This window comes from Semicossyphus pulcher, unplaced genomic scaffold, assembly GCF_022749685.1.
Source record: "Semicossyphus pulcher isolate SPU_LCO1_2020_fin unplaced genomic scaffold, fSemPul1.0.p SCAF_5, whole genome shotgun sequence".
Lineage (NCBI taxonomy): Eukaryota > Metazoa > Chordata > Actinopteri > Labriformes > Labridae > Semicossyphus > Semicossyphus pulcher.
Window position 1 is genome coordinate 13,849,063 of NW_027211726.1, and position 72,089 is coordinate 13,921,151.

The 72,089-nt window shown below is 42.0% G+C and overlaps 1 protein-coding gene across 1 annotated transcript; it reads left to right on the top strand.

Moving 5' to 3' along the window:
* Positions 1 to 3,308: 3,308 nt before the first annotated feature.
* Positions 3,309 to 31,354, top strand: tshz1 (teashirt zinc finger homeobox 1). The gene is made up of 3 exons (XM_069682044.1): positions 3,309 to 3,520; positions 3,632 to 4,212; positions 26,762 to 31,354. Exons 2-3 carry the CDS (start codon positions 4,173 to 4,175, stop codon positions 30,103 to 30,105), a joined length of 3,384 nt encoding a protein of 1,127 aa, XP_069538145.1. The 5' UTR covers positions 3,309 to 3,520; positions 3,632 to 4,172; the 3' UTR covers positions 30,106 to 31,354.
* Positions 31,355 to 72,089: the final 40,735 nt, after the last annotated feature.

Genomic DNA, 72,089 nt, shown 5'->3' on the forward strand with positions numbered 1-72,089 from the left:
GTGTAGTGTGTGGGGCTTATATGCCACAATATTTAGCCAGCTATTTGTTAATATATAATATCTACACGATGTGTCAAAGTTTCTGTAGTTTTACATAAAATTAAAACAACATTTGTGTCATAATTTGGTCACATGAGTTTTAACTTTCTCCCAGTCCCTCACCTGATTTGACACCGGGCAGGACTCCTTCGCAGCATGATCCAGTCGATCTTCTCCTCTTTGGATATCAACGTCAGACCTGCAGGAAAACACAGACAGAGACAAAGGAAAGTAGAGAGAATAATGTATGTAAATGTACTCGAGGACGACATGGATGTTGCGAGTCGCTCTGAGGGAGAGTCGTCACACAGAAGAGAAGGAAACAGGATGACATGTCATCACGCTGTCACACCGCCTCAGTATGTGGGAGAGGGGCTTCATGTATACAAGCTGGGGGGGCGGCGGGGAAACAACTGTTTGTGTGTTCGGCTTTTGTCGTACATGAACACGGACACGGGTGGCTGCATGACGGGGACTGTAACTACTGTAGAAAGCAATTTGGATCATCATGTGCTGATCATACGTGGCTGCTGCTCGCAAAATATGAAGTCAGTGTAAATTGAAATCATTGTATAGATAGATTAGGTCATATTTAAGGTTATAATAAAGTGCAAATTCTTAAACTTATATAGGCTGTAAAGTTTAAATAATATCTGTGACTTTCAAGAAGAAGAGACATTTTAAATTCTTTCAAAATATAAGCCACAAACTGCTGGCAGTGAGTGTGTTTTAACAGACTCTTACAATTCAACTCTGAGGTCACAATTACAGTAGAATACAATCAAATTACACGCATGAACATTAAATGTGTGTATGAATAAAGGCCGAATAAGAAAAGAGAGGTAGAAACTTGGTGCAGGTGAGACCCAGAGGAAGAAAGAAAAAGACACTAAAGGACTTAAATACAGAAAGTTGATCTTAATAAGAGAAAACTTTGTAATTTAAAGACAGAAATTTGATCGTGCGCTCATTCTGAATATGTCCCGCTCATGTTCAGATCTCTCAATGCAGGCATAGTTTGTACCCCAGCCTCTTGAACCACATGTCCCCCCCTGCTGGCCCAGGATCAGACCCTGCACCAGCTTCTCTACTGTGACTCCTCTGCTGTTTGTCTGACCCCTGCAAACCCTCAATGTTGAGAGCAAGACATGATGCTTTCATCACTAAACAAACACACAAAAAACAAGAATTGCTACATCAGTATAGTGTAGTTATGTTGTATATTTGTGACACAATGTGGGATCATTTTACTCCTAGTTTTCCGTCTCTGACCTTTACATTTTCCTGAACACAGATCTTGTATCTCCCTGACCTCTGAAGCTTGAAATAAGTTAAAGGTAAAAGGTTTGATTTCATTTAAATATAAAATTGTTTTTCATACCTTAAATATTACTTATTTAAAAGTAGAGTTTCAGTACAAAATGTATAGGCAAATTGTGTAACAAACAATAAAAGCTGTGACGCAGTTTGCATCCATGTAGTAAAGTAAGGCTTTTAATAAATTGAGGCTTTTATTTTGTTGATAATGATGCACTGCAGCAAAAACACTGAACAAAACTGAGTAAAAGTTCAAATGTACCTTGTTTTTATGTGGATTTTTTCAAGAATTTAAACCTAAATAGCATCTACAAGACAAGGAACAATAATTCGTGAGCTGCGGCTCTCCTGTCTGTCTGCCTGTCTGTCTGTCTGTCCTCGGGGATGGAAATATTAGTGACGTAAGTCGGCTCCATCAATCAGCGCGCGGGCCGCTCTGACAGACAGGGACAGACAGATGTTGGGGCGGTACTTCGTCTTTCTTTCACCAAATAACAGGCGACCTCAGACACCTTCTCTGTGCGCATTATCAGTTCTTACAGACAGGCAGAAACACCGAGCGTAAAAAAGACTGTACGTAAGGAGGAAACCACCGCCTTTCTTTAATATCTGTTTAGTTTGATAGAGTGGAGTAAATTTTGAAGGATTGGAGGAGTAAATTAAGGAACTCACCAGAATCTGTTAAACCGATACGGGCTCGACGGTTTGCAGAAAGTTTGTAATCCAGCTTCGTGTAAATGATCATGGCTGGGACCCTGTTTTAAAGTCCTTTGGCTTGCCGTAGATCGCATCCAGTCTGAACCGAGCCAGTTCTCATGCCATCCGTGTTATATTGTGATTATCATCACTCAGCAATGAAAACAAACTTTAGACTTCTCCCTTCTCTCTTCTTCACTCTCCTCTGCAGCAGTACACGGATATATCATGCTGTCTGATTTGAGCTAACATTAGCCCAGTTGTGTGCCCTTTTATAAACACTTTATGCTGGATAATAGTTAGGATGGAGTGTAGGCTATTAATGGAGCCTCTTGTGGATTCAGAGCCCCTCCCCTTCTGCAGAAGCCTTCACTAAAAAGGTGTAACGAATCGATCTGCAGCCTCCTTTGTCCCGCTAAAGAGGTCACGGCAAAGATCCACATTTTAGCAAAGTTTGTAGCAGAGCAGAGAGCTGACGTGCACTGCACACTTCAGACTGCTGGAGCGAGAAAAACTCTTGATTTTTTATTTTATTTCTTGCTGAAGTGAGACAAAATAAGCCGGAAGTGTTCTAAAATGTGTTTTTATTCAAGGAAACCTTCATAAATGTCATTTAAGTCCCTGTATTTACACGAATTGTTAGTGAGCGATGTTTCCGGGTATAATCCCAATAATCAGTCAAGCCTGATTTTGCAGCTTGAAGCAGAGATTATCCTCGTGTGCAGGATCAACAAAGTCTAATAGGTTTATTGGTTCATTTTAGCTATTTTATAAGGAGGTTTTTTTTCTCTTTTCTTTTTCTAAATCTCTGTTATTTGCAAAATTAAACGGCAGATTAGGCACGTGTTAAATCGATGACAAATATGTTTACAATCCCCTCCTAATACTTCACCTTTCCTGTCTTGAAACGTCTGTGAATTTCCGCACCGGTAAACCAAACCTCATTTTGTTTTTAGAAAGAAACCTCCCGTCGCCTATTCTGCACGTCAACTTTTTAAGACACCTCTCATTCTGCTGTTTTAGCGTAAAAGTTAACAAATCGGCGTGCGTTCAAGAGCAGCTCGCGCCTCTCTCGCGTGCGTACGGGGACAGGAAGGCGTAGAAATGAAAGCCATCCCAGCGAACAATTAGAGCCGCAGATTGACAGGTGGGCTTTGACTGTCAGGGTGACGCTCGCGGAGGGGTGGAGTAAAGGAGAGGCCGGAAAGGCAGCTGGATGTGTCTGTCTATCAGTGGGAGCTGTCTGAACGCACCGCGCATCACCATATGTGCGCACATTTCACTGCGGAGAATAAGCACGGACGCTCGTTTGCGCTCTTTAGAGTAAATAATAACAGATTTTAAATCATCAGGAGACAATAAGGCGCAGTCTGCGGCTCAGAGGGCGGGCCCGCTCGATCTGTTTTGGGATGAGTTTGTGAGGAATTCGTCAAGTGTCCGTGTTGACAATCGGACGGACAGCGTATATGTGAGTATTTCATTATCCAGGGGCTGTTTTCAGGGAGACTGCGGGGTGATTGACACACACACACAGCACCCGGGCTAACGTGTCACTCTCTCCTCTCTTTTCCTCCTAAAGACTGTAGCGAAAGGTTGGAGACCGCCGGAGCTTTGGCACCTGGACGGGCGGAGGGAGAGAGACGCTACGGCGCAGTTTGGACTCCGAAACGCGAGAAAGGGGAAGCTCCGTTTTCTTCACTTTCGCTGTGAACAGAGGTATGAAATAGTCCAGTGAGGGGTCTAAACCTATTTTGATGGAAGATGTCCGTATCCCTCCTTCGATAGACTGAGATTCGTACGGAGCTTTCAGCCTGCGATGACTTTCTGTGATCGGCAGAAGTTCACGGACGAGCCCCGTAAATCCTAATGTTCGCTCTCTAACCGGACATACCGATTCTGAAATGATCAATAGAGATTAAACCTCCACTTACATCGCTTTAAAAAAAGACTTCTTCATCCTGCGAGGGATCTACACTTTCCTCCTCTCATCCCGCTGAAGAAGAAGTGAGGAAAACGCTGCTGCCTTTGATTTCCTCCCCTCCTCGCACCGGTTTCCTCTCCAGCTCGGCCGAGATTTTTGATCTCTGCATGAAAAGTCAAGCGGAAAGTCCTGCAGCAGCATGCCGAGGAGAAAGCAGCAAGCACCGCGGCGGTCAGTAGGTAAGCCCCGGCACTTCAAACACACACACACACACACACACACATATACACACATACACACACTTTATTCAGGCACCAGTCTCGATAATCAGCCAGGAATCAGGCTGATATGCAGATAAGTTTACACAGCCGCGTTTAGGCCTGATTCAGGGCGCATTCAAGTACAAATGGATATCTTATAGGCCTTTGACTATAAACGTGAAAATTTCACTCTAATGCTGCCTTTATGCTGCACAGTTTCTTCACATCTCAAACGCCCATAATAAGTTTATTTCTAGTGACATTTCTGCATTTTAAACAGGCAACAGTGTTTTCTACGCAGCAATGCCTCCATGCCAACGCTGTCTGTGAGAAATGAATGCACTTCACTTTCCACGCTTTAAAGCTCATCCTCCACCAGCATCCAAGTTCTGCAAACAAAGCTCATCTTATCTCATTTTAACAGGCTAACGTGTTTGATGTGTCGGTGCCAGTAAAAGAAAGAGAGAGAAAAGAAAGAAAAGTGGCGTATTTTGAGCCTGTGTTCCGCTCCGGGATTGCCATCCTTGATTTGATGCTTGATTGATCGCCTGTCATGCGACCGCCTTTGATCTATTCATTGCTGATAAACATCAGTAAATCATTCACCATAGACACACGCATGCGCCGCGGCAGCTGGACTCCCTCAAAGGGAGTAACTTTTTGCCCCCGCCGAGGAGCAAAAGAAAAGACAAATTGAAAGAAAAGTTCTCAAGCGGGATAAATACTTTGCGATTAATACCCCAAGGGGGAGGGAACAAGGGAGGAGGAGGAGGAGGGGGGAGGAAGGAGGGGTGCTGGGGCGTAGCGAGATCACAGAGAAGCTAGTACGGAAACACTGCAGGGTGAAGTGGGGAGGTAGCATCTGATGGTCACTTTAAGCTCCTGACCTGACCTCGGGGTTTAATGATTAGAAAAAGGAGGTGTTGTAAATCATATATGCATCAGAGTTATACACAAATACAACCAAAACAAACATTAGGGTGATAAATGAGGAGTTAAAGGACATAAAATCACTTTTTTGTACCTAAAATCCACCCTCTGCTTCACCACAGGAATATTTTTGATACCAACTCATTTAAAAAAGAAAATTAAAAAACAAAAATTACATTTTTAGGTCTGTATCAGGTGAAATGTGGAACAATACGCACCAAACGTGCTAAAATTAAAGCGTTAATTCACATTCAACAAGAAATTACTTGTTATTCTCATAGACTTAGCAAACATAAATAATCACATATCTTCCCAGAAATTCCATGCCACAGTTTCCGTTTCCCTTTGACAGCCGTGCCCACATGTAGTCGCTAAGCTGACCAGACGTGAACTGTTCCGAGAGAGACTCACATGTTTGTCTGAATCCATTTGATGTCCCTGAGAGATGCGTGTGATTGACACGCATTTTCAAAATGACGGGGAGAGAAGAAGAAAAAAGAGAGAGAGAGAGAGGAGCCTTTGAAGTTTGTGCAGTAATGACCAAAGCCGAATAAAACAGCTGCAGAATGTTAAGCAGGCGGTTGGAAATGTGAGGTTAAGCAGACTTAATCAAGGTTGTGACAGAAAGACTTTGAACTCGGTGGGGCTGTAATTTCTAATTGACGCGAGGCTTTGCTGATGGATGGAGAGAAATGTGTTTGAAGAGCGAAAATGAATAGCGTCGGTTTTTATACCTCTGCCACAAATTATTGGTTAAATCTCCCCCCCCTTAAAAAAGATGGCGTAAAACTGTGATCCTGTTTTGCAGCCTCTTCTTGTCGTTGAGCCGAGCTCTGAAGTGGCCCCATTCCCGCTCAGCTTTTGAATATTGATTTAATTGTCTGTTTTTGTGACAGACACATACATCACACGCAGTAATGGTCAATCCCAGCTTGGCAGGCTTTGTCTCTGCATTATTTCCACTGCGTGACATATGGTCAATGCAAAAACTTTAACACCCCTTGTGATGCGTGTTCCTCTGTGAAATGTTGTACCTACCTATAAACACACATATTACCACATATATTTCCACTCTGGAGTTGCACTAAAACAAAATGTTGCCTACAGAGAACGAGAGAGAAAGAGGGGGTTTCAATGGCTCTTTGTATGCCATTTCAAATGGGCTCTGTTTCATCAGTCACAGTGATGATTTTAGACCCTGTAATGGCGCTGCACCCTATCTACTTTATGACCAGTGACAATACATCAGTGTTCCTTCATTTGGAACCGCATTACTGCATCTGTTAGTTTTGGCAGTTGACTTCAGTGCAGAGCAATTTGAGCAGCAGACTTTTGCTGCAGTCATTTGTCGTCATTTTCAGGGGTTTTTCTTAAGTCGTACTCTCACTCGAGTGCAGTTGTGTGGACGTGTTTGTCAAAGGAAATTATGTTAAAAAGGACAATGCAGTTGTATGGAGTAATTATGATGAGTGTAAAATTGTAGAAAGAAGTGTTATACAAAGCAACAAACCGTATTGGGGCAGCGACCTCGAGCTAGTTTTGTTTACGTCGCTCTGTCTGGAGTTTTATGTTGTCGTGACGACAAAACAATTTTAAATATGACTTAAGTATAAAACGCCAAACTTTCTCTGCTTCTAGATTCTCAGATGTGAAAATTTGTTTGGACGGTTAGTCGGATAAAAGCAGCTTTTTGAAGACATTACGGGTATTTGGGAACTATAAACGATATTTTCATAGACTATTTAATTCATCAAAAGCAACCACAGATTGAGATGTAGCGATACATTGTTAAAAAGCACGTAATATACTATATAATATACTTTATATCTAGAAAATAAGGGAAAATAAAGCATTTGATAGTAACTGCAGTAATCAGCACCTGCTTTGTGGCTGTTTGCGTCAGTAACATCACCATGTTTAAATATAGCAGCACAGCTATGTAGCCACTAATTAGTTTAATAATCAGATGTTCGATATTGTCCATAAGATACACAAAGAAGCCATTGTTGTGTATTCGCCTTCACACCGAGGTCACAGGTCTGATTGCAGTTGGAAAATTAACGGCGCTGCCGCGCGTCTCGTCCTGCTTTCACTCCAGCAGCCACAATATCTTAAATCAAACACTGTCACTCTAAGTAATGAATCTGTCAACTAATCATTCAACATGTCAGTGTGATTACAGTGCGACACTGTGTGGAATTTATTCACCAGGAGTTAAAAAGGTCTAGATGCAGAAAAATATCATTGTTTATTACCTTTACTGCGTAACATTTGGTTTTATAGACAGGAGGAGGAAGAGGCGGAGCGAAGTGTGGGGACCAATCCAGAGAGGGGTAGACCAAGAGGCTGGGAGTTACATGTTTATACTCACAAGTGTTTTAAGGTTGAATTAGGAGTTTTAATCAGTTATCTTTCTTAGTCTAATTTTGCAGTGACAGACTCAGTGTCGGTCATACAGGGCGAGAAAGCTGTATGCTGGCTGTCAAACATGGCCGCGTTGAAATGTGTTCCTCCATAGCTGAGGACGATAATTACTTTGCTTTCGTCTGCCCTCCTGATAAAAATGTTAGCAAGCTAGCTAGCCACTCACATACGGATGCTGCTAATTAAAAGTTTAGCACTCTAAACATAAATCAAGTTACAATGAGAGACTCTGAATGCTTTTCTTTAACATGTATGATTCTCTAATAAACTAACCACAGCGCTACATTTTAATGATCTGTCCGCAGCGCGTGTTTAATTACAGCACTCTGCAACACGTCCACATTGAGGCCACTCTGATTGAACAGGATGCACAGACAGAGCCGGTGACATCTCCTAAACACATCCCCCTTTACTGCCACTACCACTACCACTACCTCAGTGCTTAAAGGAGGCTCTTAATTATGACTTGAGGGTGGGCGGGTTGGGGGAGAAGTTGAGCTTCCCCTCCTCCCGACGGCGTCGTTAGCCGCGGTCCCTAATTATCCAGGTATGGCTGACGGATCAGTGACAGGGCCGCACCGATTAATGCTTACAAATTCTGCAAGGTGTCAAGTCTGCAAGCTGCTTTGATATAATCAAGTCGGTGTTAGCCTCCTCTCACACACACACAGCCAGAGTGAAGTCAACAGGAGAGGATGCTAACAGTGTGACCAATGTTAGCTAACACCATGCAGGGAACGAACGCCTTTTAAAGGTTGTTTTCAAGTTTTTGAATATTCAATTCGGGTAGTTTTTAAAAGTAAAAAAAGAGTTTAATTTAATGTGGAACATTTTCTTCACACTTTCCCTCTGATCTTTCTTGTAACAGCGTTTTTGGTTTGTTTGACAGAACAGGAACAAAGTTCTGAGCCACGTTTTGTTGTTGTTGTTACTTTGCATTGTGTTTTTCCTCTGCAGAAATTTAGCTCACGGCACCTGTCAACTAAGAAGCCGGCACCTCGGAAACTTGTGTTGGTTTTATCAGGATGCTTCTGATAAAGTATTTAATGACATTTGTCAGGAGTTGAAGCTGCGCTGTGAGAGAAAAATTATGTTATTTGAAGTCTGCAGACGAGAGCAGAGCGTGTCAGTGTGTTTACGTGTGTGTGTGTGGATGTGGAATATTCAGATGCTCTGATAAGGCGGTGTATGTAAAGTGTCATTAACAGGTGACATTGACTGAAGGAGTCAGTGGATATATTTGCTACCCCACACTCGGCTACACCCGCACTTTCATTTGCATGTTGTGTCAGAGCCAGCGGGCCTTCAGGAAATCAAAGACACACACTAACACGCACACTCGCACTACCGCGCTCTCTGTCCTCATCTTGGTGGAGGTTAAGTGACAAATGAAGATCGATGACTGCTCTTATGGAAGAGAGAGGGTCGGATTGAGAATATGTGGGAATTAGGTGCGCCGGCGATGTGGTGACGATGTAAAGGCGTGCGGCGCTGCAGCCGCGAGGTAAAACTACCCCCGGGCTTAATGAGCTTCAGAGGAAACCTGGATTTTCACTCAAGCACGACACAAGGAGGCTCGACAAACACGTAAAGAAAACAAGGTCACATTTACAGGAAAAAAACTCACCAGCATCCTCTGGTTCTTAAATACATCCTGCGTGGACTTATTGTCTCTGATTTTTAGTGTGCCTGTTTTCCATTCACAAAGATATTTTGGCTTTGATTCAGAACAGCTGCACAACAAAAGCCACAATGTACAGTGGGGATGTAAAATAATAACAGGAGTGAGAACAAGCGTGAAATCGTCCACATGAGTGTCCTGGAGGGGTTCAGGGCAGCGGTGGCTGGTTCCTGGGAAGGATTCACTCTGCGCTGGGAAAGTTTTCCTGCTGAGTGAGTGAAAGAGTCAGTCAGAGGGTTAAATCATCGATCAGTTTATAAGATAATCCTACTGACTGCTTTTTACATGAGCTGAAATCTTGTATCCATCACACATAGAAATGTATCGTACCCTGGAAATGTATCGTATCCTCACATTTGAGAAGCTGCGCATAAACAAACGACAAAAAACTATCAATTTAATTTTTTGATGATTGAATAATCAACTGAAAATATGCCTGACAAGGAAGCAACTGCGTGGGCCGGCTGCATTTGTTTCTTTACACAACCGTTGGACAGTTTCTGTAGTAATTCAAGCAGTTAGAGATTCAGACAAAGGAAGACAAAGGGTATACGGTTACTTATTGAGAAAGAAAGAAAAATGGCCGGTCATGATTTAAGGCACGAGGATGGGAGGTCCGGGTACACTCAGAGGTCAGCGTGCACTCAGGGGATCCTCTGTCTCGACCCCTTCTGTTCGACACTCTGTTTTCCATGTGTGTCTCGTTGCTCTTACCTTTGGCACATGGCTTTCTTTTTGGTCGCATCGCACAAGTATGTCGAAGCATAAACAGACTTTATGTTACGGCGTTGTGTTACATTTATTGTGTGTGTCCTCGCGTGATTGATGTACTGTTTACCAGACAGACGCCGATATAGGAGAGAGTGTTAGCATGTGATGGCTGCTCTGATTCAGATATTCCTTCTGCGTTTCAGAAATTACTCACCATCCTTTTGTTTTTTGTACTTGATGTATCAGAAATCGCCACTGAGGCGCGCTTGCTGCAGTAATCATGCTTTAGATGAGGCCACAAGCAGAGTGACTTAAAAAATAACCATAAGTACATCTTTTTATTGATTCTTTTTCTTCCCCATGTTGTTGATACTTGAGTCAAGAGCTCAGTCAGTTGAGGCGAGTCGGCCACCATTGTACGGTGGCCCACAGGTGAAAGAACATGCTGCAATGACCCAAAAGATTTTCATCAGGAGAAATGAGCTGTAATTTCAGAAATGATGCACATTCAAAAGTCTAAAACAAATCCAAAAATGGAAACAAAAAACGCTGCAAAAAGACAAAAAACGTTTCTCCTCTTGGAAATCCCTTTGGCCTTTGCAGCCTGCCTTTTTTGACCACCGTACTGCAGCCCTGACATTGTGCTGCTCCTGTTATCCAGCCTTGAACATCTGGGGTTGAAGCATTCTGGGTAACAGAGGGTGCTGGTGAGGGAGGGGGGAGAAGACAACAGAGGCAGAGAAAGAGTGCCTGTGAAGAAAAGGTATTAAAAGTGACAGATGAACAGGACTTGGGTAGCTGTTCTCCCGCAGCAGCTGTGACTGCTGCCATTGTTCTGACAGGTGTCAATTAAGAATTACTGCCGAGGCCCTGTAGTCATTTTGCGCTGCCCAGCTGTCTGTCTGTGTGCCTTTTTGAGAAATAACACTTTACCCTTGTCACTGCTTTAGCGCTTAGCCGCGGTCGCCCCACCAAATGAGAGCATGGCGGGCACGCTAATCGATAACCAGTGTATTAGCAATTATTTTGCCCATTGATTTACGGTGGGGTAGCGACTCCCACTGTGTTGTTATTAGCCGCTGATTATATGTGCCTGTGCTCTACTGCAGACACTCGCTCTACTGTTACCAGGTAGGAATATTTTATCCTTAGAGCTTAGAATTTATGTCTCATACATCCTGTTACTCAGGTTTAGTCTTTGAACTTGTCTCAGGAGTTTCCCAGGTAAAGTAGAACAGTTAAATTCAAACATAATTTCATTCTGTTTTCAGGATAATTAAATCACGTGTTTAACCATGGTTATAAAAACCACTTTCACCTCTAAATTGTCTAGTAATTTGTTTCAGTCGGATGAAACAGTGTTCAGCTCTCTGGCTGAGATGGTGTGTATTTGATGTTTTCTAGGAAAAAATGATTGGAAAGGTTTTGCTTCCCATAATTCCAACAAAAATTAACCTGCCAACTATTTTATAATTTTGGGGGAAAAAACTACTTCTTACCTTTTGGCCTTTAGAGAGATGGATATATAACATTTAATCTGCGGATGCACTACTCTGATCTGTATGGGGCTTATTATGACCTCACTGAGGGACCAAGGAAATGGTTGATGTCCTCGTCATTGTCATTAGAAACAAGTTGCATAACCTCCTCACACTGCCAGACCAATTTGTAAATTAAAATGAGTCTGGAACCTTTATTTTTGATTATCATACAGTGCAGACCAAACGCCTCTGAACGCTGAACTAATCAAAGCAACAAAACGTATGACGTAGAGGAAGGCTGCTAGGCTAGGAAGCTAGTTCCAAAATCCCATTCATTTCTAGTTCAACGTAATACACAGATATATGGCATGATTTTATTCAAGAGCCAACCCTCCCATGAAGATGTAACATGACTACCATGCGGTACATTTAATGCTGATGCGATAGCAGATTCAGAACATTCAACATCAGCGTTAGCCAACGTGTTTTAGACACGCCCTACAACAGATAAAAGGTTCTGATTGGTCTGACCAGAATCAGGTCAGCTGGAAATCTGGCTGAACCGGAGGGGGACAGTCGCAACTGCCAGTGCAAATGAAACATGAACTCATAGATTTGTCTTTTACCCCGGACTATTAGTTACATCCGTTTATTATCAAACATTTTATAGTTGGTAAAAAAGAAGCGTGGCACACAGCTTGAATTGCTATTCGAAGAGAAAAATTGGATCAGTGCATCCCTTGTTTTAATAATGTGATTATGTTAAAAGTAATCAATCAGAAAGATGTTTAATTCATTAAAGAAGATAATGCTTGTATGCTTACACTATCTACAATTTGTAGGAATGCGTTAAATTGCAGAAACTGTCAAGTGAAGACGAATCAGAGTCACTTCCAGACTCTGGCTGCTGCAGGACTCTTTGGCTGAATGTTGTATCTCAGCAGAAAGTCCATTTAACTTCAGAGCAGCAAATGAAAAGTTTGTTATGTCGACTTGGAATCGATTCTTCACGCCAAACTATAAAGCCACTCTTAAACAGCTTGAGGCTTTCAAATGGAATTAATGTATTTTGTTTATGTTTTTTCTTTTTTGTGGTTGCCACGGTGAAGACTGGCTCAAATGCATATACCCACGATAACTGTGCACTGTTGGTGTTTTGCATTTAATCCCCCTGTAAACATCAGGGGAACATTAGCATTCATTAAACATGTGCAAACTAAGCAGCAGCTACCGGTAGAGTGTATTATTCCCTTCGCAGCTCTAATGTAGAGGAAGAGCTACAAGCCGGCCGTATATCACGAGAAGAAGGTACTTGTTTTTATTACATGTGGACTGATAAAAGCTGGCCTCAGCATATCCAAACGGTGCAAGTGGACAAAAGTCAGAGGGCGGAAATTTCTCTCCCCGAGGGAGTGTTTATTTGTCTGATAAGGTGGGTTGAGAGGCAATGAATATCATTTTTTTGGGACACTAGTTTACTGCAGATAAGCCATCTGGGAACGGATACAGCTAACAGATGACACTTTGTCCTTGAGAGCGGACGCTGGGGAAGGTCACACTGCAGCCTGGTGTGGTGCCACTACCATCTCTCTTTCCTTCCCTTACCTCTTCATCTTTATCTCAACCCACTCCCTCTCTATCTCCTCGTTTTTGGGGGGGGATTACCGGCCCTCTCCTTCCCTCTCTCTCTCTCCCTCTAAGCCTTTTCTCATCTTCCTATCTGTCATCAATCTCTATCTTACTGACTCAATTCTCCTCTACCCTGCTCATATTTTCTTTCATCTTCCTCCCTGTCTCGCAGCCCTCATCTATCGCTCTCTCTCTCTCTCTCTCTGCACCGGATGCTCAAGAGTCAGTGAACTGGTTACAAGAACATGAAGTTGGCATGTGAAAAGGAAAGCGAAATAGGCCTTGTCCTCAGGTTTCAATAGCCTCTTTTTTCCCCCCACAATAGTCTGATTTTAGCAACATCCATTTCTGAGTTGTAAAAATCCAAAAGGTCACAGGGTAGTTAAGTCTTGTGTCATCGTCTTTGAAGTCTAAACACATGACTGTAACATATTTTCTGAAAGCCATTTCCATTCCTGTTAAGCACACAGCAGCCCATAAAGCATTCTGCATGGGAAAAGCATGAAAGCACCCATTGACCACAATTTGCTCGGGGTTACACAAAGTAATCACTTAGCAGTCGTCATCTTGATGGGCAGTTGAAAGGGGATATAATGTCTCGGGATCCCGCTCGGGATTCAACAACACCACATGCTACCCCCCGAAAAGTTCCTCCCAAATCTGCCCTGAGCCGCCGTCTTGTCTCAGACAGCGACGGTCACAGGGGGTATAAGCCCGGCTCTGTCCCTCTAAGTCGTCTGTCTCAGAGGGAGCAGCGGGACGCCTCAAGTACACCCGAATGTCTCATCTGACGGCGTGTCTCCATCGTCGATCAGTCACTGTCACAGCAAACCGGCTCCGTCTGTCAGTCGGTCGTACTCACTGTCTACCTGAGCATCTGTTTTCTGATCACCTGTCTCTGTCTCTGACCCGTCTGTTGGCCCGTTTGCTTGTCTGTCTCAGGTCCGTTTGCCTCTCAGAAGGTACATAGTGATAGAACTGCCAATGCATTAAATACTGTTTGCATGAAGGTCTACACCAATGACTGTATAAAAAGATGTACGACGCGTCTCCATCTACTCTCACTGTACAAAATTGAAGCCCAAATTAGAGTTGGAAAAGTAGAGGTAGTGGAGGCATATTTAACTCTAAAGTAGCCTAACCTCCAATAAACAACATTTTTTTTGTTTTTACACTGTTTCTGAATTTTTTTTGATGAAACACATGAGATGTAACGTCTGAATCATTCAGCTTTAGGGCCAGCAGGTGGGTTTTGTTTGTATTGCGCAGAGCCAGGCTAGCAGTTTCCAGTCATTATGCTAAGCTAAGCTAACTAGCTTCTGGCTGTAGCTTGGTATTCATTGTATAGACACGGGAGTCATATCGAACTTTCGACAAGAGAGTGTATAAGTACATTTTCCAGAACTATTCCTTCATGATTGTCATGCTAACTATCTGATGAACTCATACAGTTGTGGAGTCCCTCAGGGGTCAATACTGGGACCAATTTTATTTTCTCTTTATATGCTACCGCTTGGCCACATTATACAAAGACATAATATTTCATTTCACTGCTACGCTGATGACACACAGCTGTATCCCCCGGTAAAACCAAGCACCAGTCCAAATCTCTCAACTGGTCTTGCAGATATTAAGACATGAATGTCTGATTGTTGGTCCAGACATGACATGACTGAACGATTCAAAATAATAAAGTATTTAACATGAGTTCCACTCATAGGCTACATCACAGACTATGGTATATTATCTTTTTATTATATTATTCAGTACAATATAACTTATTCTGTTTTGATAATTTTACCACAGAGTAACTTTTTGATTTACAGTATTTTTACATTGTGTTATTCATATTTAAATATAGTAAACATTTATATTTTCTCCTTCCACCACTGGTTGTAGCCTCAGTGACTACTTATTTTCTTGCTGAATACTTACAATGTATTATTAGGAATCTGTCTGGCCTCATATGTCAAGTCTAAGAATGGCCACATTTCCAGTGTGTATGAGTCATTTCTAAGTGAGTGAGACATACTTTTTCTAACTTAACTCATCTGTTTTTCCTCTCCATCATCTTCTCAGTTCGTCACCTCACTCCTTTCCTACCTTGTCTCATAGTTGGAGCCTCATTCCTAAACTTGGGTTAACAATAACTGCTGACAGAGTTTAATGAATGGAAAGTCCAAAGTAATGACTCAATTCTGTATTTACTACTAACTAGACAACCATTTGTTAAACATATACTTTCTTTCCCAATTACACCATACTTTGATTTTTTGGGATTTATTTAAAAAAAAAAAAAAGAATTTATGAGTCTTGATACATCTCATTGTCTTTTTGATTTCCATGTTTCTTTGTGTGTGAAACACATTAACAACAGCATTAACATCTATTACAAATATCATTTCACTTTCAACATAATTTATCAAAATGTGCAGCTTTGAACTTGCCTGATGTCGAGGACATCAGGAGTTTCATATGAGTTTATCAGTGTGAGAAACCGAGCTGCAGCGTCGGAGTTAGTCATTAGAGTCCTATGTGGGAGAGCAGGACTCAGGCAGTGTCGTGCATTGCAAGCTTTGAAAGGTACAGTCTGACTGTAACATGACAATAATAGAGTCAACAGACATGCACAAATTCTCGTAGCTTTATTTCGTTAAAAGAACCAGACGATATCCATAACATTGATTTGCTTTTGTGCGCATAAGGCAAACCTCAGGATCGTATAATCAAACTTATTTTAATTAAACTCATTGTAATCTAACTAAACAAGATCAAGGAGCTGAACAGCTCGCACCAATTAACATGAAGTTTATCAAGTTCATTCAATTACCTCTTTACTCTCTCTCGTCCTTTTCACCTCGGTAAATAACATCGGCCAACCGGAGACAAGGAATACTTTGAATTCCTGTTTCCAAAACCACTTTTACTGGATTTTTTCAAGATGGATTCACTTAATATGTAAGAACTTATTAAGATCATTTTCAATGTTAATTTATAAATGCGTCTGTTTTGGAATGAGATCTTATTTTGTAGCATCAGAATTGGTAAATCCATCTTTATATTTTCAAAACAACAAGCTATATACGAAAAGAAAAATAACCACATGACTGTTTGAAGTTGGTTAAAAAGGCGGCACATATTCATGGGGCCTTAAAACAATTTTTGAACTACTGTCGGACATTTTTAGCCTCCCAGCCGTGCCAGACAGTGGAGCTACTGTGGAAGCAGTGCTGATGGCACAATCCTGAGCGGGCGAAAATGTGCTCCCCTCCTCTCGATATTTGGGATCTATTATGTATGGAGGAGCTGAGTGTCTACATGACCGGGGCCAGGGAGCTAGACAGGACTGAGTGAGGCACTATTGTGTGTGTGTGTGTGTGAGGAGGAGCATAAAGGACTGAAAAAAGAGGAGAAAAAGAGAGTGACAGCAGACAAAAAAGAACCAGGGAGGAAAGAGGTGGAGGGGGGGGTGTGAGGGAGTGGAAAAAGAGGAGGCGAAGCAACAGAGGAGTGAAAGAGAAATGACTTGAGGGGTTGAGGGATGGAGAGAGAGGTGAATAAAGCGAGAGAGAGAAAAGTATCAAGGAAATGGAGAAGAAAAAAGAGAGAGAGAGAATGCAGTTGGATAGAGGAGAGAGAGAGAGAGAGAGAGAGAGAGGGGAGGATGTCACCCATGGCTGCCACTCATCACTCACAGCTTAATGACGCTGTTTTTTTTCCCTCTCCCGCTTCTTTTCCGTGGGAGAGGGGGGGGAGGGATTCGGCCCGCGCCCAATCCATCGGGGTCATACAGAGTTCACAACCTCCAGGTGGGACTGTCCTCCACTGGGGAAATGTGTGTGTGTCCGTGTTGTGTGTGTAGTTTGGCAAGGAGATAGTTTGTCAGGTACATTTTTGAGAGATTTTTACGAAGTTTCTGGGTAAAAGTTTGCGTTCTGCATGCAAGAACAATTCTGAGTTCATGCATGTTTTCCTTTTCTTTAGACGTCTGACAGTTGTGTAAACATGCTTAAGGTTTTGTTTTGACTGCCTGTCAGCCTTTTTATTTTGCTCAAGGTGCAAATTCCTTATCCAAACTTGTGCTCGTGTGTTTACATGTGTGTATGTTTGAAGCATGTGTGTTTATGTGCGCTTGTTTGTTTTCAAGAAAACCACACCGACTGTCTGTTGTGTCCTTCTGGGATTGGCTTGATTCCTATTTCACCATTGCAGTTTGTGTGTGTGTGTGTGTGTGTGTGTGTGTGTGTGTGTGTGTGTGTGTGTGTGTCCACTTGTCCTCTCACTCATTCCCGTTTCTGGGAAGCATCAGCCGTTTAAAACTCAAACGGCAGCTTTTTTTTTTTTTTACCCCCTTCGCTTCTCCTCCTCGCACCAAATTTGGGGAACAGCTGGGGCGGCCATGACGATGATTTGTCTCCCTCTGCCCGTCTGCCTGACAGGTTGAGAGCATGCACACACACGTACACACTTAGGGAGACGCAGACACTCACTGATAGGCACACACACAATTAAACATGCGCTCAGTATCGCAGACAGACAAGCACAAACACACACACACAGACACATACCCGTTATAAGAGGCCGTGTTCTCAGGGCGCTGCCAAAACACTCTGATTTCCTTTAGCCTGGGCGGCCATACATCAGCTAGGGGGCCTCCCAGCCCGGATGGCAGGGGCTGACAGAATGACATGTGTCATTTATCAAACGAGGGGCGCCAGGCCTCAGGAAAAGAACAGACCGCCGCGTGACAAAGCCCCCCGAGAGCTCTCCTCCACTCGCAACGAGGGGAGTGTGTCATGGGATAGACACTGACAAATCTGCGGAGATGGAACACAAATGGATACACGCTGACACCGACACACAAGCGGAGGAAACACACACTGAGAGGCACTTCCAGCACAGATACGAACCCAGTGATCACGCATTATATTCAGGCTACATTTTGGCTTTTGAAGCAGGGAAAGAAAGACAAGAAAAGTCGCATGAAGCGCTCAGGAAAACAAGATAAGTTGGCCCTAGATTTACCGACACACATACCCACACATACACCCACATATATGTTTCCCTCGCAGCCAGAGGAGCCGCAGCCAAAGCCTCTCCTGTTGCCAGCAGCAGGCCTGTCTGTGTGCCCGTCCTTCTTAATGAACGGTCACTGGCTGCCGAAAGGAACTCTCTCTTAGTTGGCAACGCCGCTCCATCTCCTTCCTTTCACATCAGTGCCACCGCACACTCACAATATCCCTCTTTTCTCCGTCATTATATCTCCTCCTCTTCATTCCTTCCCTTCTCTCCGTCCTGATCCCCCCCCTTCAGCCCCCCGTTTACTCTTTCCATCGCCTGTTCATTTGTCTTCATAAGCCTAATTTATTTTTGCTGCCAGATGCAAGCTGACAGCCATCAGTCTCTCTCCCACACACACACACACGCACGCACGCACCTGACCTCCCGACAGACACGCTAACATGTAATGCGCATAGCTGCTTTCTCACTTTTTATTCATTTAGCCTGTCTCTATTACACACACACACACGCGCAGTATTACCTCACACTGCTCTGAGGTCAGCTCTGCAGTCGCATACCCTCTGTTTTACCCCTGTCCTCCACCCCCCTCCACCCCCTCAAAACCCTCCCATTAACATTACTGAAGATGGATGTGTCTTCATAGCGGAGATTGATTGCGGATATAGTTATGGTGCCATTTATGTGTGTGTGCGAGTGTGTGCGCGTTAGTGTTAGATGGAGGGCACTTTGCGAGTTGAAATGTGAGGGAGGAAGGCTTTTTCTCTGGTTTTCCAGAACCTTCCAGCCGTTGGTTGTCTGTCCACAGTCTGATATTGTGCTCTGTTGAAGGATCGCTTCCTCTCTTCCTGCCTCTCTCTCTCCGACTGTGAAGCCGTTCGCAGCCGTTACACACACAGGCATGCATACTCGCGCACACACACATGCAATTAGTCTGAGATGGCTACTGATACTAGTCCACTTTGAGAGCCCAGTACGTAATTTACTGACTTTCTCCAGGGACCCTTTTCCAGCCCCTAATCCCTCCTCCCTCCTATCATTTCTTCTTTTGTCACTTTATTGCCATGGTCATCAGGAAAAGGAGAAAAAAATGCACACACACACACTCCAAACTGCTTATGCTTTTGTTATATTTTTTTGTTACGCCCTTATGCTTGCTATTCATCACGCTTTAAATCCTAAACCAGTGTTGAAATGAAACAGAAGAACTTTGTTTAATGGAGCGCCAGACTTCAGCACTAACTCGTCACTTGAGCGGGCAGAATGAAAAAGGAAATGTGGCGATGCATAAAGGATAACGGTTTTGATGGTGCACAATTGCTGGAATTTCCCCTGTGACACATGCAGTTAAAAGCACTAAAATGTTTGGGGACGTTCGGTTGTCCCGAGCAGCCTCCTGCCCCGAGGGTTTGCGGTTCTAATTAATTTCCCCGAAGTGACTTTATGGTTTTTAAAGTTATGATTTCTTTGTCTGTCTGTGTTTATGTTGGGAAAGGGATGTAAGTCAGGTCTCTGAGGTCCTGTTCTCACAAAGTACTCTGCATTCTTTGGTTCAGGCTTGTGTTGTTCGGTTGATGTCTTTCCGAGAAGTAGATAAGGGTAGAGGGAGGCCGATGAAATGTTTTGATCCAGGAAGACAAAATGATATGTATTAAATCAGGCTGTTTAGTAGTTCTGAGGCCTCTTAAAATGGCAAATAAATCATGAGGAAAAATCTGTTCATTTCAAAGGAATTGCTACGATCAGATGCTTCACTGAATGAATCAGCACAATCTTTTGTGTCAAGTTTAAAATGAGTCAGTCAATGATACAAATATGTTTAAATATATTGGAATAAACTATATGTAGCGAACTAGTAGCTGAAAATTTTGCAAGCAAGCTAAACATTTTCTAAGTATTTTTCCCTCTTCAGTAAAGACTAAATGTAATTATGTAAACATCCAATTTTAGAACAAGTAGAAAGATGCAGTAAGATCCTGTGACTAACACACACTCTAGCTTTGATCCTGGTTGGCTAGCTTGCGAGCACTTTGCTAGCTTACAGTGGCTGTACCCTGTGAGTCTTCCAACAAACTTGTAGAGGAAAATATTTGGCTAAGATGCATAGGTGAAATAAACTGTGCTATGATATGTGCGTATAATATTGGAAAAACAAAATGCTGACAAAAGGACAGTTAACGACCAATTGTAGAGAAAGTAAAAAGAATCCTTGAGAACTATTGTGACTGACTGGGGCTAGCATGTTTAGTGAGCAGTTAGCTTACATAAGCTAACCCTGTGAGTCTTCCGACAAACTTCTAGAGCGAACTATTTTGCCAGGACGAAGGATTGAATTTCACTGTTCTATTTTCTTGTATAAGATGATCTTTAGATTATATTATGTAAAGTTTTGGATTAAAGAAATGCTAAGGAGACTCAACAGCTGACTGTAGAGATTGTGACTTGTGCTAGCATGTTTCTGGATGTCTAGCTAGTTTGCAGTTAGCTTAGATTAGCTTACCCTGTGAGTCTTCCTACAAACTTCTAGAGCTAAATATTTTTGTGAAACGAATGATTAAAGTTCACTGTTCTTTTCTCTTGTGTTAGATGATCTTTTGGATAAAATTATGTCAAGTTTTGGGCGGGGGGAATGCTAAGGAGAGTTAGCATTTAGAGGAAGTAAAAAGAATCCTTAAAAGCCTTTGTGACTGACTAGTGCTAGCATGTTGCTGGCTGGCTAGCTTGTGGACAGTTAGCCATCTTGCAGTAACTTCTAGAGCCAAACATTTAGCAAAGACGCATGGATAAATTGCACTGAGCTTTTTTCTGTTGTAAGTGAATCTTAAAGGAGCTTCCTTCCCACAGAGAGTATACGATCAGATATGTGAAACTGTGTGTGCGCGCCTACACGTGTGTGTATATTTTTTTTCTCTCCCTCTGTGTCTCTTTTCCTTCTCCATGTTTTGTTCCTCAGCAGTGTACAAAGTGGATGGCCTCTGTGAATTGAGGGGAGGTCTGACAGCATGGAGAAGGTTGATTGATGGCTTATTGTGCAACCGGACTCGGCTAGACCAAACTGGTTAGGTTGTGACCCTGTTTTAGCCTCGTGGCCTCTCATCTTCTTTTTTTATTCTTACCCTTTTCTCTCCTCACTCCCCGTATGTCAGCGACAACCTATGTTACTCTAGTACACACTCATTCAGACACACAGCGCATAAATATACGCGTTTTCAGGCTGTAAACACACTTCCTCCGTGTGTTTCTTCCCTTCTCCCCCCTCCTTCGTCTGCTTTGCTGCACTAAACTCATCATTGTTGCCATCATTCATTCTTGGCTGTTTCCTTTCTTCCTTCCTCCGGCCACTTTGTTTTCTTTCTCGCTGCTCCTTCAGGACAGGTTTTGTGTCATGACTCATTTCATCAGGTTTCATTTTACAGCCCCTTTTCATAACAGCTGACCACTCAAAAGAAACACTCCGAAAACACAACGCTATCCACAAATATAGTGCAGCTTTTGATTTTGCTAAAATTCGTTGGTCACCAACCCGATCTGGCGACTGCAGTTCGACAAATTCACAAGAGGCAAAGTTAGCGTAAACACCAGGCACACTAGTTTAAACTGTGGTTCAGCTTGTCCCCCCACGCCCCCCCCCCTACAGTGATTTTCTGCTTCTTTTCTCCACACAACCATAGTGATTTATGGTAATTATCCATCTTTGGGGTCATCCATCAAGTGGTTGTTGCTAGGCGATGGGAGCAGCTGTTGTTTAGTCGGAGGAAGCTCCGCTGTCAGGGGCAGTGCAGGTGAATTCAAAAGACGGCGTCTATGAAGAAAGGATGAAACCGTGTTATTTTGTTAGCCTGTTAGTTGTTGAATTTTAATAAAACCTCGTTCTGCCAAGTTAGGGCGCCCTTGAGTGAAACAAAATTGCACAACTTAAGTTGCATTTTACAAATTTAAAGATGTGTGAAGTCCTGAAAAGTGAAGAATTGTGAACCAAAAAAGAAGGCTTACTGTAACACTAAAACACACCATGACAAAAATCGTATGGATGCTAAAGAAAGTGACAATATTTGCTGTGAAAGAATCTGTTTAATAAATGACATCTGTCTGTTGCAGCCTACATTGAATCAGTGCTTGGCACTGCTCGAGTAAATCTCACTCACATCATCTTTAATTAGCATTAGTAATGCTTTATCTGTTCTTTGCCTGAAAACAAACCAGATGGTTTGAAATGTGTGTGTAGCACCAGAGCAATGTTCGATTGTTGGGTGTGGGGGGTGTTTGGCAGGAAAGTCGAGCAGAAAGGGCTGGAATCTGCGCTGCCGATGAGCTAATGGCTGTTGTTTCATCTCAGAACAAGCAGGCACTGACAGTTCAGGGAAAAGGTGATTTATAGACCACAGTCACTGTCATGGCGTGTCAAAACCGGCTTGCGGGAAATCGGAGCAAACAGGGGCAGAGCACGAAAGAGAAGAAGAATAGCTGCAGATTTGTTTCTCAGCTATCATTTGCTCCTTCTGATTCACACATATTGTGCTGGAAGTGGCCTAATGAAGCTGAGCCAGAGGTAAAATGCTCCGTCTATGTGACCCATTTAGAAAGCCCATTAGCATAATATGAGTTCGAGTAATTGCGTATTACGTGGAACATATGTGAAAGCCCTCAGGACGGTCGAAAACTTTACGAAAAGGTCGTTTATCTCTTATAGAGAATCCAAAGCAGTCGAAAATGTTTGCATGTTTCCACCAGCATGAAGAGCAGACTGCACTGGCTGCTTTGTTTTCCCCAAAACCGGAAGAGCGGTGGAAGCTGAGAGGGAGGATTTGTACGACACACGAGCTATTAGAGGCCCCGGAGCTATTGTGCCATATGGTGGACTATTCCATGAGGGTTAGGGGAGGGGAGGAGAGGCTGCTAGGTGAAGGCTTGAACATGTCTGGTCTGGTAAGACGCAGGTTAGATTATGGCTAATGCTCGGTACATTTGGCAACACCGTGTTAGGAGGCGCACTTCAATTAAACACTGCTACTGTCTGTTCATTGCGTTTAATCTCTGCGTTTCATACGGAACATATTTGAGTCTGATTCAAAGTTTTCTTCCTTAATTTAAGCAACAAGTACAAATAAAAACCTTAAAAGGAAAACTCAACTGTCTGCCATGTAAATAAGTGATATTTTTTGGTAAGTTTAATGAAATATATAACTCTCCAATGATTCCCCTGATGGCAGTCCAAGCTCTTTTATTTTGAAGTTGTCTTAAGGCTTTGAGCAGACTGTTGGTCTGTGCCAGTTTGCCTCAGTGTCGTCCAAAGAGAGTGTCAGGTCCTATGAAACCACAGCCACGACTCTCCCGGAGAGAGAGAAAAGAGCAGGAATGAAGAGGACGGGCAGAGCACAGAGAGACAGAGATTGCCTGACATACTAAGCATTACCATAATTGGCTTTTCTACATGATAGGACAGAGGAAATAATAACGTCATTTTATTTACAGCCTTCTCTCTGCCGAAACACACACACACTCATGCACGCTGTACAGGTCAATGACACACACTGATCAGGCCTGTCCAAAGCCATCAGAGGTGAGTGGCAGGGAATAGAGGGGCCGGTGACAAAGCGAAACGGGAGAGAGAAATAAGACTGCCACGCCGGAGCTCCCTTTTTGAAGGGCGGCTAAACGGTGTGAGGGAGCCTCGCCGGGCGCCCCGCTCCCGATGCAGCGCCCCGGCCTCGCAGGGTAAATCAGCAGGGTGAAAGCTGGCGGAATTGGACATTAGCACTGCAAATGAGAGCCAGGATTGCCCTCTTCTCTGAGACAACATGAATAAATGAAGAAGGTTTAGAGGGGGGCGAGTGTGTGAGAAAAGGGGTTGTGGTGTGTGTGTGGTGTCATGCGCAAGTTAGCTCACCTGATGGCGCGTTATCTCTCCACCGAGTGATCAAACGTGTTTTTTGGTGCAAGGCAATAGTTTTGTGTTTCCTTAGTTTAGCGACATTTCAAGGTTTAGTGTGTATGTGTTTCTGTGGACCTCACACAGCTTCCTGCCTTTTGGGGGGAGGTGTGTGTGTGTGTTGTGTGTTCGTTGTGTGTGTGATGGGGGAATGTCCCACTGTGGTGTCACCTGTCTGCAGCAGGAAATCCTGGACTCTGGGCACAACAATAGTGACAGGCTCCTCTCCAGACGCAGATGGCTTTGCTTTCCCCCCCGCCAGCCACATTGCATCCCCGCATGCACCTGACACACTGTGACACTTGACACACACACATACACGCACGTATAAGTGATCAGCCACACCTTTTGTACACACACAGATGCGACAAAAATGTCACTAAAGTTCTAACACTAAGTTTGTTAGTTGCTGTTAAACTTGTTTCCCCGTCTTTTTTTATGTGAGATATTCACACACACACACACACACACACACACACACACACCTCTTGTTCGCTGGCCTAAACACATCTTTTCTCCTCTCTTTTCAAAACTTCCCCTCTCTTCCCTATCCTCCCTGACAGCACAAAGTGGGCTTACGTTTTTGACTGACAACCACAACAGACACCTCTCCCCTGTCCTCCTCCCCTCCACCCCCGTTTTAATCCCCTCCCTATCCCTCTCTCCCTCCCTCCCCTCTTCCTCTTTTGTTCTGAGTGACGCTGGAAAGCCGCCGTGTCAGCATCTTTTCCATCTCTGATTGCCTTATTAGCCGGCGGTGGCACCCGCAGCTTTTCTGACACAGATGGTGAAGGAGGAGGCTCGAGCACAGGGGGGAGAAAAAAAATGGCTGACTTGTGTTTGTTGTTGTTGCTTTCCCCTCCCACTTCTTCTCAGGGTTGTTTGTGTGGACACTGACACCTCGGGCCGACACTGACACACTCCTGACGCTGATGCCTGTCAAGGCAACATACGGAGGATGGCAGGGAGAGAGTAGAATTTACTGTTAGTGTGCTTTTCGTGTGTGAATGTGTGTGTGTGTGTTTGTACTGCTGTCAGGTTTCTCTCACTTTGTCAGCTAAGCCGCTTTGTCTTTAACTCTTCTCCCCACGTTGACTTTGAATAGGTTCAGTTTTGCATTTATTCTAATACAGTGGGCTGCATCTTGATAGGGAGGGAAAGACAGGTTGAAAGAAAGCGGTGCAGCTGCGTTGGTAAAAGGTTAAACTCTACTAATTTTGTGGCTAACACAAGTGAATGATTTCACTGTGGCCTGTGTTTAATTAAAAGCGTACATTTAAGAGCGATACAAGCGCCGGAATAGTTTAATTAAGAAGAGGAAGGTTGTACATCGAGCATGTCTCACACACACACACTTTCACACACGTACAAGGCTGAGAGTTGCAGCTGTTGGACCTCCAGCTTTTCCCAGGCAGCAGTAACTGGCACCTCACAAACATCAGGTATTATGTCCATTCCGATTATGGGATAGAGAGCTACATGCTGTTTGAAGCTGACAGCACATCTGCCTCCTCACTGGAGACTGATTCTGGCACCTCAGACAAGCATCTTACGAGGAATGGATTGGGGGAGCTGCCTTAGCATATTTAACCCTCTATTTTTCTCCCTCCCTGCCTCTCTGTAGTGTATCTCCCTTAATCTGCTTCCAGGATCCTTTTTAAACCTTCTTATCTTTCTTTTTCTATCTTTTCATTTCTTATTCTTTTATCTTTGTCATCTGAAGATTAACAGGAATTATAACGCGGATTTTCTTCGAACTCGTAGATATTTACCGAGTGGGAAGCCATTTTCCATTGATACCATAAATCTCTGTGTTCTTTTAAAATGGCACACTTGAAGCTGTGAGTACTCAGGGAGCACAGGCAGTAACAACACAGCTTGTCATGTCCACTGGCCGTTTCCTAGCATCACGCTGTGAGGACTTCCACAGCCGATGCCAAGTTGACTCCAGCCAACCATGGCTTGGCACAGGCGGATGCAGCTGGCATTTTCCTCCACTATCTCTTATTTGTGAATCCATAGTATGTGTGGCATGTTGGACAAATACACCCATAGCCACTATGCAGCAGCAAAGTCCACAATGAAATACCCGGCATACATATTGCTCTCTTCTTGCAATTCAATGTGCTGAGAAGAAAACATTTTTTATATTCGATGAATACAGCGAAATGTTTGCACATAGGCAGTTAATTTATCTTAATGTATGTTACCATTCATTTCATATTGTGAAAGCAACATTTAAGTATGTCTTTAACAAAGCAATAAATGAGGCATGTTTCCCTTTTCCAGTTTTTTTTTCAATCGTGAAGAGACAAAAATGTCATCTTTTCTCACTACATGATTAATCGGCATCATGTACTCTGAGGATTTGTTCTGTGTGTAATTTGAAAATGTGCCTGTTTTTTAGTTTTTTAAACTAAGCAGAAACCTTTCTGTAGCTCATCTCTGCGCCCTACCCTTGCTGAGCTGCAGTGTTCAATAGCTTCATTAGGCAGTGCAGTGAAGAGGACTATCTGTCATTGTCAAGATATGGATGTTTGCCACTTTATTATTGCAAACCTGTGTCCTCTGCTGGGACTATTGACAAAAATCTCTTTAGGTTTATTGCGCGTACCACCTTCATATAGTAAGGGTGGTAGATGCATAATTGGGGTTATTGTAATTCATCAAAAAATGTATAAAGATGTTTCTAATCTTACACTTCCTTTCTTTTTTCTTTTTCAGCCTATGGACCTGATGATGAATTTAAAGTGGATAAGACTGATGAAGAGGAACATCTGCAAGATGACGGCCTGTCCCTGGATGGACAAGACGCAGACTATCTTTACAATGATGATGAGGACGCAGGAGATCGTTACAGCTGCCAGAATTCTCCCCTCAGCAATGGCACTAACCCAGATGCTGGGTATGCATCTCCACTTAGCACCACCAGCGATCAACTGGTTGACCATAAAACCACATCCTCCTTCAGTGATCAGGACAAGATCAAGGAAAAGCTAGGGGAGAGCACAGAGTCCGTCAATGGCCTCTCACTACAGGACAGTCTGGCACAAATGAAAGCCGTCTATGCAAACCTGATCTCTGATGCTTCCTGGTCCAGCATTGCTCTGGACATGCTCAAAACTAAACAAGGGAACAATTACACAGCTAGCAATGGAAATGGTAGCAATCACAAAGGGAGCAATGGGTTTCTGAACAGTCACAGCCCAGGCAACGTCCATGTGAAGAGCAGATGTAGCACTAGCAATGCCTCAGCCACTACTAATATCACCACCAGCAGTACTACCACCAGAACAGTGTCAAGCAACAGCCACAGTGGCACCAGTGTAAGCTCTGGCAACGCAGGAGGATTAGCCTATGACTGGCACCAGGCAGCATTGGCCAAAACCCTTCAGCATACCCCATACCAGCTCCTTCCTGAGCCAAGCCTTTTCAGCACCGTGCAGCTTTACAGGCAAAACAATAAGCTCTATGGCCCTGTCTTTACTGGTGCCAGCAAGTTCAGGTGCAAGGACTGCAGTGCCGCCTATGACACTCTTGTTGGCCTGACGGTGCATATGAACGAGACAGGCCACTACCGTGATGACAACAAGGATACAGAGGATGATCGAAGCAAGAAGTGGTCCAAGCCACGTAAGCGTTCTCTGATGGAAATGGAGGGCAAAGAAGATGCCCAGAAAGTTCTTAAGTGCATGTACTGTGGCCACTCTTTTGAGTCCTTGCAAGACCTTAGTGTTCACATGATCAAAACAAAACACTATCAGAAAGTGCCTCTAAAAGAACCAATGCCAGCCCTCACCTCAAAGCTGGTACCCCCAACCAAAAAAAGAGCATTTCAAGACTTGATGATATCCCCAAGCTCGCCTGAGTCTGTCTCATCTGGCATACTCCTAGGAGAGTCTCCCAAAGACCAAAAAGTGGCCAATCCTTATGTCACTCCAAACAATCGATATGGTTACCAAAATGGTGCCAGTTATACTTGGCAGTTTGAGGCACGCAAGGCACAAATTCTCAAATGCATGGAATGTGGTAGTTCACATGACACCTTGCAACAACTCACTGCCCATATGATGGTCACAGGGCACTTTCTCAAAGTAACCAACTCAGCCTCTAAAAAGGGTAAGCAATTGGTTTTTGATCCAGTCATTGAAGAGAAAATTCAGTCAATTCCTCTGCCACCAACTACCACACGACTCCCAGCACCAAATGAGAAGCCTGAATCCCCAATGCTGCCCCCTAGCCCTGAAGAGGAAAATGAAGAGAAGAAAGATGAAGAGGCAGAGGAAGAGGACATGGAAACTATGGAACCAGAGATAAAAATTAAAGAAGAGAAAGAAGATCCTCCTGAAAAAGCTGATAAACCTGGAAAGGCCAGATCTTACCAATATCTGAGAGAAGAAGACTTGGAAGAGGCTCCCAAAGGTGGCTTGGACATCCTTAAGTCTTTAGAGAATACTGTTTCAAGTGCAATCAGTAAGGCCCAAACAGGTACACCAACCTGGGGTGGATACCCAAGCATTCATGCCGCATATCAGCTCCATGGATCTTTAAAGTCTACCTTGCCTTCATGTGCACAAGTTCAACCTTTGTTCAGCAGCAACAGTTTGAAGGCACTGTCCAATGATTTAAGCACTCTGATCCATTCACCAAATAGCCCCTCTCCGCCTCCAAGTCAAAAGAGCAATGTCCTGGCCATGGAGGAGCTTGTTGCGAAAGTCACAGGAAAAACAGTCAAGAACGAAAAAGAGGAAAAACCTGTAGAGAGTAAATGCAGGTCGGCAAAGTCTCCATTGCCAAATCCTAAGGACAAACATGCTTCACCCAATCCAGATAACACGTCGAAGGCAGTGAACATTACAGCATTAGGGGATCAGACAGTGTCTAAAAACAAAAGAGAAGAGCAGACAGAGACTAAGGCAGAAACACAGATAAAGACTGAAGTTGATTCGCCAAAAAGGCCTGTAAGCAATGGCTGCAATAACCTGAGCATCATTACAGATCACTCACCTGAACAACCCCTTGTCAACCCTCTCAGTGCTTTGCAGTCTATCATGAACAACCACTTAGGAAAAGCTTCAAAAGTGGCCACCCCCTTCATAGACCCATTTGCAATGCTTTATAAGATCAACAACAACTCTGCTCAGATGAAGTCAGCAGAGCCTGTAAGTCAGTACCACAATGATGATGATCAGCCCATGGACTTGACCAAATCCAAAAACACCAATGGAAGTACACCTAAGGGTACTTGTACACCAAACAACAATAGCAGCCTAAACAACAGCAAACCAGCCATCAAAACTTTCTCGCAGTCTTCCTCTCCACCTCTGCGGGAGAATGCGCTGATGGATATTTCAGACATGGTAAAAAATCTGACAGGTCGTCTGACACCAAAGTCTACGACCCCATCTTCCGTCTCTGAAAAATCAGACATTGACGGCTGTACTTTTGAGGACAGTTTGGAGGAGCTGTCTCCCATCCAGAGACGGAAAGGCAGACAGTCGAACTGGAATCCCCAGCACCTCCTAATTCTCCAGGCCCAGTTTGTCTCTAGTCTTAGGGAGACTCCTGATGGAAAGTTTGTAGTTAGTGACTTGGGATCACAAGAACGGGTCCACATCTGTAAATTCACTGGTCTCTCCATGACTACTATCTCGCATTGGCTGGCCAATGTAAAATACCAGTTAAAACGGACAGGGGGCACAAAGTTCCTAAAGAATATTGACTCTGGCCAACCTTTGTTTTTGTGCAGTGACTGTGCTTCCCAGTTCAGGACTCCCTCCTCCTACATTCACCATTTGGAGACCCATCTTGGGTTTACCTTGAAGGACCTTTCAAAACTTTCCATAGACTTACTAGAGCAGCAAACAGTCAGCAGAATAGAGGACAAGACTTTCAGTTCCTCTGGACTAACAGAAGAAGACACTGGCTCAGTGTATCAGTGCAAACTGTGCAATCGGACATTTGTGAGCAAACATGCAATCAAATTGCACCTTTGCAAAACACACGGAAAGTCACCAGAAGACCATCTTATCTTTGTGAAAGAGTTGGAAAAGTTCGACAAACAATGAAAATAAAGCTGATAGCATGAGTTTACTGTTGCACTATAACTCTAAGCTACAATCTGTCATAATAGATAGTGCCGTGCTGTATTGAGCATTGTTATGACACATATTGTAACGAAAACATGGTAGCTTTAATACCACATAATGACATTTTTGAGTTATCCATACATGACAGGAGTTGCATTTCTAAGGCTCAAAGCGATGTTGTAAAAGTAAATTTTTTTGGTAACACAAATGTACCAAATCGGTGCAGCAGCCATGGCACTATGTAGTCACTGACTGATTGTTGCTTTTCTAATGCACTGCATCTTATCTGAGCCTTTGGGGAAATGTCCATCAGTTGTTTTAAAACTGGACCATGCTTTTATTTAGATCACTGTTTGTGAATTATTTTTTAAGATGAAAATATTTCAACACAACTTGCATATTATTTATAAGACAGTTTGTGCATGTTTTTGTGAGCATATTGCGTCTAATTAAATTTCAACCACGATGAGGAAAACTGATATCCCTGTTAAAAACAAATTGTGGAAATCGATTGATGTTTATATGAAGGTATATGGATATAAAAGTAGCCATGTGAAAGATGAAGTTCACAATGTAAGGATGATTTCAGCACTTTAATGAAGTGTAAATTGATGAAGAAATATATAATATGGGTAAAAATGACAACACATCACCCTTTTAATCTCCCTTGATCAACATGGCAATTTTGGGGGCTATCAATGATATTGTTTTGTATTGGACTTTAAATCACAGAAATGATTACAAAATGGTTAAAGTATGTGTTTCTCTAGTAAATATAATTTCCTGGTTGTTTTCAACATGTACAGTATTTGCGTTATTACGATACTGATTTTATTATTGTGACGCTACAGTTGTAAAATTAATGAAGTTTAAAAACTTATTGTATGAATAATCGGCGAGTATGTATACATGTATGTCAGCATATCTTGCTCTTTACAGTTCAACATAATTTGTACTGTGTGCATTTTTATAATGTTATTTTCTAGGCAAATATTGGGGACGTGTATAAAACTACAGAATATTGTCGGACCACATTGTCCTTTTTCAGTGAAAAGTAGGTCCTTCAATGTGGTTTACATAAAATGACAGAACTTTACTGGCATCGGCGCTGATGCATGGTACTGTATATAACATTGAAAAAAAAATAATTCTCACCCAATGATAGATTTCCAGGTTTTATCATCAACCCAATTCTTCAGAATGACATTCTTTTATCCTCAGTTGTAAAATAAACTCCTTGTCCTGGATTAGACTGGTGTCTGAGTGATTTTAGAAGAATGTGAAATGAAGACGGAGGCGATGAACACTGAGCTTAAAACACAATATTATACTCCAAACTCTTGCCAATAATTGTTTTAATAATATTTGTGCTGTTGTCTGTCTTAACACTATAATGTGTTATGAAAGTTTTACTTAATTTGGAATACATTCAACAACTTCTTAAGTGAAAAAACTAAGAAAAAACAACTTTATTAAGTCATGAGTTAATAAACTCATCTATTGTATTTTCTTTACAAACGGGACTAAGCCTTCCAGTAAGTTAATGTATTACAACCTGAGCCAGGTATGCTTTGAGTAAGGTATAGTTTTGCCTTGCAGGTACATCTGGATTATCAGAATCAGCTTTATTGGCCAGGTATGTACACATACGAGGAATTTGACTCCGGTTTAATTCGCTCTCTATGTACACTTAAACATTAATAACTAATATGAACAAGCTAGATGAGACAATAGTGCAATGATAAGGAGTGAAAAAGGATGCTGAAATAGTATAATAAAAAAATGGGTTCATTTACATGAGGTAGACAGTTTACCACATACAGTATATATAGAGATGTAAAGAGTTTGGCACGGCATAAAATTGGGGAAATACCATTGACTTCAATGTAATATGGATTTCTGGAGGACCTCTTAGCTTACACAAATCAGTCAAAGCTATGATTTGTACGGTGTCCAACAAGGGCTCACTCACGGCAACGGCCCGAATGATTTCCATTAGGAGAAAAGGGTTACAAATTCATTAGCAAATCAAACACACACACACACAAGTCTAAAACAAACGAAAATGGGCTGCAAGTGAAGAAAAGAAATGCTGCTAAAAGGTAAAACAATTGCATCAACAGCAAACGTGCTACGAACACACAAAGATCAAAGTCAGAAACAAATGCAACAGAAAAACACTGCGAACACAGTCAAATGTTCCAATGCAGCCTGGTAGTTTGGTAGCAACTTAGAATGTGTTTTGCATATTTCCTTTACTACATGGCACCGTGTTAGTGTAACAACTTAAATGAATGGTGAGGTTTTTAAACTCAGGCCCCATGATGAACCTAAATCAGTAAATGTGTATGAGCAATTTCAAATAGAGACATAATCCCTTTTAGGGGAAAAAGGTGAATAAAACATTGTCATGAAAAAAAACAGGATTTGACTTTATGGTTTAACGCCGAGCTAAGCTTTATAGTTCAGCAGTGAGACACCTGATAAAAGAGGCCGTGGCATGTCTCCACTGACGGTATTTAAGTCGACATGCTCCCACCCCACGCAGCTCTTGAACACTAGCCTGAGGCATTTTCCCCAAGAAACAATAGAGTTCCAGTTCCTCACAGCACGCTCTGTGAAACACAAGAAGCAGCAGTGAGAGATGCAGAGAAGAGTCGCGTACAATGGAAGTCACATGCGACAGACGGCATTATGTACAGTAAGCTAAGTAGTGTGAGCGACACGGAGAGTAACTCTACAGAAACACTTAATAAAGAGGACATATAACCCCAACGAAGGACTTTCTCCTTCATTTATATTGGAAATAGACCGATATGGTTTTTCAGGGCCGATACAGATACCGATTATTAGTAGTCAAGGAGGCCGATAACCGATATTTGAAGCCGATATTCATTTGCAGTAAAAGTGAAAATATTGGCGTAAAAATTTTGAATAATACAAACTCCATAACTTTGTTTAAATGCCTTTAAGCATATGCATCAGAGCCAAAATAACCCAGTTTTAAATTGGTCTCTTATCGGCCGTCGGATAAAAAAAAAAAAAAAAAGGCCGATGCCGATATGCATCAAAATGCCGAATATCGGCACCGATAATCGGCCCGGCCGATAATCGGTCTATCCCTAATTTATATTAATAAATGTGCCTATAACGACATTTCTAAGTGAAGAAAAACTTCCGGAAAAGGGCATTATTTAACGCAATACACTCCCGACTAGTAGGTGACTTTTTTAGTGTAGCCTGTTAACTTGACTTCTATTAAAATTTGTAATACTGGAATTTATTAGAGCAAAACATATTGTCAAATATAAATACATTTACTTACCTGAGAAGTACATTTTAATAGTGGATTATGAGCTTCAAAATAGCAAATAAATGTTTTTCCACCTTACAGTTTAAACAATGAGTCATGTCTTGTTTTATATAATTTATGAAAAGAGTTCTAAAAATAATCTTAATCTGCATAGGTTGTGTTTTGAGGACAGCAGTCATAATTTTCCATCCACTGTCCTCTCTATAAATAAAGGTATAAAAGACCCCCCAAAAAATATCAATCAATAAATCAAGTATATGCAGATACAACATCTTTACATACAGCGTCAGAAACAAACCGTCTCTGTCTTGTCACCACGGATACAAAAGCTGCACGTACGACTCTGTCAGGCGCTCCATGTTTCGCTTGTTCTCTTACTTCGTTCTCTTGTTTGCTTTAAAGGAAACACAACACAAATTGGCTCCGTGTCATCACCGTTAGCAGGTGAGCAGAGGCTCACGAGACAGCAGCACAAATCTGATGTTAAACAAAAAGGTGTTTACGACAAGCTGCAGCCTGTTATCACATTTATAATAATCTAAATGGAAAGCCTTGAGTTGCAGTGAGCTGTTATACTGAGTAGTAACATCTGTACATGCGTGTCAGCAGGATGCACTCGATGGTGCGGGCTGTGTTTGAATGCTTGTGACATGCGTATCAGGTGAACTCAGGCCGACAGGGAGGATTCACTGAATTAATCTGGTGCCCCTTTTCCTCCGTGTTGCTTTGTGGGAAAACTTCTGGTGATCACAGATCTGTACAACAAGAGCTGATTTAAAAAACAGAACAGAGAAGAAGAATATCTAAACGGTTCCTCTCCTTTAAAAGTGTTGTGTGCCTATAAGCAGGTTTGATTTCAGAAGTTAAGGTTGGGGGGCACAATGAGGTCCATAGACCCAAATATATTCTAGGCCTAAATTCTTATTATTCTTTGCATAATATTGATTATTCAACATAAGCTCTTCTCTGGAAGTCGATTAGGTCAAAGAGATTCTGCACAACTCAAAGCTGAAGGTCAGTTAATGGTAAATGGACTGGACTTTTATAACGCTTTTCTCGTCTTGCTTTTATACTACATGTTACATTCACCCATTCACACTCACATTCACACTCTGATGGCAGACGCTGCTATGCCAATCTCCAATCAGGAACTATGGACATTCATACGCCAAAGGCTATGCCTTCAGCAGTAATTTGGGGTTCAGCGTCTTGCCCAAGGACACTTTGACATGTGACTGTAGCAGTCAGGGGTTAAACCCCCAACCTTCCGATGACCGACTCTCCTCCTGAGCCACAGCTGCTGTAGTGGCATTAGTTACAAATGACAATCCCATTGTGACAAATAAGAATTTAAAACTGGATCCAAATTTAAAAAACGGAGGGGGGAAATGTCCATCTGTCCCAAAGTGAACCCCCTACGTGTCTTGCTTAGTCCAGCCAACAGTCCAAAACCTAGAGATATTTAATTAACAAGGATATGCAAGTTAGAAAAGTAGCACTTCTTCACATTAGACATTTAGACTAAAATCTTGTATGTAAACTTGTTTATTCAGCAAGAGAACCTTTGCCAAGGCCAATAGTCTCGCTTGTTCTCAAGAAGGATCCACTATTTAAATGGCTCATGAGTCAGATCCGCTCTGATTGTTTGCTCTTAGAATGTATTGGGTCCTTCTTTGGCCACCTCTACAACTTTCTACCAAGTGTCATGAAAATTGAGATCATAGTTTTTCTGTAATTCTGCTGACAAAAAGACAAACAGCACCAACACCTCTCCTGGGCGGAGATGCTAACCTTCACTTCCTTTGCACTTCAAGGATTTTTTTTGTCATATCGTCTGGTGGTTGAAGCGAGTGTAAAAAAATACATGGGTAATTGAGATTGTCCGTTCTCTTGATTATCAGTTTAAATGTCTCTACCTTGATGGCGTCTGAAGTTGTAAGGCATCAATCAGAAGCGAACCCGCTTCTTTCTCACATAACAAATAAATATAGCTGGGGTGGCAGACTCATTTCTCTCTGCTGCCGCCGTTCTGACAGCTAAACAATATAGCACCTTAATTTTTTTTAAAACATTAAGCCTCAGTACAGGATGTGAAGGGAAGCTGAAGGTTTAAAATCACCTGAGACATCCCATCATGGACAGAGAGTTCAATCCGATCGCTTGTTGACACGTGTGTCCCCGCTGAGATCTGCCGGCAGTCAAAACCATCGTGTAAAGTGTTGTGTACCTGTCAGGAACGAGCCTTGTTTTGAAAGATACACACGACATAATTCATCAGGCCGAGGGAGAGGCTCTTGAAGAATGGAGAAGTGACAAAGTCGATTCTTTCGAGAATAATGACGGCTGCCAGCGTGCTGAATGGATAGAGTGTCTTTTAGGATCTATCAAAGCCTTTCTCTATTGCTGCAAAGCCCACAGGTGTGATGTGTTGTACCATCACTGTTGTGTCAAAATGTCTGAAATATTGAGACATTTACACACAAGTATGTCATTTTTTTAGTGAATACCAGAAGTCCACCATTGCATTATCCTATTTATTTAATCAATGGATCGGACCTATGAGCAGGAAGTTGGCATACAAAATTTACTGATTTACTCAAAGACTACTTTATTACCAGAATATGTTTGTTCTATGTCTTTGTATACTATTTCAAATGAGCTAAAGCTATAACAAAGCTATAGCACACGAGTGGAAGTGCTGTTATACTTAATATCAGCACGGCTGTGATTCGGTTATAGGCTAGAGGCCCAATGATTAAAGAATACATAGCCGTGCTGATATTCAGTATAACGGCACTCCCACTTGTGTGATATTGCTTTTATTCAACAGCTCTACAAGCAGCATATAGAACTTCACAGTAACACAACTAGTCCTTAAACTTCAAAGGAACTGGACTGTTGCCAGGCAACACATAAACATTCTTCCCTTTGTGTGTGTCTACACGTTACAGACAAGCTGTTTTGTATCATTTACATTTGTGTGCATCCCTTTATCCTGCCACCAGTGAAATAAGAGTCTGTTAATAGTTGCCTTGGAGGCCTGTGTGACTGACCCATATGGGAAAAGTTAATTAACAGTATTTAGAACACCTGAGGTGGAGTGATACAAGTAGTGAAAAGTCCCAGTGCTGTTATACTCTATATCAGCACTCGTGGAATCCTATCAGATTACTTAGTCGGAACTAAGTGTTTTATAAAAATGCGCTCTTTGTGTGTGTTACTAAGAATGTCATTCTGAATTAGCTGGTAGGAAAAAATCTGCATAAACTGGAAAAAAAAATGTTTTCATGCATAAATGTCTCAAAAGAGAGTGTGTGTGTGTGTTTGTTATAAAGACACACACTCCACACGTTTCTTTTGGAGTTTGGATTTGTGCTATTTAGGACCTAAGAAAAGGTAAATAGGTTACACCCGTGCTGCTGTGGTTCCTTTTCACAAATTCCTCATTATTTTGAACTATTCCTGGTACGGGTTGCCAGGTTTGAATGTCAAATGTCGTATTTATTTCATCTTGAGCTGTGCGAGGAAAAACCACTGTCATGCGGTTGAGTTTAGACCCTTGGACAGTGTGACGAGTCTCATTCACATTCTGTCCAAACCTGACATCATTTGCATGAGAATAAGCGCCAAAACTCTGCAAACGTGACACGTCCCAGACAAGGGATCACAACTCGGCTGTCATATTAGGCCGGTAAATTCAGGTGACACGGATCCTGTGTCCTCATCTGGGCCGACCTGACAGTGGTTCATGTTCCCTGCTGTCTTTTTCTGAGGGGCTTTGTGAGGGAGGGTGGGGAGGGGGGGGTTTGCTTTTAATCAGCATGACGAACCCCTGCCACCCCCTGCGCGCACACACACACACACACACACTCTCACACACGTATGTGAGAGTGGGCATATGCTGAGGGGCAGTGGGCTGGCCGCCGCGCCATCATTAGTCCAAGCCTACACGGCGAGCTTCTGACACATGTCGAAGCAGCTTCATTCGACCTACAGAAGGAGCATCCGCATTATGCAAAGGTAGCAGTGTCTTTATGTGCAGCGCGACTGTCAGAGGCGGGGAGGAGGAACTGAGGGAGGAAGTGCAGGGGGAGAGAGAGAGAGAGAGAGAAGTGGAGGAATCTGTTTCAAGTAATTATAATGTGCTGCAGTCGTACTTTTTAAATTGAATGACACATTGGATTAGATCATTTCAATCATTTGGAATCCATTACAACAATAACATGTATTATTCGAAGGTATTGACATTATATCAACACTATTTTAAAAGGGAGCTTTCCAGCTTTTTAAATATGTTATCCTCAGTGTCTCTAGAGTGTTCTTGTTAAACAGAAAACAACATTTGGACTCATTATTAGACCGACTTCTCTGTTGCAGTCAGAGACTTTGTGGCGGCAAAGCAGCATTTTCCGCTAGACAACAGTTTTTTTCCTCTCTCACCTGTGCCCTCTGGCATTTGGATGAATCACTCTGAATTGGACTGTGTTTCCAGTTAAAGGCACAGTAGGACACGTGTCAGTGATGATCAAGTGCTGCAGTGTCGTGAACTACATGACACCTGCCTGCCGGGGAAAAGTCACAGTGTTTATTCTGTGTGTTAGTGTTTGTTACATGTGTGAAGGAATCCTTCTTTAAGACTCATGTAGTCTAATAAGCATGTTTAGCAAAAAAAAGTACTGCTTTACTGTCAAATTCTTACATATGTAGCTGTGATATTAATATTAATACCACTATATGTGTGGGATTTTTGCTAACAAGATTTACTGTGTTCAGAAAAACAGTGGTGCAATGCATTACATCCGTCCATCTATATCACTAATTCTCTTCAGGGTGCAGGGGGCGGAGCCATTCCCAGCTGTCACTTGGCGAGAGGACGGGTTACACCTGGAGCCAATGAACCTAACGAGCATGTCTTTGGACTGTGGGAGCAAGCCGGAGTACCCGGAGGAAACACACGCATGCCCACTTCGTCCGTACTGGGATTCTAACTAATTCCCCTCTCCCGCCATAATTAGCGCGTTGACGCAGGTTTTTCAGTCCTGGGAAGACCCGCTAAGAAATGCCAATTGTCTCTTTTCCCACTGCCAGTGGAGTATACTGCTGTCGGTCTCTTTTCTGCTGCGTCACCGTCTGACGTCACAAACACGTCGGAAACAGGGTTAGTAAAAAGTGAAGATGTTGCAGTTGTTAGGTCTTTATTGTATCTATTACTCATTCAGGCTGTGTATCAAACTCGGCGCCGACAAATTTGTAACGATGTTCGAGCGCTGCTCGGATGGAAACGGGCAGAATCTGTAGCTGAGATGACAAGGAGTCGCAGAATTTACCGACGGAGATTAGCGTGTCGATCCAGGTTTTGTGTTCCCATCAATGCCGATCGGAGCTGAGGCGATCATTTGACTCGTGTCTGAATGCCGATTGTAGCCTTTCTCACTAAGCAAAAAAGCCGAGTGTTAGCGTGTTTGTTGACCAGTGGGGAAGCAGCTTAAGAACCTTCTAGTTGTGAGGTGACAGCGATAACCACTGCACCACCGTGCAGCCCAATGCATTGCAAGGTGCTTTAATTTAGGGTGCCATTCATTTCTCACCATGCACATGCATTGACTGCCCAATGCAGCATTTGCACCTTAGTTTGAACTGTTGGCTGCACAACTTTGAACCACTTTAAGCTACATCACAAATAGCAGAAATAGATGTCTTATATTTTGTAGTCTGCAAATGTCACTGCACAATATGATACCACTGTCCTTTAAAAGATCGTTTCTACTCTATTAGGCAGGTAACCGCTACATGTGCTTATTTTTCTGCTGTTTTATTAACTTTGTACAAAAGAAATTATGTCTCACCATGAACATTTCTTACCGTAGAATCATTGTACAAATGAGTGCACTCGTAATAGGACAAATAAATGCTCAGTGCTGCAGAATTTCAAAGTTTAATTTTGTTTGTTTTTTAAGCTGTTGGCTGACTTAAAGGTTAACTACTTTCCATTCTGATACACCGCGCTGTAAAACACTCTCGTCTCGTCTAGACACAAAAGTTTGTCGTAAATATCACGTCATCTGTGGCTCCAAACAGCTTAAACGTCTTTAAGAGATGTGTTAATAGAAGAACCAACAATCCACTTAACGCCCAAAGTGAAGGGTGGAGTCATTTTTACAAGTCCAGAGACGAGATCCTGCTTTCATTGCCCGCGTCAGGACGATGATTTAGCACCAGGCCCTGCCAGTCCTTCGTCACTCGGGCACTGCAATCTTTCTCTGTCAGTCGCCAGGGGGAAGGACTGAGATTCCGCTTTTCCAATAACGCTAAATGCATCGCCAACAGCCCATGCTCCAATAGCTCATGAATATGAATATACATATAAATAGACAAGTTGAGGAGGCGGATGGATGTTGGCCTGTCACTTTTGCCTTGCCTAACATCTCCACTGAGGGGAGGTTGTGTCCTCGATCCCTGCAGACTCACACCAGGCTTCACTTGCTCTAAAATCACTGCACTGTAGCCCAGAATTAAGTCGCTATCGTTAGCGTGAGTTTGACATTCCTTTAATTACAAGTTATCCAACGATTGTGATCACAGTCAGATTAGAGTGACAGAAAAATGACAGCAGGGCGGTGGAGGAGGCGACAAGTGTGGACTTTGCACTAAAATGTACGAGTACGATGAGTTAGTTTGATGAGCCAAACACACCCAAACAGCTGTTTTCATTCAGAGACGCCTGAATCTGGGCAGATCGAATCTGACACCTTTACAACCCGGCTAAGGTATGGAATTTGAGATCTCGCAGCGTAAAGGAGTTACTGAGCTTTATCACAGCTAGGGATCTTGGTCTTCCTCAGTCAGTCATGATAAGTTAGCCTACTGACTTTGTTCCTCACAGGTGTGAACTTTGTCAGTGTGTTTTGTGTCATGATTTGTATTTATTTTTAATATGAGCAGACACTGTGGTTAGATGAAGCATTACACCTTTATTAAAGGCTTTTCTTACTTTGAATTGGATGCTACATTTAGCCGCCAGACTTTAGCCAAAGTTATTTGTCCATTGCTCCTTTTTTTTGGTCTTTTGCTTTGGTGTGACAGGAAATATGGGACATAACAGAGAGTGATGATGACATGCATCAAAGGGCCGCAAGTCAGAATCCAACTCGCGACAAGGACTCTGTATTTATGTCGCCTGCTCTACCCACTGAGCTAAACCAGCGCCCCCATTGTTCATTTACATCATTTGACCAAGCGTGCTTGCTGTAGTTGAGCGCATAGTGTACCTGTGCAATAAGCGCTTATTAACAACATTTCAAGTGTGCACACCTTCACCATCCCAGCCAAACTAAGTGGTAAAAGTTGAAGTCATTTAAAGGCAGTCTGTCTGTTTGAATGTTTGACTTGTTAGTGATCACTTCCTGTTTGTTGATGTCACAAGCTTTTACTCTTTTGCCACAAGCTGTTACTCTTAGTTACTCTCCTTTGTCATTTTATTATATAAGCTGGTTTCTGATTGTTGATTTGTGATTTGTTTTAGCACCTTCGTGCTAACCAAGCTAGCCAGTTAGCTATCTGTGGCTAATGTGTTGCTAATACAAAATTCTGTTTTGCTGACTGTGATATGATTTATGATTTTATTTAACTGTTTTGGACACAGTGCTGTTATGTTGTAAGTTATTTATTTCTGTTACTATTGAAAAAGTAAAAACAAATAACTGTATACTTTACTCTTTGGTCCCATTCAAGACTTCAAACTTCTGTCTTCAGTCTTTTTCAGTATGTTTAGCTCACTGCATAGCTGTACACGTTGGAAAATTCCTAACAAAATTTGCCAACAAAATAACTTGTTGGAAATGTAAAAATTAAGGGAAAGAAATTCCAAAAAATTGCACAAAAATGTTTTGAGTTTGAGGTCGGAAAATTGGGGTATCAATCACTTTAATGTTTGTTAGATGGACAATATAAAGGCCTCATTTGATTCTACTTTTAACTAACTACTTTTCAATAACATAAAATCATTACCAGATACCTTCTCCAAATTCATCCTCTCAAGAACTGATGACATCCTGTCTGCTGACCTTCGCCAGAAAGATCTGTCGAGAAATGTGCAAATTAATACCACACTGTTTAAAACTGTGCTAAAGGAGGAAAGAGAAGTTGACTCATTCATAAAACAGAATACTGAACTTAAAACTACCCAGGATCGCTTAAAATCACCTGTGAAAATCCTTTATTGACTTGGACTGTTAAGAACCACTCAGTCCCTTAAACAAAAGAGGAACTTTATTGTGAAAAGTTCCTGCTGGTGCTCCATCCGAAGCTCCTGGCTTGAGCATCCTTCCAGTGGAACTCCACGTACTGCTCTTGTCATACCTGTCCAGCAGACAATGCCGGGAGCTTGTTGTTTGTCTCGAAACACACCAAACTCACTTCTCCAACTCCTGGTTTCAACTCCCACACTGTCACCGCCCGGCTTCTCCTGCACCGCCGTGGGAGTATTAACGCCTGACATCTACAACGGCCTCAACACAACACGCCGAGATTGAGTTCCTCACGCTGCAAATGCGAGTCTCTTCTTACCTTCACTCTGAGTTAAGCCGACCCCACGGCTGCTGGGAGAGAGATGTGACAAAACCAGGGGGAAGGGAAGTGGAAAATAAGGCCGAGCCGAACGCCGAGCTGCCACTCAGCGACGGGCGTTTTGACAATCATAGGCTGTCATCACTTTCTGATCAGACCTGTCAGCAAGAAACACGACGACAAGACGGCGCTGCAGGAAGATGTCCCCCTCCTTACTGTACACACACACACACACACTCAGAGCTGTGTTATTGATGTACACACACATCACACCGAGACGTGCAAACACATCAAACATGTCAGGAAGTGCGACGTAGCGGCCCTAAGAATAACACAGGTTTGGTTACACGGTACACAGTGAATTTGCGGCGTTTTCTGGCAGTGCTGCAGGGATGTCCCGAAAAAACCTAGAGCCAGCTCGCAGAGGCTTTGCACACTGACAGCTGATGGAAGTAAAGTGTGTTTTACACAATTTAAACAGTATTAAGCTTAATTTAAGTGCCACTATGGCCAAAAATCCATGACCTTAAAACTGTTTAATTTTGTGGTGGTTGAATTGTAACACTTTGAGATTCAAAGAGTGACCAAAAAAGCTGCAGCAGTTTGGAAACAAAGTAGAGCTCAAACCGAGAGAGTCGGATTCAATTACATTCAATCAATGCAATTATGATCTCTCTGTCCAAACAGAGGAAAACAAGAAACAGAGGAATGACATAACATCCGTCACGTCGTCTGAGTCGAACTGCCAGTCAGAGCCGGGCTGCCGTCTGTGCGAACAATAGAGGGGAAAAAAAGAGTCACTAAAACATCATTTATTTGATTTATTTTAAGACGCAAAGTAATGGAGGCACATTTTTCTCATTTGTTTCAACATTTTTATAGAAATATCAATTGCATTTTTTTGACTGATATTGGTTTTGATGAAGATTTTTTAGCTCGTCTTCGCAGATCGAATCACGTTTGTTGGCACAAAATTAGACAAAGGTCAAAAATGATTTATCGCAAAGCAACCGAATAATAGTGTTTAAAAAAAGGAAAATGCTGCTAAAAATGTGACAAACACTCACAATAATTACAACATAGGACTAACATGCATATTTTTTGAACAACTTTTAAAGTTAATATTGACTGAGACGTACACGATCAGCTATAACATTATGACCATTGACAGGCCGGCAGAGGCAGTGTGATTTGGGTAATGCTGGGAAACCTCCATTAATGTGCATGTTACTTTGACACGTACCACCTACCGAAACATTGTTGCAGACAGTTACGAGAATGACTCGGAGTTTGGCTCCTGGCATGTCTAAGGCAACTTAATTCTCTAACACAAAGTACAAATAGAAGAGAATAGAAGATGGTGGCAGGCAGTGGGTGGTGGTGTGGGCCTTACCTCCGGTCTCCAACAGTGGCTAGCTCAAACCGAGAGCTCCCCACTTGCGGCCAGCCCAAACAGCGTCAGTAGACGTTTCTTGATCAAGGTTTATTGTTGGTGGTTGGTCCAAACTGGAGATAGCAGGCTTCTCGTCCTTGTCGTCATCAAGGCTCAAAAACAAAAGGTGCTCTGGTGTTGGGTCTCAATCCTCATAGTGGTTCAGCGCCAAACTTCTCACTGGTCGCTGCTACCCAGCAAACTTAGGACACCTGCGCAACCGGGTTAATTGATAAGCCCCGCCCAATACCAGCCAGCCAGAAGAAAGAACTAATTATGTGACTATGAAAGAGCATACTGCTCAACCTAACACATCCCTTCATGGTAACAGTATTCCCTAATGGCAGTGGCCTCTTTCAGCAGGATAATGCGCCCTGTCACACTGCAAACATGGGTCAAGAACGGTTTGAGGAACACAACAACGACTTCAAGGTGTCGACTTCCAAATTCTTCAGATCTCAATCCAATCGAGCGTCTGTGGGATGTGCCGGACAAACAAGTCCGATCTATGGAGGCCCCACCTCGACACTTACAGGACTTAAAGGATGTGCTGCTAATGTGTTGGTGCCAGATACCTCAGCACACCTTCAGAGGTCTACTGGAGTCCATGCCTCGACGGGTCAGGGCTGCTTTGGCGGCAAAAGGAGGACCTATGAATTATTAGGCAGGTGGTCATAATGTTATGGCTGATCGGTGCATATTGTTCCTTTCATGCTGAAAAAGTAGACTAAAACTTTTCCGTGTGTAAGTAGTGACAGGAGGCCTCACATCATCTATTCCAGCAAACGTTCAGCTTTGTTTAATCCTCCTCATCCTCAGCGGGACATAAATCACATCAAGCAGACAAACTGTCAGCTGTAAAACAGAGAACCAGCTTCATGTAATTTACTCTGTTTTGCTTTTAGCTACATGTAAAGAGTCAGTCATCAAACCACCGAGTGTTACTGAAACCAGTGAAGACAGGGAGAGAGCCTGCAGTGTGGTGTGAATGTGTGTCTGTTCATTATCTGTACACGTGTCACTGCTGATCATAACTATAACTCCAACTGTCGCTGGGGACCAGAATCAGAGGGGTTTGAGTGACAGCTGTCAACACACACCAAGTGACGTGTGAGATGAGACAATACTGAACTGTCCGAACACATTAGTGCTATCGTTATTAAGCTCTTTAGTCAGTGAAGGACGGACACGGCTTTAACAGCAGCAAGTTAAACCTGAACTTTTAGGATGAGCTTGTTTAAAACAATTTTTACAGACGTTTATACTACATATAAAATCTGCATAAAACCTGTAAAAAAATAAAGTGCAGGTTGAGATTTTATCTTGAATTAAATGTCATCAATTTAAACATCAAATTAGTTTAACATGGACTCAATCCTAATAGCAGAAGCGGGGCTTCTTTTTGATTTTTATGTAACATTAAAGCCAGCAGCAGTGAGTCTAGCTGCCCTTTCTTCCACAAAATCTTTTGAATAAAAATACATACAAATACACGATAATGTGAAGAATCATCCCTGGGTGACTGGTGTGACACATCGGCCTCTTTTCTTAAGTATCGGTCAACAAGAAGAGACCAAATGTTTCGGACATGTTCCATGACAAAAAGGAAATTGAAGCTACGTTAAACTGATTTCTTTATCTGGTTTTTTTTTGCCTTTTCTGCCTTAATAGAGAGGACTGTGGATCGTGTTGGAAACAGGGGAGGCGAGAGTGGGAGATGACATGCAGCAAAGGGCCGAGTGTGGGAGTCAAACTCTGGCCACCACAGTGATGACGGTAACCTCTGCACCTGTCTTTCAAACACTGAGGATTTGATCACTTTCATGGGAATGCGCTCGTTGTCCAGCAGTTTGTTGAACTAAATCAATAACCCATCCTTTATTTTGTTCTTATTTTCACGACCTGGTTTAGAGTCTTATGTTGACCCTTTTTATCAGTTTAAAGCACCTTTCATTAAAAAGTCCTTTACAATATAGAAATTACAGGTACTAAGTGCTCCACTTAAAAAATAGACAGAATGAACATTAAAGCAAGGAAAGAAAGAAATAGTTAAAAGACAATAAATGATCAAATTATATTCAACTTAAGATAATAATAATAATAATAATAATAATAATAATAATAATCCTTTATTGATCCCCTGGGAGGAACTTTCAGGTGTTGCAGCAGTACAAAGACAAAATAGCAAGTAAATGAATACAGTCTAAAAATAAGAATAGATAAATAAATGAAAATAAAAATGCGACATATATACAACTGTTATAAGATAAAGTGACCAAGAATAAAGAGAAAGTGACATTTTCAAGCTCCTGAGAGAAAATGTGGCATTTAGCCCGCAACACTGAGTATGTTTTTGTAGGTAATTCACTGCAATTAGACATCAGCATTACTGCAAACTGAGGTGTGCATGTAAATGAAGGCCTAATACACTCGTATCACTTTATACATCAGCGTATATGCAGGCTCCCCGGTACATGTATTTGTTCCTCTAGCTGCAGACGCTGTATGAAGATAAAATTGACTTTTCACTTGAAATCAAGGTAGACGAAAAACAAATTCTTCCTGCCAACTTCACATAATTACAAACATCTTTTCCCAGAATCCACCAGCCCGCCTCAGCCTGCAGCACCACACAGCATCCCCAATCTCATTTCTGTATCTACAACCCCCCCGTCCCATAAAGTTTGTCCTGCAGCGTAATTATGACAAGAGAAACCAGGAGAGGAGAAGGGACGGTCCGGAGCTGTGGCAGGCGGCCCATCCTGTCAGCCTGTGAAGCCACCAGCAGAACATAAACAACAAACAACAAACAAGACAACACGATGACTTCCTGTCCCCATGCTTTTGTCTTCTTCTTGTTATCCTCACACTCACAAACAAACAAACAGCTCCCACAGCCCTGTGAGTGACTGTTAGCCTTCATCGCGTTCCTCCTCCTCCCACTCAGACATCACTCCGCGTTGTGTAACTTCCTGCTGCTGCCGTGATGACCCCCGTGTGTTAAGCGCGCGGCAGCCGAGAGGACGTGTTTTTCTGCTGCTCTCGGTGTCAAAGCGTCTGCAGATATTAAGCGATTGTTACACGCGGGCTAATTAAAAAGGTGCGTTTCAGAAGCACTAAATGAATATGTAAATGTTGTGCAGCGTCTGCGGCTCGTTTCTTCCTCAGCGGTGATAACAATGTGGCTCTAAGCTCTCCTCTTAACTCTAATTTTCTTGATCCACCGTGACAAACAAACAGAAACCATAATCCTATTATATTTTTAATGGCACACTTTTTGTTTTCTGCCGGCAGTGTGTGCAGAGATGTTGTGTTTTTGTGTTCACCGTCACTGACACAACTTGAAATCAATTTTCAGCCACTTCTCTTCAGTTCTTCGGCTAATTCCTGCTCCTTTCTGTCTGCTTTGTTGTGATGTGTGTGCGTCCTTGCACCGGTCAACCAAACACAGCGCGGTTTTCCGTCTCCGGGGCAGAATTTACATTAAGTAGCTTAGCATCACTCTGGGTTATTATGTGCTGCCATTTCTCATCTCTGTGGGAAAGATACGTCCATTTGTTTTTTGGAAGGTTTTCCAGACGCCGACATTTGGAATATTCTGTCGTCTTTTTATTATAAAGCGTTTGAATTAGTGTCTCCTCGGTGAAATGTTGTGCTGTTTTATCCACATGATGCACTCTGCTTTATTAACCTCAGACAGAGCAGGGATGTGTTGTGTTCTTGTGGCTGACAAGAAAGTCAAACTAAATATAATTCAGCTGCCTCCCATCAGGACACATTAGAGGCAGAAATAAGCCATCTGTAAGAGCGGGGGAGTGATCATTTACATTTTCAACCTGTGTGGACAATACATTATCTACTCATGACACACAGCAGCTCTGTGTCAAATATGTACACTTTATATTAAGAAGTTAAAATGTATGTTCTGAACATGCAGAAAGTAGGAATATGTTTTATAATATTGTTTTTATCCAATTCCTCACACAAAAATATTTAAGGAAACTCACAAAATAATAATCAGAATGCTTTTATAATATTAAAATATATTTATAAAGGAAAGATAAATAATTTAACAAAGTTTGATATTAGTTTTGTCTGTTGACAAATGTTACATTTGTGTCTGTTTAGCTGATCAGCTCTCTTAATGAGGTCAGCAATTAATTTAGTAGAGACCTAATTCAACTCTCTCCACTTCCCTGTAATTAGTACCAAATTACATCTTTCCAGGAGAAGTGAAAACACAGATCCCCAAAACCTAATCTCTGTTTACAGATTCTACATAGAGTAGTCTACATAGTAAAATCTGTAGGCAGGGACGTGGATTTTAGGGATGGCAAGTGGTTTCCGTTCGAACTGCACTTGTAGTCCGAGTAATATTGACCAATCACGTATCAGCAGGCTGCGGCGTACGCAAGAAAAACAATCCATGAGGAGAGCAACTTAAAGGATGCTTTAGTCATGCTTTGGCATCAGCATGATCTGACGACGATTTACCCTCTTATTAATCTCTATAAACAGACATCTGCATGCTTACAGTTAACAATCCGTTCTAGATCTAAAATTTATCTTAAGATGAATTCCCTTGACGCTCTGTCACGTAAGCTGTTCAGCGTTCAGATTTCCCGACTTCCCCGAATGCATCAGATCGATCCGACCTCTGTTCAACAAACGAGCATTATAAAAGTTTTCTTCTCCTCTTGAGGACAGACCTGACAAAGCTTGAATTTTTACTTCTTACAAATCTGCATCATGATGTTGAAATTTGGGCAAAGGTAAGACCTGTTAATAACAAGTGAATCACAAGAAAACGGTTTCTCTTTCTGTAATAATGCAGCACGCGGAGAAGTCTTGACGGGAAGTCATTTATCGCTTACCGCCCGGCACGATCACCAGTGTGCCCAGAGGCTACATCGTCTCAGACTATAGCCGATGGGTTTCGAGATCGACCAAAACTTAACCTTAAACCCCGCCAAGGCCTAAAGTCCAGTCATCTGTAATATATATATATATACATGTCTTGATATATGTCTAAAACTACATGAGAACATACATTCGTGAAAAGCAGGAAATACTTATTATTGACATGCACTGTATGCAAATATTAAAGCTAACAAACTAAATCCATCTCACAGGTGAAACAGATCCGCGACTCTTCAGGCACCTTCAGTTGGTCAATATTATTGCTGGTTCTTAAGTTGGGTCCAGTTTTATCTCATCCTATTAACAAACATCCGATTATGCCGGGATCAGACTACACTATATTTTTGTCTTTCACGATGGTCACAGTGTCATATTAATCAGTCACAGTGGCATAAAGTCGTGCTGGGTCTTGGTTGGGAGACTGGCAACACTAAAAGTATGACCCCGACCAATCAGCGTTCACGACCCTGCGCGAGTGCATAGGTCATCGGAGAGGCGTCAATCATACATTTACCATGTTTTCATCCCCTAACCCAAACCACGTTCAGCATGATTTTTAGTTGCCGTAACAACAACATTTACCTAACCGTGACAACAAAGGTTGCCAGTGATATTGCCTGGAATTGTAAAAAGTACAGTAGTTGTCATCAGACAAATCTACTGTAGGAAACAAACAAGGCTTTTCAACAGAACAATCTTAAGGTCCACTCACAAACTATTCTGAGGCTTTCAGCAGCATTTCTAGACTTTTTGCTCAGACTGTGTATCAGAAGGAGTTAGAACGGGATAACATGGACCTTTAACTTCTTTGTTATTTGTTATTTGTCTTCCATTTTTCCCTGAACAACTTTGTCTCCTCCTGCAGGTACCGTGTGTGAGTCTCTCCCCTCCGACCAGGTTCTGACAGTCACCTCTCAGCCTGCCGAGTCCAAACAAACGGCCGCTCATGTTTGCATTCAGCAGCAGCGGTCGCAGCCGCCTGGACGTCTGACAGAGTTCAGTCACCCTGTCTGTGCTGACAGCGTCTGCTTTTAAGGACAGCAGCGAGTCCACGGCTTCCAGCTGAGCTACAGACTGGATCAGAGAACTCAGTGTGAGTGTCGTCTTTCTAACCTCCATCTTTTACATTGGAAGCGTGAAACACCAGCGCGGTTATAATTGTTTCATGTATCGATTATCACAGCTGTATTTTCTTCTTGAGGCGAGGTCAAAGGTCAAGGCTGGCTGAAGGATTTTGTTTCAGTGCTGTGCAAGAAGAAGTGGAAATAGAAGGAGAAGAAGAAAGAGAAGAGGACATAAAAGAAGTAGAAGAAGAAGGCAATTAAGAAGAAGAGGAAGAAGGAGAAGACAAAGGTGAAGAGGAAGAAGAGGACAAAGACGTGGAAGAAGATGAAGAGGAAGACGCGGAAGAAGAAGACAATGATGGAGAACACAAAAAAGATACGGAAGAAGATGATGAGGAAGGTGGAGAAGACGAAGGTGAAGGCAAAGAAAGCGAAGACAAAGAATGAGAAGACTAAGAATATTAAGAAGATGAAGATAAAGACGACAAAGAAGAAGGAGACTAAGAAGAGAAAGAAGACTAGGAAGAGAATGATGAAGACGAAGAAGACAAGAGCGAAGAGGAAGAGGACTGTGGAGAAGACGAAGGTGAAGAACAAAAGCTAAAAGAAGATGAAGGCGTCAAAAAAGAGGAAAGAAGAAGAGGAAGACAAAGAAGTAGACTAAGAAGAAATAGACGAAGACAAAGATAAAGAAGATGGAAAAGAAAGGTCAAAGGTCATGGCTTGGTGAAGAGTTTCAGTGCTGCCCTGAAGGACCATGAAGAAGTAGAAGAAGACAGAGAAACAGCAGCAGCTGTAACTTTTAGAGCTTTTGTGTGTTTTAAGCCTTAAAAGAGGCAAAAACTGCACATTGAGCACAAAACGTCAAAACTATAAGCTGAAACCTTCAAGAAGCAACTTTGGCATGGCTGCCTATTTCATGATGACAACCAATGGCACATTCATTTCCTCCTAATACCTGAGCTAAATACCTTCTTCCCCTTGAAGTCCGCGGGCTGGTTAATATGCAGCATTATGTTTTCTAATCAGAGAATAAAGGTCTCAGAGACGCCTCAGCTTGAATAAACAGCAGCGGGTGCTTATGATGACAATGTAGGAGTTCCATTAAAACATTTACCTTCTCCTCTCGCCGTGAAGAAAAGTCAACTTGTAATTATTGTGGAAGTGTTTGTTTGAATCTCAGGCGACAGAGGTATTTAAGAGTCTGAGCCAAATCCTCGCGCAGTCTCCCTTGAACCCGACAGAAGACACCGAGACCCCTTTAATCTTGGCGGTAATGCACTGACAAGCTCCTCTGACGCACCTTTCATTTGAAATGTTTTAATGTCTCTTCACATGCTGCTCCTGTCGTCTCCCTCTCCTTTGCTCCTTCACTCTCCTCACCTCCTCTGCACGGAGGTGTGGGCGTCGTCAGACATATTAAAGAAGGGAAGCTTGAACTAACTTCTGAGGAACATCAGTCCAGCTTTAATCAGGATGTTAGTGCGGCTTTGTGGAGGAGATCGCTTATTAAAGTGAAGGCATTTGTAGCATCTGTAACCTGCACCTGTTCTAGCATTCCCAGAGGAGGACAAACCCCGTCATTCCCGGCTCGCCTCACGTTAGTACGCCATTGTCTACGTCTAGTTAGCTTAGCATGAGGCTGAGCATGAGCAGATTAGGAAACAATGGGCGTCTTGGCACAGACATGTAAAAGGCCTCACCAGAGCGAGACACAGTCTGCTTCTTTTTATAATTGTTGTTCTGTTTTAGGTGTTTTAATATCTGCATCTTTTTGTAGTTGTCCGTTTGCAGTTCTTTGTAGTTTGTATCTTACTGTGGTTTGTGTCTTTCTTCTCATTTTGTGTCTCTTTGTCGTTCTGTATGGAAGCCCTTAGCGGACATGCATCCATACATTTTATTTACTCAAGATCTCGACTTATTTTTCTCGTTATCTCGGGAAAACAAAGCTGGTACCCCATTTTAACGGAGTAATTAGGCCTATTATCACGAGATAACAAAGCTTGTGTTCTTGTATTAACGGGATAATTTTCCCAGCGATCTACTGTGATATTACAGACTACGACATGCCATGCTGCCATTGTCCACACTGATGAGGTAAGTTAAGCCTGTTTCTATGTTCGTTTTGTGCCTTTGCAACTGCGGGGGGCACGAGATCTCGAGAAAATCATGGGAAAAATAAGTAGATCAAATGTATGGATGCATGTCCGCTAAGGGCTTCCGTAGTTCTGGTCTCTTTGTGTCATTCTGTTTTTATGTTTTGTTTCTCTGTGGTATATTTTGTCTTCACCTCCTCACGGTCACTTTGTGTCTCTTTGTAGTCATTTTTTTGTTTTTGATGTTTTGTTCTTATCGCAGTAGTTTTGACCCTTTCGTTGTCATTTTGTGTCTCTTTATAGTCATTTTTTTTAGTTATCTTTTGGCTCGTTTTTTTTTGACTCCTTTTAAATGTTTTTGCATCTGTTTGTGGGTCTTTGGCTGGTCATTTAGTCTCTTTTTTGATGCTTATTTTTTTAGAGTTTGTTCTGTGTTTTTGTTGTGTCTCTTTGCCGTCTTTTGTTATGCATGCGTTTGAATCTGTTTGTGGTCATTTGAGTGCTTGGTTAGTAATTTAGTCTCTTTGTAGTTGTTTTGGTCTCTTTTAAGTAATTTTGTGACTCATTTTGTGTCTCTGTAGTTGTTTTGTATCTCTTTGAAGTTTTTTTGGGAGTAATGTTTTGTCTCTTAGTTGTTTTTGGCCCCTTTTTAAATGCTTTTGCATCTCTTGTGCTCTTTTGATTCTTTGATTGGCCATTTAGTCTCTTTGAAGTCATTTTGTGTCCCCTCATGGTCAATATGAGTCTCTTTGTAGTCGGTATGCAGCTGTTGGAGTGATATTTTGCAGGCCTGTTTAGTTATCCATCCATTTGTCTGAGAATCGATAAAGAAATCCCATTTTGAACTCCAAAAAGGCTCATCGTGTAGGGATGTGATGACGGCTTTTGTTTGGCTGTTCAAACCTTCCGCATGTTTCTACACTTTTATGAAAGACTCGGCGCAGTAAGAAGCTGAGGAGGATTAGCTTGTGCCATGACAAACCACAAGAACAAGAAAAGTTTCAAGGTTTAATATTCTCTTCACTCAAGCTAATAAAGTGCACTGTATAAGCTTTAAAAAGTCCTCATTACAACATTTACCTGTCTCTGTGTCCTCCCTGAGCGATCCTTAATCCCTGCACTTTGTTAATTGCGGCGTCTTAATTGTCTCTTTCCTCTCAGACATCAGACTGATGTAAGAGGATTGAAAGGCTTCATGTCCTGTACTTCTGATTTGTCTTAATACCAAACTAGACAGCGGAAAGGTTTGAGGGCTGTTCTGCTGACGGGTTTGAGGGTTTACGGGGTCGGAGCTGTCCGGCGTCCCACCGCGCACCTCCGCAGGGGTTCACGTCCACCATATGGAGACGAGTTCAGATGTTGTAACCTGAGACGTTTGAGTGCTGCTCTAATCCAAAGCGCGGCGTAGTGTTATATGGAGTGTGTTATGAGAGCTGAAAAAGAGGCGTGTGAGCTGCAGCTGAAACATCCTGGTTCATTCATGAGGATTTTCATGTTAATCCATTCTTGTTAACCTCTCCTCTTGTATGCCTCACGCCCTGAGTTTCAGAATACTCTGTAAGGAAAGGTGAAATAATTCAGAGCTAATTAATATTTACTTGAGGTAAAGTGCAGCTTTCTTTATAATATTCCCCCTATTAGAAGGGCCTAATCATATTGTTCTTTCCAGGAAGCTACACAGGAAATGATGTAAAAATCAGTTTAGCAGTTATGTTTCATTAAGGAATTTAATCTACCCTGCTTGCAGAGTACTGTCAGTGTGTAGAGAGTATTGACTTTAAGATTTTATTGATGACTTTTAAAGCTTTAAATGGCCTTGCCCACAAATATGTCAGAGATCTTTTGACCCCCTATGTGCCTGGGGGTTCCCTAATGTCCGTGGATGCAGCTCTGTGGGTTGATCCTGAATCTCGCCTGGTCGTTAGCTTCTTAAAGCTCCTGTGAGGAGTTTTTCAATGGTTATGAAACAGACTGAAATTAATTCTGTTTACTCTCTATGACCCACAAAAGCAAATCAGACCATCAGCGACAAGATTGATTATTTCTATATAGTTATTTTTAATGCCTGATACTGCTGGTGGGGGGGTAGGTGTCAGACGAAGCGATTAACTGCATGCTGCCTTTGTCTACATTTTCCAGGGCACATATTTGAAGTAAGTTATACATATAACTGTTAAAGAAAGCAGGATAACTAACAAACTTAAGCATGAACAAGACAAAATCAGGAAAGAGATAAGAGGTGCGGCTTTGTCCACAGGGGGCGCCAAAATCAACACAAACTGAAAGTTCCTCACAGGAGCTTTAAATCATGTCTTAAAACTTTCTTTTACAGGAAGGCTTTCATGAATTCTTCATTTATCTTCTGATTTTACGTCTCTATATTTTTCCTGTATGTTTTGTAAAGCACTTTGTAATCTTGTTAAGAAAAGTGCTATATAAATGAAGTTCATTACTATTATTATTACTTTAATATTCAAACAAATATCATGTTGGAGGACAGTCAGTTTGTTGGACACGCATCAGCTACAACAACAACACTGCTCTTGAACATCTCTCCTACATACAACAACAACATTACATAGAGAAGGTCTATGTGCACTTTTGTGGGCAATGTGTTACAAGGACTGACCTTCTGAGGCCGTTGAGAACGTGTTTGAAAGCAGGTGTGCGCTGCGGACGTAGTTGAGGACAGCGGAGGAGCCGCCCCGCCTACTCCGCGAACAAAGTATCCAGAGCCATGTAGACAGAGAGTCACGTCAGCTCCATGATCCACCATTGCGATGTCGCAACTCTCTCTCTGTACGGCTCTGAAAGTACCGTCACTCACAAAAGGACAGAAAATGTTTTTCATTACCAAGTTGAGCAAATGATTCCAAACAAACGTATCCTTTATGAAGACACTTAAAACTAAAGTCAGACTCTTGGACAGTTTATCTGTTAGTGCAGCCGTGCTTATAGAAAGCAAACACAGCTGATTTGATGCTTTTATTTTGCACAATATTTCTGTTTTACAACACTTCCTGCCTTCAGAAGTTAAAAACATGTAGATTTAACATCCTACATACTTAGAATGACTGTATTGCTGGTACAATTTAGTGACCATTACAGGCCATAACCTCCTGGCCTCCTGTGCAAATACACACACACACACACACACACACACAGAAGCACACACACTCACACACGCATCATTAATGTATTTCACTTCAAAGTCTTGGCAATTTTCTGATGACATTCACACTCCTCCAGGGTCAAACAACATCTCGCTGCCTCCATATCAATTATTAAATATTTTAAGCAGCATCCCGCCTCCACCTCCGTCACCCCCTCGAGACCGATGCCGTTATCATTTTTGTCAGAGTCACTTTCCATCTGCATTCGTCATCCCCCGCACACATTTACCAGTTATCAATCGCTGCGTCAGGATGCAAAATAACTGATGTTCTTCGGGGCGGGATTGGATGGGACTATCTGGGGCTTTCAATCAATGCAGATTCTCTCTCTCTCCTGTGCCACTACTCGCTCATAAATCTCAAAGCATTGTGGGGCTGTAATGTATTTGTGGGTGGAGGGGGGGGTGCAGGCTCTGCTGTGGGTGCAGATGAAGCAGGGGGGGTCTGGGTGACAGAAGCAGTAGTTGTATTATCAAACATTACACCTTAGGGCGAACACGGTATCAAGGGCTTTCAGACTGTGTAAGCTCGGCGCCGAGGCAAAGGAGGAGGCACGACTACAGCGCGCAGGACAAGAAGGGATTACTTTCTGTCGTCCATAAATCAACTCTCCAGCTAAACTAATCTTTCCCGCTGCATGGCGGAGTAAATACTCCGAGTACGGGTGTAATGCGAGCGTGATGCATCTGGTTATGGCTGCCTGGCTGCACACAGGAAGTGTGAGCAGTTACAAGTTTGTTAATGTGTACTTTCCTGCCCGCTATATCCTTCTCTATCTTGTTTCAGATGATGGTGCTGGATCGGTGTGTGTGTGTGTGTGTGTGTCATCTTCTACTGCATAGTGTGAATAGGTAACAATTATCAGAGACAAATAAAGCACTTAAGCTGTCTAATGAGCACTTTTGTCAGTCATCTGACGAGGCAGGCAGCTGACTGGATGGTGATGATGATGAGTGAAATTAAAGTCGGTAATAGCAGCGACGGTTTTGATGCAGTTGATGATGGTGACACATCCTCATTGAATTATCTCAACTCACCATTAATGGTTAAAAAAGAAAGGTCAAACATTTAGCACATATGCATACATAATTAATGTCAGCCAAGAAGCAGCATTGCACAGTGGGCGTAAACGTGTCCAGTGCTGCGCTCCTGCAGAGGAGTTCTGGTGTTGCTTGACATTAACATGTAAATGAAATACATCTGAAACAGAACACCAGTCGCTGGTTGCCAGAAACCCTTGACCGAACTCAGCCGAGCCTGGCCTCACTAACAGGTGGTCACACTTTGCGTCACGTAGCGAGAAGCAGCAGTAAAGTGACTCCAGATACAGCTCTTGGAGGAAGCTGTGAAGTTCATCGAGCCATGTAGGCCTCAAGGGATGCTACGACCCCAGGCAAGACGTGGTGTTTGATTTACCAACAGATCTAATGGGGAGTAAATATGGAGGGGTCATGTTCAACCAAAGCGAAGTAACACAAAGATCCTGTGGTCAAACCTTTATGAGTAACTTAAGGTGAACATTTGGATTTTTTGTTTGGGGTTTTATTCTTTTCAACATGTTTTTTTATGTGCATACGTCATACGTGAGAATTTGTTTGCTTTATTTCTGAGAGATGGAGGGCAAAATATGTTGAGTGATTGTTGAGGAAAACCAACAGGTTAAATGAGTTTGTATCACTATGAAACAAAATGTGAACGTTGGCGTTTTTTCGTCCAAACCGTGATCTTTTCCTTAAAGTAACCAAGTAGTTTTGGTACGTAAACCATGTAAACAAGTACATGGTTAACATGTAGGAACAGTTGCCGATTAGTTAGGTCTAGCCACAAACTCTACAAAAATCATAGTTTGGGTTAAACCAGTGAAATCAACATGAGCTTGGACACGGCACAATTAGAGTCCTCCCTGCTGGGTTAAAGTGCTTCCTCTCTAAAAGCCCCAACTTTGAGGCAACAAGGACCAGCCAATCACAGCAAGGCAAGGTTAAAAAGATTTAAAAAATAAGCCTGATCAATACAAAACCCATATCTGCCATCTGCGGGAACTGTTAGCTTAGCTTAGCATATAGAGGGGAAACAGCTAGCCTGACACTGCCCGAAAGGTTACAAAATCTGCCTTTCAGCACCTCTTAAGCTAAATATGACAACTGGCCCAGTTAAAACATAGTAAAAATTCATATTTAAACAACGCCGTAATAGAGGATGTGGGCTCTCCAGCTTTTACCTCTCTCTGCTTTAAGATAACCTATAACACTTCACATGGAGGTAAAGAATGAGAGCATTACCCTTTGAGGATGCAGCACAGCACCGTTCATGAAGCTCCTTAATGTTCGGGCAGGAGGGGCGACATAATGAGAAGCTCGAGTCTTCAGAGAAGCCATTTAAGTAGAAATCAGACCTCAGGGAAACAAAGGAGGCCTGCGACATGTAGCCAGTAAATCACCTCTTACGCCTGATGACTTGTTAGGTTTCTACATTTCCCTTTGAAAAGGATTTTGTCTCTCAGGTTGAGGACACCGTGGGGGCTTCAGGACCTAAATGATTGCAGCACAGACAATTGTGCATCTTTTTCTTTTACTCCCTGTGGAAAACAATAAGTGATCCTGAAGAAGCAGAAATGACTGTGAAATTGTAACGTGGCACATTTTAGTTTGAAATGATCTGAAACAAAAATACAGTAATTCTCTGTGTCTTGTTCAGATCTGCAACAAATTCTGAGACATAAAAATGAACAGAATCAGAGTCACATCTTACGTCAAATTGCAAACAATGAAGTTAAAGTCCACACGTGCATGGGTATTTTTCAAAACGTAGCCTTTTCTCTGCTTTTTGACCTTTCGTCCGCACACAAATGCTGTTTTAGGTCACTGAAAACGGAGCAACATCCCTTGCGAAATGACGGACGTGACATAAACAGCGATGCTTTTTACATCTTTACACATATATGTACATTTACTCGTCTACTTTATTAAGGAACAGAGGCGTCGGGATTGATTTCAGACTTTTGACTGGCTGCAATTCTTCTTCTTCTTTGCATGATCAGGTTATATCACTGCCTGTTGGTGTGGCATTCTCATGACAGCGTTTCTGTTGTGTTTTTCCGTTTTCGTTTGGACGAGGATTTTTTATAACCATGCTTGTGTGGACGGGGTTTTTATGGAAACGAAGGAGGCAACAACTCTGTTTTCACTAACGCCCGTGTACGTGAAGACATAGCTTTAGTCTATGGGGGTTAAGGGGAAAAAGGAATCTATTAAGATTACAAATTATTAATATGCCAAAGTCGGACAGTTTCAGCCTCTCATTTGTGTATCTATTTTTTTTCACACATTACAATAATGTGAATGTCTTCCTTATCCGCTGAGATGTTTTAGACAGACAACGTTATCAGTAAAGTTTAACTCTCAGATTATTTCATGATAAAAACATATCTGATATTAAACAGGAGTGGCAATAAAAAAAAAAAACCTGACATATCTAAGATCATAGGAAACAAAAATAATCTTTTTTGGCTACTAATTCCGCTGCGTTACACTACGTAAGTGTAAGAATACTGCCGAAATACTGTCTGTACATTACTTTTAATGTGATATTATGTGAGTCCATGTCACAGAAAACAATGCAAATATATAATACACACTGTGATCAAATAGATCAGGAAAGGACGCATCAACATGGGTCATAGGTACATCAGCTGAGGTCAAGGAAGGCGCATAGTGAGAGTTGACCTTCCATGTGAAAGCCAACATGCATCCTCCTCCTTTTACTTCCAGCAAACAGAGCTGTTGTTTGTACGTCGACTTCTATACGTGTGACTGCCACAGCCCAGATCCAGCTGGCCGGTCGCTATATTGCATTATTCATAAAACATAAACACGTGAAATGGATTCCACCGGTCCACTCCCCTCCAAAGTCAGAAGATTAATGAGTCACTCTTTAGGTTATAATTCAAAGTTCATCCTCACATACATCATATTTTGAAGCACATAGATTATAAGAGAGAGAACATTTATCATGTGACAGGGCGTACACAAGCTCTCCTGCGCACAGAACACACAAGCAAACACACACACGCAGGCACACACGATTTGTTTGAACACCGGGCCCCACCAGAGTGAACCTCCTCTTTCACTTCCAGTTATTCTAATTTTATTCACACACATCTCCTCTGAAGCATTAAAGTGGCGTTTGCACAAACAGATGAGAGATAATAGTGTAAGAAACTGGTCAGTCCGACACGCTGCTGCCCTGTGAGAGCAACACAGATGATAATCATTCATCACAATAATCAAACCATGAGACACGGGCAGGATTTCACGCAGCTTCCTGCATCAAAATTAGTGCTTTTAAGTGACCAATGTAAGAAGCAGAAAGCTGTGGTTTGCAAGTGGACGATTTTAAATAAAAGACCATATATATGTTCTAGTATCTGATTTTATAACTTTGTTTTTATCAGCAAGTTAATTCAGAGTATACAGTAACGGTGAATTAATACCCTGTCTTTCCTTTTATCTTTTAGCTTGGAATGCCTGTTAGCTGCTATTTAGGCTACAGTATGTATCTTTCTTTTTATGAGTATGAATAATTGTTTCAAATAATTATATTTAAATTAAATTTGTATCCCACTTTGTTGTTGAGAGTTAGATGACAAAATCAATACCATTCTGAGATCTGTACTGTTAATAAAAAGCTAAGGCAGGCAGATTAGCTAGCTTAGGAGAAAGAGCTAACTTTGCTGTTGCTTGTTGTCTGGCAACTGCTCCCAACGCAAACCCACCGTGTCATTTCTGCGCTTTGTTTTTTGTTCTGGTTTAAGAAACAAGATATAAGGTGTTAATTAGCCAGCTTTAAATGTGCTGGAAGGTAGATTTTGTCACCCTGCCAGAGCCAGGCGAGCTGTTTTCCTGTTTCCGCTCTTTATGCTAGGCTATGTTAGCCGCCTGTAGCTAACTATTCAGTCTAGGCTACAGACAAGAGATGGTATTAAGGTTTTTATCTTAGTTTGGCAAGGGAGTGACTTAGTTTACTTAAAAAAATGTCAAACTGTTCCTTCAAAGTTTACATGAAATACCTAGCATGTTGCTATTGTTGTCTTTTTAAAACAGAAAGCTGAGGGGGAACTTATTCTAGATATTTTTGGGCATTTACGGTAGCTAATAGCAGACATTAAAACACAAACACATTAGCTCCCCATTACAGCTAGCAAGCTAGTTGTTCCTGTACATTATGGTAGGCTACCTAAAAATCTAAGAAAGGATTTCATTGGACGCCAGAAAATGACAACGTATAAAATATAATTGACAACAACCTACAATACTATGTTTTTTTGTCAGTGTGGATCCAGAAACTGATGTACTGGCGTCAGTCTTCGCATAACTTGTGTTATAAGTAAATTTCAACAACTATTTAGATTTTATGGGTTGTTTTTATTAAGTATATTTGGAAGAACTATAAAAGTATGGTAGCGTTGTGAGTGAAAAGATGCATTTACTGTATTTGTTCTCGAAAGCAGCAGCGTTCATCAAAGACGGCAGAACCCTGACAGTGACAGTCACATCTAATGACTGTAAAACATGCATGAAACGTGACAAAAAAGGACTGGCAGGCTCTCGAAAAATAATTCATCCCAGAACAGAAATCTGGTACATTGGATTAACGGCTGGTCACAAATGAAACACAGACTTCATCAACTTTCTAGCAATTTGTAGTGACAGCTGATAACCTCTCAAACATCCTCTCAGACATTAACCCTGCCTCTCAAAATGATCGACTGTATTATGTTCTAATCTCCCCTCAAATACTTGATAAGAAAGGCTAATTTGAGTGCTGATGGAGTCGCGAATACAGCCGAAGCTCGAGAATAAATACAGATATCGTATCATAATCACAAAGAGGGCCGACTGCTCACATTTAGAAACAAATTGGTCTCTTCACAAGTCCAATCACAGTTTTAGAGTTGATGCGGCAGATTGAATTCTCTCTAAATTGGCATGGCAATGTCACAGATGCCACTTCAAATGAGGTTTGAACATATATTCATTCTGTAGCTCATTGGCTCATGCTAATCCTCTCTATTTGCCACTTGTCAGAGGCGAGTGTCATTTAGCGTCGCCGTCGTCACACAGTGTTTCAGCCTTTCAGTAACTCACACAAGACGTGTCAGTCTTTCAATCAGGCAAAGAGGTTTCAGATCGGCTTAAACTTTTCTGGCCGCTGATTAGATAATAAATTATGCCAGAAATGAGTCCAATATGGCCGAATAAGAAAGCTTTGTAGGATGATTTATAGCTGGGAAGTTACTGGTGTGTGGATGTAGCACTGATGGGCTCCATAGAATATCAGCATACAAGCTGTAAAGATAAGCAGCAATGCTACTGAGTGTCTTCTGTCCTCATTGGAGTTTAATGTAAAACGTGCATCAACACAAACTCAAAGCAGTTAGTGAAAATACTTTCTAACTGAAACTCCAGAACAGCTACTAAACTGACCTTGAGGTGAGATAGTTTTGTCAACTACAGATGTTGAGGTCAAGAATGAAGCAAGTAGCTCAGCTTTTAAGCAAACATGGACAACAAAAATGTTAAATTGGTAAAATCAGGAAATTTGAGCATTCAAAATTATACCCTTATTGAGCTACCAGTTTGTTAAGTTGAGGCACAAAACTACTTGGTAAGTTGTAATAAAAGATCACATTTTGGTTGATAGTGTATATTTTTTAAAGCTGGGTTGTATGGGGTACTTAGGTACGTAGGTGAATTATGTAGTGGTCAGCTAAGCCCTTGTTTCAGGAGGCCGGCCGGAGTACTGACACAGAAACTAAGCTAGGTAACACCGTGGATGGCGTTTGCAATATTTGAACCTCTTAAAAACAGTCCCACCTTAAAAAAAAACAATCTGTGTAAGTGTACACTTCCTTTTTTAATATTCTCTCTCAGCACAGGGCCTTCAGACGGCCCTTTTCTTTGGCACCACATTGTGTAACCGTACATCTGTATTCCGAAGCATGCAGCGCACTGTAACTGTAGCTGTTAATGTTTGTAAGAGATACACAAATAGAAAGAAAATAAAAATCAGTGATATAAATAAAAGTATACCTCTGGAGTCTGTGGGAAAACCCAGTCATTAGGAAAGAGTCAGTGTCATTAATATGATAGCTACTCACGATATTTTCCACATTTAAATCTGATTTACAGATCCCTACACTGACATTACAAACGTGCACCTGCATCCACTGAAATGATCAATAAATTATAACAACCAACTAGAGTGTCCCTCAATGCTCTCACGGCTGCAACGTACAATAAATCCAGCGCACCCTCTGCTGAAGGCGGCCTATTTGAACCGGCATAAGCCCCGCCCACTCTTCTGACTGCAGGTGAGATTAACTCGCTGCTACAATGTTGCAAACTCCAGCTGCATTTCGCTGCGCCTTTTGGTCTACCTTTAAAGGTTCTGAAATCAGCTAATGGCGCCATTTAACACTTTAAGTGCAGATTTCCAGATCTGTTAGTTTCAAATATGGATTAAATCACATCAGATCATCACATCACAGCTTCCTGTCATCAAGGTAAAAGTCTGCTGCGTGTGCTAACATGCATGTTGTGACGTTGTTTTCTGTCCTCATGCTGCTGCCTTCCATGTGCAACATTTGCTTTGTTAAGATGTTGTTTGGCGCGTGCACAATGTTGCCTTCATGCTCTTGATTTGTTGCAGGGAAAATGAAACCCCATATTTGAGTTTTCATAATTAAGCGTTCATTTTTAATTGGTTGAAAATTGGTGTCTGACATATTTCCTCGTTCTTGTTGTGGTAGTTTTCTATTGGCTCGCGGCAGACTCAAGGCTCTAGTGGAGGGTAAAATTGTATGTTGGATTTTGGAATATAAAAAAGGCTGTTTTGCTTTGTTACTTTCTACAAGTATTGAATCCACTCAATTTACAACCCAAGACACAAACAGTTCTCTTCGGCTTTTCACTTAATTTTCTTCCTTCTAAAAGTGATTCAACAAACACACCAGCAAGGATCACATTTTCTACTTTTACAAACAGTCTATGTTAGTATAACTAATTGTTAAAATCTGATCTTGTTTATTCACTCTGCTCCATGAGAAATCTCCGTCCATGTTTTCATTGCTCTCATGTTTCCCATGTTTTCTTTGGCAGCCTCACACACAGATTCTGCTCCTCGGCTCCCTCCAGGAGCATTGTGGGTAGGTCACATGATCTAACGCAGTTCATCATCTTCTCTTTGATGAACAAATGAGAAGTCCCGCGCCCTTTGAAGCATTTTTTTTGGCACGTTCAGGCAATTAATGCGTACGTGAAAAAGCCGAAGAGTACGAGAAGCGATGACGAGTGTAGGGACGGAAAGAGAGCGAGAGACGGTTTTCAAGCTCCATCACCTCTTTTCCAGGTGTCTCTACCCGCATGATTTCATCTGTGAACTGCAATCAACTTCCTTAATGAAATAAGTAATTAACATATTATAATTGTGCTACAGTGTGATTTGACAGAAATCATTTTCCATATCTAATTCTATGCTAATTTAATCTGTTCCTCGCTCGCCAACATGACCTTTTGTGATTAAGTTTCATGGCAGACTTCTTCTTCCTGTGTGTGTGTGTGTGAGGGATTTATTTTACAGACTGAAATGTACAGATTTCCCTATATTCTAGCAGAGACTGAAAACATTCTGTATTTGTGGAGACAGAGGAGGAAATGAGGTAGCTGAATATTAGTGTGTGTTGAACATAATCTCCTGCACTGTGTGTGCATTAATCAAATAGTGGATCAAGTCGGGATGCATGGAAATGTGTTATCTGCTGCACCTGAATCTGTGCTCTCAGCTTCTTTAATGGCTCAGGTTATGCAGAATAAATCCAGTTTTTTTTTTATACTATCGCTAACATGAATGACGACTGACCAGTGAATTTCTAATTAATTTACAATTTATTGAGTATTGACAATAGAATTATGGTGCCTAAAAATAACCAAGTAGTTTTGGTGCCTAAACTTCCCAAAAAAAGCGTTGCAGTTTGATCAATTTAGGATTCAGAAAAAGATTGAGGCGTCACTTTACATCCAAGGAAACTATAAAAGAAGGACATCAGGTGAAGCTACGAGGGTGATCTAACTTTAATCAGTGAGACGATGACATTTGACTTGATCCAAGGTCTCCTGGATGAACGTCCAGTGATAGGAGTTAAAATCTATGACATAGTTTCGTGACAATTTTTTCCAACTGCTGTAAAACTGGGCGTTTTCAAACATATGGACACAAGACGTTACATCTAAATGCTTAAGTGAGAGAAAATAGAAATAAGGAAGCTGTTTTTTTTAGTGTTGGTTTTGTTTAAAGAAAAGGGGTGTTGGTTTAGCTCAGCAGTTAAAGCGGCAGCGCATGTACAGAGGCCACAGTCCACTGATGAGGCCGCCCCGGCTTGACTCCCGCCTTCGGCCCTTTGCCGCATGTCATCCCCCATTCTCTCTTCCCCTGTTTGCAACACTATCCACTGTCCTCTCTATAAATAAATGCATAAAAGGAACAAAAAAATAAGCCTCAGTAAAGAGAATAGGGAAAAAAATTAGATGTTTTCTGCACTCAGTTCAAGATATGGTTAATAATTTGACTTATAAGCCACATATGTGAGTGAAAATGTGAATGTCTGGAGAGCAATAACAATCAAGTGTTTTATTACTTGAAACATGATAACCTCAAACTCAGCCTTCGAACGTCTCCTCTTTCTGTTACTAAACGCTCGTGTAATATTACATACAGATGATCTCATTTGATCATTTGATTCTGATCATTTGCGACACATTCAGGTGACAAATTTTCCCCTCTTCCCTACTTATTTTTCATCCTTCTTTTTATTTAGTTCTAAGGATAATAATACTGACAACATAAGCGCTTAACCCTCATTCACGACACATTTTTCCCCCTTTTTTTTCTTGCCTTTCTACGGAAGCCCTTAGCAGACATGCATCCATACATTATATTTACTCAGTTTTCCCGTGATGACGAGTTATTTCTGGTTGTCTTCTCGAGATCTTGACTTATTTATCACGTTGAATGTGATAAAAAATGGATGCATGTCCGCTAAGGGCGTCCGTACCTTTCCTCTTAGTTATTTCACTCTTTAAAATACAGACACCTCAGACCACCTCGCTCATTCAAGCTGTATAAAGGTGGGACAGGGGTGGAGAGAAAGAAGGTTGGATTTGTTGCATTACTTTGAGGCTAAACATTAAGGAGCTGTCTTTGTGCGGCCTTGTGTTCATGTTATTGTAATGTTAATTCCAGTTTACGTCAGTCTCATGTGTTAACGTTGTTTCAGCATTACTTTGCCGTCCCTCACGCCGATCTCCACTTTCGATTGTAGCAGAAACATCAAAACACATAATCTTAAAAGAACAGATTCATCATTGATACAAGAGCAAAAACACAAGCGGTAATCTGACTACATATAAAATGCTGTCGGGGTTTCCAGACTCTTCAGTCGCCGCGTCCTGGCTGAGATTCAAACTCATCAGACTCTCCTCTCCTCCTAGAAAACAAGCTGCCGTTAGCTATCACAACAAGAGAGGCCATTTTTATGCTGATCACATGAGACTCCAGCTATCGTGATCACAAGTTTCCACGTTGGGGAGATTTAGCCTCCAGAAAGAGACTAAAACAAATATCATTTTACGTAATTACAAAAGGTCAAGCCGGCGGTGCGGGATGCAGGAAGTGGAGAGGAAGTAATCAGAGCAGCAGTCTGGCATTAGGAAGACTGACAGAATATGTGCCAGCCGGTAACGAGACAGCGGATTGCCGGGGTTCTTGTTTTCGCCGTATGATGGCTCTGAAGCCTCGGGGTGCTCTGACAACATTACCATACTCTTCACCTCCTATACACAATGCTCGTGTCATCACCGCCTCGGTGTGGCGGCGCCCATTTGAGACTTGACACTGCTGCTATTTTAGCGTGTCACTTACGGTTTCAGGCATGAGCTTATTAGTTCAATCAGACTCAGTGTGGATGCTTAGTGTGTGCCAACTTAAAATCAAATCTGAGCGTGTTGCGTTTGAGTGCGACTTCTTCCTGTGTGGCTCTTAAGTGTAAAATTTGATTTCTTAGAGTGGAACGCGGTTTTACGGATTAGAGAGGAGACTTTTAATTTAATGTGCTGTTGTTGTAGGAAAGTGTGGGAGGTGAGATTTCTGAGGCACAAGTGTCTGTCGTGTTTCCTCGAGTCCATTTTGATTTTATTTGTGTCCGTTTAGCGTCCTTCCCTCGGGATTTCCTTTACTGCCACAATATTTCCTTTCATCTTCTCCATTTCTCACTCTCCCCTTTCCTGCGCGGTTGAGTCACTCACCGCCACAATCACCACCCGGCTATTGATTCTCATGTGAATACCAGCGAGCCAAACAACTGAGGTGAAAATAGATTTATTTTCTGACTCAGGCGATAAGCTCAAATCCACAGGCACATCATTTTTTCTTCCATATGTGGAAAACAATTTCTTCACCTGTGCCTTTTTTCTCTTTGCATTCTGAATATTTGTAATATGATTAAAATGTAAGTAAAACACGCCTATGCAGCATCATACGTGCATACAAAAGCAGTTTCATTAACATTTTTATATTGGTTTTTAGAGAACAGTGTTTCAAATACAACAAAACTGCAGTGCAACGTAGACTCAAGGCAGAGATGTTAAAGAGGGGGTATTATGCTGTTTCACATTTTAAGACTTGTATATAATGTTACAATGTTTGATGTCCAGACTAAACGTGGGTGAAGTTTCAAATCTGTAGGTAAAAGTATGTCGGAGTAATCCCCAGGCTTCTCAGCTCAGTTTGCAGGCTGCTGTGAACGCCAAGTTTCAGGCACTTTTTTCTACAGGCTGCACTTTGTGACGTCACAATCAGAAGAAAGTGGGCTTATAGGGGGCAGGGTTTCTTAAAGGGACAGAGCTGACTAAGTGGTTTCAGGCGGTGGCTGTACAAGGGCCTGCACAGAAAAATTATGTTTTTTTAACTGTAAATTATTAGGCTACTCCACAGAGTGAATATGAAGCTTGTAATTAGCGCAATACTCCCCTTTAATAAGATAAGGACATCTACTGTACACCATATTATTAACTGGTATAAAAATATTAACATATTATCATTCAGATTTATTATCATAATCATCGACCGAGACATAGTAAAGTATTTGTACTCTAGTGTGTCAAAAGACATCTAGTCATGCAGCTTGATAAAGGGAAATATACAGCACATCATACTTCAGAGTGTCGGAGGTGAGAGGTGTAAATATCTTCACATTCACAAGTTAAATGTGTCGGCATCAATCAAACAATTTATTATAATCACTGACAACATGTTAAAACATCTGGCATGTTAGTGATGGAGAAAATAAAGAGTGTTCTATAGATAAATATAGTGTCCTGATACAATGTTGCATATCTTTCTGTAGAGCAAGAACCTGAACACAGGTGGGTTTTAGGTTATTAAAAATAAGACGGGATGGCTCATGAATTTTGAATATTCTAAAAGTCATTTTTTTTAATGGCGCCTGGTTGTAATGCGGTACTGCAGCCTAATGGTGGCTGTAGTGCATCTGAAAGCTGTTTGCTTACCGCCATTAAATAACAAAAGAAGAAGAAAAAAGTAACTCGGTCTTTTTTTCTCTGAATAATGGTCGAATAGTTCCCAGTGAAAATCAAATAGTATTTCGTAAGTAAGTAAGTCATCGACCACGAGACCTTTACAGTTGTACCATTGGGATTTTAAGGTCGCCACCCCCACACCCTTAATATTTACTGTCTTTTATTCACTAGTTTACTCTTAGATCAGCCTACATGACTGTGAAGTTTTATCATTGACACACGTTTTAATCCCTTTTTTTGTCATCTGTTGTGTGAAAACATCAGTTATCCAAACCAAACCTTACCACTGTCTTGTTCTAAAAAGCTTGATCTAACTTCAGGTAGTCATCACCAGAGAGCGTCACAGCAGCCTACAGACCGGAGTGCAACTGCCCTGCGTCACACTGTCTGCTGTCATGAAGCCCATCTTTTCTATCCCGCTTCCATCACAGTTTATTTTGCAGTTCTTGGTCATTTTAAGACATTAAGAAAGTAGTTTTGGGTCTCAGCTAAAAAACAAAAGTACGTCGCCACCGCCAACGAAACAACAACATCATCGTCCATTCAGATGTTTTACTTTGGATTTTTAGCCGCTCTCCCACTGGTCAAAAAACCCACTAACACCCGGCTTTTTTGCTGAGTGGGAAAGGCTACAATCGTTATTCAAGACCTGGGTCAAATGACTCTGCAGTAGACCCGGGTAATTATCGCCTTGGCTCCGACTGGCATTGATGAAAACACAGAACCTGGGTCGACGCGCTAATCTCCGCCCCCTTTATGGGGCTATGCTACGCTCCGTCTGTAACTTCTGCGACTCCTTGTCATCTCAGCTATAAATTACGTCCGAAAAAGACTGAATAAGTAAAAGATGGAATAAAGACCTAACCACCGTAACATCTTCTGTGTTTACTAACCCTGTCTCGGGCGCGTTTGTGACGTCAGACTGTGGCGCAGCAGAAAAGAGACGGGAGTAAACTTCACTGGCAATGGGAAAAGAGACAATCGGCATCTAAAAGCGGGTCTTTCCTGGTCTGAAAAACCTGCATCAACGCGCTAAATTTTGGTGGGAAAGGGGTATTTGTAGACATTGTCCAACCCTTCTCCAAATCATTTCTGTCTTCTTACACTTTGACCAGAAAATCGTCGTATCTCCAGTGCAGATATTGTCGACTCTGCGTATGTGGGTCAGTGTAGATGTTAGTATTTGTGTCGGCGCAGAGGAAAGGTTGGCATGACACAAGCTTGTTTTTCTACTCAGCTCTCAATCACACAACAGCCTCATGAAAAGAGAATAATGCTGGAGAATCATCCTCCTTGGCTCTTTCCTCTTCCTCGACCTCTGATTCTCTCTCTCTCTCGCCCTGCAGTGTGTGTGAGTGGTATCCATCTGTCAGTTGTCAGTGCCAGCGAGTGATACAGAGAGCTGTCACTTCTCGTCAGCCCGCATTGGTGAGGCCTTTTGCAGCTGCCCTGCCTGACTCGAGGCCAGAGGGTGTGTGTGCGTGCGTGTGTGTGTGTGTTGGTTGAGGATAAAGGGGAAAAGGAAACCGAGAAGGAGGTAGTGGATGGAGAAAGAGAGAAGGACATTCAGGGGCCAGTAAAGCAATTACACTGGAGACAATTGAAGGAAAGCTGCAGAGAGATTGGAACCAGCGCAGGACACACGACAGACTGTAAATATCACATTACCTTAATGTGTTCAGCGCTTGTATCAGTATGTGCTCCACAGGACGTGAGGTCATCATGACTTTTATCAGCCTCTGTTGGTGACCAGCGGGAACTGCAGCAACAGCCAGACATATTTGTCTCCCTCTGTACATGCGTCTGGTAACGGTGCAGCTTGTTTAACGACACACGCAGCAGATGGAGGAGAGTGTGAGTCATAAAAAAGCCAAGCGCCGAAACCAAAACAGGTTAAAAATAACTCAAAATGCAGCTAAACACATGACAAAATTAATGACCGGTATGTTGTGGTTACTTTGATCCAAGCACCATACATGCCTGCTTGGTCACAAACATGCCATTTTTTTCATTTCATTTTTCAGTAGGCTGAATTTTAAAACTCAAAAATAACGAGAACTTGCACAGTACAAACATGATTCCTAAAATGTACAGTGAGCGAAGAGACAGAGAGTTAGAAGGTTCCTGGTTCGAATCCAGGTTCAGATGAAGGGGCCTTTCTGTGTGGAGTTTCATTCCCTCCAGGTACTCCGGCTTCTTCTCACAGTCCAAAGACATCCTCGTTAGCTTCATTGATGACTCTAAAATTGCCTGTGAGTGTGAGTGTGAAAGGTTGTCTGTGTCTGTCCTGTGATTGAGAAGGATGTATCCCGCTTCTCGCCCAATGACATCAGGGATAGGCTCCAGCCCCCCGCGACCCTGAACAGGATAAGCAGTATAGATAGTGGATGGATGGATGATGTCAAAGACTGCTATCAGGTTGAAGTTGAGGCTCGGTTTAACTTGACTGACTCTATTTAATGAGCAATGCCAGACATTAAAGATATAATCTCGAAGATCTCAGTTTCGTTCTCTTTGGCGGCACCTATGGCGATAAACTGTAATTGCGTGAGCACACTTCCCAGATATCCAGACAGTGTTGCATGTGTGACGTCCACGGTTGGCTCCAGTTGTGATTTTCCTCGCTGACGGTCGCTTTCATTTTTAGACTGTTTGCCTTCATCTGAGTGGATTTTCACTTATTTCTGAAGTTGTATCTGTATTCATCGATCGTTTCTTTCTGTTTACTCACAACACTTGCAGAGACCGGAAAAGCAGCCGCTTAGCTCCGCCTACCCTCTCTGACAGACCAACCACTGCTGGCTGAATGAAAACGCGTCACTAACTGCGCGACGCTTGTGATTTTTTCCACGAATGTCGCCACAGACACCCAGTCCGTAATAATACTACATACTGCAAATGCAAAGGCTTTCATCATCAGTGGTCCGTAGGCTCAATCCCCATTGTGTTACCTCATTCAGCGAGAGATAGTGACTCATTACTCTAAACAAAAGCAGCTCAGACTCAGGAGACGACAATAATAGTCTCTGACTTTATAACATCAATCCTTGACTTGTCGACGTCAACGTGTTTTGTTTTCCTCTGACAAAAAGTCCAGAATGTTGGATAAGAGACAACAAGTTTATTCGTTTTTCATATTCAACATGTGTGATGACAGTACCTTTTGAACTCTACCATCTGTAAAAAAGGAGGAAAAAAAGCTGTTTGTTGTGCAGCAGGGATACAGCAACACAGATGTCTTTATAATGAGAACAGATGAATCTGTTTTCGTACGTCATTGCTCTCAGAGAATACTGGTTATTAGTTATTGATAAAGACGGCTTCATTGACAAATCTGTTACTTATTACACGTTGTAGATCCGTATTAATCTGAAACTTCATCTGCATTTGTGTTTCAATTTATTAACCTCCCTCTGAACAGCTGTATACTCATATAGATGTGCTCACTTTGTGTTTGTATGTTTCTTTTTGGAACATTAGGCCCTTCATTTTAGTAAATTCTCACATTTTGTTTGCAAGAACTTAATAATGATCATGTGGCTCCAAGAACGGCGATTCCTTCGCTTTTTTCAAACCAGGTTGACTAATTTAGCAACATGATCGCCACCTTCAGCGCCGCTGTAAATCAGAACGGAGCTATAATGGTGAACATTTCAGGAGAAAAATGTCCACACTCAGGCAAAGTGCAGAGTCAGCAGAGTTTATGAATCATTGGGTAACACGACATGAACACAGTCAGAGCACCTGAGCTTTACAGCCGGGACTCACGGCAGTGATGAATGTCAGAGGGGACGTGTCCGTTCATGAAATGAAACCTTGAAGCGTTTTGTTCAGTAGCCTTTAACAGTGAGGGCAAAAAGAACGTATTTGGAGGACATTTGCGGTAAAGTGAATTATGTTAAAATAATTTGACGAGCACTACTGAATGTAGATTTAATGATTGATTTGGTAACTTGATACTAGGGGTGGGAATCGACGGGTTACTCACGATACGTGATATGTGGCCCGCGATAACAATAATATCACGATACAGAGATTATGCGATAATTTATGTATTGCAAGACAATCATAAAATGATACATCATGATATCTGATCAACTTCTTCTTCAGCCAATTAATTTCTGTTCATGTTACCCTCACTCATGCCACCGCAAGAAGTCATGAAGTAGTGACGCGGTGAGTCAAAATCACAGGGAAATCTGTTTAGAGCTCGAGATTAAAATATCGATCGAATTTGGTGCCAGCCCATCGATGATTGTATTGCACGAGTCAGGTCTACAATATATTGCTATATCGATATTTTGTCCCACCAGGCACTTGCTAAACTTGTGCTAAACTTGACTGGTTGATGGAAATGTACCAGGCTGAACAAGCGCCTTCTGTTTCCATGTTGGTTTTCTAAAGTGTCAAAATTTGGTTACAAATAACTGCGTATGTTATTCACTTTGTGCAGATTTATCAGGTTTAATCACTGACTATGTTGTACATTTCCCCCCACAGATAAGCAATGGCGTCTCAACTCAAAAGCACATTTTTCATATGGTCTTGACATCCGGCACTGACTCCATGTTCAGTCTGTTGAACCCATTGGCTATCAGGTGACAATGATTTGGCCTCCGTGGGCAATGGCCAGTATTTCTTGGGTGTTCCAGTGTATCCAGAGGATATCTGGGTATTTGATAACAAAAAAATCCGGGCCAACACTTCCTCCTTTGTGACTGGTTCATTCGGCCTTTTTTTCTCCCCG

What these genes read in the sequence shown, in the direction of transcription:
- tshz1 (XM_069682044.1), top strand. Translation starts at nt 4,173, where the DNA reads ATGCCGAGGAGAAAGCAGCAAGCACCGCGGCGGTCAGTAG. An exon ending in AGCACCGCGGCGGTCAGTAG is followed by an intron (nt 4,213 to 26,761) that starts GTAAGCCCCGGC and finishes TTTCTTTTTCAG; the next exon opens with CCTATGGACCTGATGATGAA.